A 72,089-nucleotide genomic window follows, 5' to 3' on the forward strand; every position below is an offset into this window, starting at 1 on the left:
GCTAAGGCAGAATACCATCAAATAGCCTGAGCCTGTAAAGTGTGGAAAGTTAAGGCTCACAATGAACAAATGTTTATGACAAAAGTAAAAAGTAATAAAAAGGCTTCTTCCGACATGTTAAAAACAAGAAAAAAAATCAAGGAGACAATTGGTCCATTGCAGGGAGAATGTGGCAAGAAGGTGACAAGCAACAGGGAGAAAGCAGAGGTACTTAACACGCTGTTTGCATCTGTCTTTACACAAAGGGAAAAATAGCCCAACCTAGCATCACAAAAAACATATTAGGAACACAAGTTAAAATAGGGAGGAAAATGGGAGGGGAACACCTGTCGACCCTACATGAATTCAAATCACCAGGACCAGCTGGATTACACCCCAAGGTTTTGAAGGAGCTGGCAAACATGCTCTCAGAACCACTGAACTATATCTTTCAAAGATCTTTTGACTGGAAAAGAGCTAATGTAGTTCTGATCTTCAAAAAAGATCCAGGAAACTACAAACCTATCAGCCTAACCTCAATACTAGGAAAGATTTTTAAAAAGATAATAAAGCAACAAGTCAATGAACACCTAGAAGCAAACAAAATAATAACCAAAAGCCAACATGAGTTTGTCAAAAACAAATCATGCTAGACTAATTTTATTGCATTCTTTGACAAAATGACAAAATTAGTGGACTAGACGCAGAGGTCCCCAACCTTTTTTGCACCAGGGACCGGCTTTAAGCTAGACCAGTTTTCCATGGCCCGGTAGGGGGGGGGGGAGCTAGCTGTCAGCGGCGCCGTAAAAGGGGCGATCAAGAGAGGAATGGGTGAATGAATGGACGGAGGGTGGGAAGGAAGGAAGGAAAGAGGGAAGGGACAGGAACAAAAGAAGGGTGCAAAGGAAGCAAGGAAAGGTGTGAAAGGGGAGAGTAAGAGAGGAAGAAGTGAAAGAAGGGAATGAGGGAGGAAAGAAGGGAGGAAGGAAAAGGAAAGCAAGAAATGGAGGGAGGAAAGGAAGGAAAGAAAGAAAGAAAGGGGGAAGGGACAGGAACAGAGGAAGGAAGCAAGGAAACTTATGAAAGGGGAGAGTAAGGGAAGAAGGTAGGAAGGAGAAAGAAAAGAAGAAATAGAGGAAGGGAAGGTAAAAGAGAGAAAGAAAAAGAGCAAGAAAGAAAGCAAGAAAGAGAAAGAAAGAAAGAAAGGCAACTTCAAAGAAAGGCTCACTGAGCATCTCTCACTCTCTCTCTTTCTATCCCTCTTTCTTTCTTTCTCTTCCTTTCTCTCTCTCCTCTTCCTTTATCTCCTCTCTCTCTCCCTCTCTCTTTCTCTCCCCCCTCTCTCCCCCTTTCCCTCTCTCCCTCTCTTGCTATCTCTCCCCCCTCTCCCTCTCTCTCTCTTTCTCCCTCTCCCTCTCTTTCTCTCTCTCCCCCCTCTTTCTCTCTCTTCTTCTCACTTTCTCTCTCTTGTTTTCTTTCTGTCTCTTTTGCTTTCTCTCTCTCTCACTCTTTCTTGTTTTCTTTCTCACGCTCTTTCTCTCTCTTGTTCTCTCTCTTGCTATCTCTTTCTCTCCCCCCCTTTCTCACTCTCTCTTTCTCACTTTCTCTCTATCTTGCTGTCTGTTGCTCTCACTCACTCTCGTTCTCTCTCCGTTCTTCTCAGCGATGACGCGCGCACGCCCTGCCCGCCTCACCTTTGCGAGAGCACTTTCGCCCCGGGCTCTCAGCAAGGGGGTTTGCAGGAGAGGCGGGGCCGGCGAAGGTGATATTGAATGTCGGGGGAGAACGGGCGGTTGCGCGCGCTCCCTATCCCCCTGCTAGCCCACTCGGAATATTCAAAATAAGAAAAGCCTTCGCCGGCAAAGGTTTTTCTTATTTTGAATATTCCGAGTGGGCTAGCAGGGAGATAGGGAGCGCGCGCAACCGCCCGTTCTCCCCCGACATTCAATATCACCTTCGCCGGCCTCCGCTGAGGAAAGCCTTTGCCGGCATTTCCTCTCGGCGTCAAGGAGGCGCAGCGGCGGGCGGAGAGAGGGAAGGGGGGGGCAGCGGCGTCCCTCCTGGCCTTGGCGGGCCGCCCAACCCTCCCCACCTCCTGCAAACGCGGTGGGTGGCGGGGGGAGAGCGAGGAGCCGGTTCCGGCGGGCGCGGGGCTTGGCTGGCTGGCGGGGGGAGCGCCGCTGGTGGTGCGGAAAGGCCGAGGGGGCCCTGGTGCCGCGGACCGGCTGAAAAGCCCCAACGGCCCGGTCCCGGTCCGCGGACCGGCGGTTGGGGACCTCTGGACTAGAGGAATGCTGTCGATGCGGTAACCATTTGACAAAGTAGACCATAATCTACTACTCGACTACTGTAGTGCTCTCTACATGGGGCTACCTTTGAAAAATGTTCGGAAACTCCAGATCGTGCAGAATGCAGCTGCGAGAGCAATCATGGGCTTCCCTAGGTATGCCCATGTTACACCAACACTCTGCAGTCTGCATTGGTTGCCATCAGTTTCCGGTCACAATTCAAAGTGTTGGTTATGACCTAGAAAGCCCTTCATGGCATTGGGCCAGAATAACTCCAGGACCGCCTTCTGCCGCACGAATCCCAGCAACCCGTTAGATCCCACAGAGTTGGCCTTCTCCAGGTCCCGTCAACTAAACAATGTCGGCTGGCGGGACCCAGGGGAAGAGCCTTCTCTGTGGCGGCCCCAACCCTCTGGAACCAGCCCCCACGGAGATTAGGACTGCCCCCACCTTCCTTGCCTTTCGTAAACTTCTTAAGACCCACCTCTGCCATCAGGCATGGGGGAATTGAGACATCTTCCCCAGGCCTATATAATTTGTGTATGGTATGTTTGTGTGTATGTTTTTTAATTATGGGTTTTTTAGTTTTTTAAATATTAGATTTGTATTTTACATTGTGTTTACTATTGCTGTGAGCCGCCCCGAGTCTACGGAGAGGGGCGGCATACAAATTTAATAGATAGATAGATGGATGGATGGATGGATGGATGGATGGATGGATGGATGGATGGATGGATAGATAGATAGATAGATAGATAGATAGATAGATAGATAGATAGATAAATACTTGATAAAGTAGCAAAATGTGGGATGGACAGCAACACCACTAGATGGATTCAAAACTGGCTAACCAACCGCACTCAACGTGTAGTGCACAATGGAACTGCATCTACATGGAGGGAAGTATGCAGTAGAGTACCCCAGGGCTCTTAGGTCCAGTACTCTTCAACATCTTCATCAATGACTTGGACGAGGGGATAGATGGGGAACTTACCAAATTTGCAGATGACATCAAATTGGGAGGAATAGCCAACACTCCAGAAGATGGGCACAAAGCACAGAAGGATCTTGACAGACTTGAACATTGGGCACTATCAAACAAAATGAAATTCAATGGTGAAAAAAAGTAAGGTTCTACATTTAGGCAAGAAAAACAAAATGCACAGGTGCAGTATATGTGGTACATTGCTCAACAGTAGTAACTGTGAGAGGGATCTTGGAGTCCTAGTAGACAACCATTTAAATATGAGCCAGCAGTGTGCAGCAGCTGCCAAAAAAGCCAATGCAGTTCTAGGATACATTAACAGAGGAATAGAATCAAAATCACATGATGTGTAAATACCACATTATTATTATTATTATTATTATTATTATTTATTAGATTTGTATGCTGCTCCTCTCAAAAGACTCGGGGTGACTCACAACAACAATAAGGACAATAAACAATGATACAAATTGTTGTGATTCCGTCTGAGGCCCCTCAGGGAACGGCTGATCCTCTGCCGGCTTCCTGCTCAGAGGGGGAGGATGAGGAACAGGAGGTTCAGGCAGACGGGGAGGAGGAATCTCAGGCTGAGGGAGAGGGAGGACAGCCAGAGTCCCCCTCGGGGGAGCTCTCCCCAGCAAGCAGCCTGGATTCCTTAGATGAAAATGCACAAGCAATCATAGATCTCCGGCAGAGAAGAGCAACACAACGAAGGGGACAATTAGCCAGGTACTTTCAGCACTAAAGAGGCAACAGCTGGGTTTGGGTGTGGTGCTCTCTGGAAAGGCTGAAAAGGCAGACCCACCCTTCCTGGCTTGTGGAGTATTATCTTTGGGAGTCCTGGGACCTGGCTGTGATCTTTGGCGTCTTGGAATTCTGGTTTGTGACTTTGAATACTGAAACCGTGGGGGGGAAAGGTGTGGGTCTTATTCTCTACAGTGGTGGGTGTGCCAGCAAGAAGTCTGCTGTATTGTCTGGCCATCAGGACTCTGCTGTGAAGTCTCATAGCCTGCCTGTTGGGAAGAACAGGTTTTTCTCTGTGTTTATTTTTCAAACTATAAAGTGCTTTTGCTTTTACCAGCGTGTCTGGCTGCTTTTTCCAGTTGGTGTTGAAGTCTGGGGGCACCCAGACAGAACACAAATCCAATTAATAAAAGTAGAATTAAACCCCCTTAATATTAAAAACAATCAATACTACACAGTCATACCATTCTCAAGTGCTATAGTCAGAAGAGGGGGTAATTAATCCCTCCATGCCTGGCGACACAGGTGAGTCTTTAACATCTTGAGGAAGACGGGGAGCGCGGGGGCAGTTCGAATCTCCTGGGGAGAGTTGATTCCAGAGGGCCGGGGCCGCCACAGAGAAGGCTCTTCTTCTAGGTCCCGCCAGATGACATTGTTTAGTTGACCGGACCCGGAGAAGGCCAACTCCGTGGGACCTAATCGGCCGCTGGGATAATGCCTTGGTAAAGCTACACTTGGAATACTGCATTCAGTTTTGGTCGCCATGATGCAAAAAGGAAGTTGGGATTCTAGAAAGAGTACAAAGAAGAGCAACCAAGATGATTAGGGGACTGGAGGCTAAAACAGATGAAGAACGGTTGCAGGAACTGCGTATGTCTAGTTTAATGAAAAGAAGGACCAGGGGATATGTGATAGCAGTCTTCCAATATCTCAGGGGCTGCCACAAAGAAGAAGGTGTCAACCTATTCTCCAAAGCACCTGAGGGTAGAACAAGAAGCAAAGGGTGGAAACTAAACAAGGAGAGAAGCAACTTAGAACTAAGGAGAAAATTCTTGACAGTTAAAACAATTAATCAGTGGAACAGCTTGCCTCCAGGAGTTGTAAATGCTCCTACACTGGAAGTTTTTCAGAAAATGTTGGACAACCATTTGTCTGAAGTAGTGTAGGGTCTCCTGCCTAAGCAAGGGATTGAACTAGAAGATCTCCAAGGTTCCTTCCTCCTCTGTTGTTGTTGTTATCTAGTACAGTGTTTTTCAACCAGTGTGCCGTGGCACACTAGTGTGCCGCGAGACATGGTCAAGTGTGCCGCGAAGCTCAGAAAGAAAGCAAGAGAGAGAGAAAGCAAGAGAGAGAGAAAGCAAGAGAGAAAGAAAGCAAGAGAGAGAGAGAGAGAAAGAAAGCTAAAAAAAAAGAGAGAGAAAGAGAACAAGAGAGAGAAAGAAAGCAAGAGAGAGAGAAAACAAAAGAAAGAGAGATAAAGAGATAGAGAGAAAGAGAGAGAAAGAAAGCAAGCAAGAGAGAGAGAGAAAGAGAGGAAGGGAGGGAAGGAGAGAGAGAGAAAGACATAGAGGGAGGGATGGAGAGAGAGAGAAAGAAAGAGGAAGGAAGGGAGAGAAAGAGGAAGGAAGGGAGAGAAAGAGGGAGGGAGAAAGAAATAGAGTGAAGGGGAGGAAGAGAGACAGAGATTTTTTTTGTCCCAACTTCCCCCCCCCCCCCCGGTTCAATGTGCCCCAGGGTTTCGTAAATGTAAAAATTGTGCCACGGCTCCAAAAAGGTTGAAAATCACTGATCTAGTAGTGCTGTAAGCAATCTCAAAGCAATGATCTTTCTAAAGTACTTACCAACAAGCATAGCAGTTTATAAAGAACTGGCAAACAAACAGTACTATAATGAAAAAGAAAAACCCAAGGCAACTAACAGTACTCCAGTCCTCAAGACAATAACAACAAAAGACCCACCTGTGTCGTCAGGCATGGGGGAACTGAGACATCTCCCCCGGGCATATACAATTTATGAATGGTATGTGTGTGTGTATGTGTGTTTAGAAAATGGGGTTTCTTTTAAATGTTTTTAGTTTTGTTGTAAACTGTTTTTTCACTTTGTTGTGAGCCGCCCCGAGTCTGCGGAGAGGGGCGGCATACAAATCTAAATAAATGAATGAATGAATGAATGAATGAATCCATAGGTAGCAATGAGAGATTCAGTCCACTAATACTCCACCTGGGAATAGTGAGGAGGGGGGAAAAGTGAGGCCTGTTGGAATTTAACTGTCATATGATGGGGGAAACATGCACCATATGGACCTTAGAAATTGCTTGTTGGAACTGTGGGCAACAAAGAACAGTCACGGGACAAAAATGGCTGTTGCTTCAAGATTCCATGATTCAGGGGCCTCTTATGATTGCAATTCTGAACCCTTGTCGTAAGTACACTTTTGGGGCACATTCATAACTTCAAACAGTTATTAAATAGCCATTGGATCTCAAGAATCCTTTGTAATAAATTTACTGTGCCTGAATATATCTAGTGTATTACATTGTAAATGCCTTGTCCTCCTGCTATATGATATTATCAAATAAAATGAATACTTTAATATGCTCTTACACCAACCTAAGATAGGTGGGATGCAGTCATTAAAAAGCATAAAAGATGCATCAAGGATAAAAACAAAAATCTAAAATATTATGGAAAACTAGATGCTGTAAAGAATACACAAATTAAAGATTAAAAAGTGAGTGTCTAAAAGAAGGGGTTGGGATTTAAGAGTATGGGAGCACAAATGGTTAATACAGTCTGTGGAAGACTATATCACGGTACAAAGCACTAAGGTGGTTAATTAATTGCTCATTAAATCTAATTTATAGCACAGGCCATCATCTGACATTTTGAGCAGTATCATGCTGAACCTGGCATCGTATGCTGTAGCAGGACTTGATAATTGAAAACAAAAGAGTGGGTCTAAAATTGTTCTGTATGCTTTCTTTCTTTCCTTCTTTCTTTCTTTCTTTCTTATTTATTTATTCATTCATTCATTCATTCATTCATTCATTCATTCATTCATTTATTTATTTATTTATTTATTTATTTATTTATTTATTTATGCTGCCCCTCTCCGTAGACTCGGGGCGGCTAACAACAATGATAAAAACAGCATGTAACAATCCAATCCAATACTAAAATAACTAAAAAACCCTTATTATAAAAACCAAACATACATACAGACATAACATGCGTAAATTATAAAGGCCTAGGGGGAAAGAATATCTCAGTTCTCCCATGCCTGACGGCAGAGGTGGGTTTTAAGAAGTTTACGAAAGGCGAGGAGGGTGGGGGCAATTCTAATCTCTGTGGGCAGTTGGTTCCAAAGGGCCGGGGCCGCCACAGAGAAGTCTCTTCCCCTGGGTCCTGCCAAACGACATTGTTTAGTTGACGGGACCCGGAGAAGGCCCACTCTGTGGGACCTAACTGGTCGCCGGGATTCGTGCAGCAGAAGGTGGTCCCTGAGATAATCTGGTCCGGTGCCATGAAGAGCTTTATAGGTGATAACCAACACTTTGTGCATCTATAACTTACCTGTGTATAGAATTTTTTTTAATATATAGGAATATCCAGCACAGTTGATGTTCATGAAGTTTTTTAAGATCAGAGTCATCAAAGACAAAGCTGATAAAAAATATAAAAAAGGGATAGCTGAGTAACAGATGCAACTGAAAAGTTGATGGTTCTATATCCAGTTAGTTGACATCTTGGCTGATTTTAAAAACCTAAGTCACATCTGATCTGGTTAGTATTGGGAGACTATTAGGAAATCTCAAGAGTTAGGAAGCTAAAGGGGGAAATCAAATATACTAGAAGAATGCAGTCACAAATTATTTCATTTACCGTATTTTTTTTTTGAGTATAAGACACACTTCCCTCCCCTCAAAAGAGGATTAAAATTTGGGTGCATCTTATATACCGAATGTATATTGTGACTTATTGTGAGTGTTTTATCAGTCTTATTTTCTTCTTTGTGTCCTTTTGTCGTAAAATTTCTGCCTAGTATCAATAATTAGCTGGAATTTAAAAAGCATTTCACTAACTTAATTAAAATTAAGATGTTACCTGAAGGAAAATAAAGAGGGGTAGGGTAAGATTGCATGCTGAATAATTTACTGATTCTGATACCAATTTAAGAAAAAATCTTAAAACAGTTCCAAACTAGTAAAATTTCATATTATTTCCTATATCTATGCACTAGCATATATTTTGATTTCCTACCCCCAGAAAGGTATGTGCGTCTTATGCTCCAAAAAATACAGTATTTGATTGATTTATATAGCTTTTATATATTTATAGCTGACATGTCCACCAGAAGCTTGATGGCAATTGAGATCCAGCCATTGTATGAAGCACAAGGCAGCTTTATTTTCCTCTACAATTATGCTAATCAGGAAGCACCCTCCCCATTGACAAGAACAGCTCAAGACTGTTGCAGTCCTAATAATTACTCTAAATTACAGGCGTCAAACTCAATCTTGTCACTGGTCAGATAGAAACATAGAAACATAGAAGTCTGACGGCAGAAAAAGACCTCCTGGTCCATCTAGTCTGCCATTATACTATTTTCTGTATTTTATCTTAGGATGGATATGTGTTTATCCCAGACATGTTTAAATTCAGTTACTGTGGATTTATCTACCACATCTGCTGGAAGTTTGTTCCAAGGATCTACTACTCTTTCAGTAAAATAATATTTTCTCATGTTGCTTTTGATCTTTCCCCCAACTAACTTCAGATTGTGTCCCCTTGTTCTTGTGTTCACTTTCCTATTAAAAACACTTCCCTCCTGGACCTTATTTAACCCTTTAATATATTTAAATGTTTCGATCATGTCCCCCCTTTTCCTTCTGTCCTCCAGACTATACAGATTGAGTTCATTGAGTCTTTCCTGATATGTTTTATGCTTAAGACCTTCCACCATTCTTGTAGCCCATCTTTGGACCCGTTCAATTTTGTCAATATCTTTTTGTAGGTGAGGTCTCCAGAACTGAACACAGTATATTCCAAATGTGGTCTCACCAGCATTCTATATAGCGGGATCATAATCTCCCTCTTCCTGCTTGTTATACCTCTAGCTATGCAGCCAAGCATCCCACTTGCTTTCCCTACCTTGCTTTCAATTTATGGTGACTTTTTTGCCTTTGTGGAGCCAGAGTAGCCATGGCCTATGCCTGACATATCCACCCCGCAGGCTCCTAGTTTGACAGGCCTTCTCTAAACCAGTGATTTTCAACCTTTTTTGAGCCGCGGCACACTTTTTACATTTACAAAATCCTGGGGCACACCACCAACCAAAATGACACAAAAAGACAGTAAATATTATTTATTTATTTATTTATTCAATTTTTATGCCCCCTTCTCCTTAGACTCAGGGCGGCTTACAACATGTTAGCAATAGCATTTTTTAACAGAGCCAGTATATTGCCCCCACAATCTGGGTCCTCAATTTACCCACCTCGGAAGGATGGAAGGCTGAGTCAACCTGGAGCTGGGGGATGAGATTTTAACTGCTGACCTTCAGATCTACAGTATTTCTACATGTATTTCTACATAGAACATACAATCCCATGTAACATCCCCTTATAAATACAGTCAATCATCAATCATCCCTCTGTCTCATTTCTGTCTCTCCCCCCCCCCCCCTTATATGTCTGTGTGTACTCAAACCATTTCCAAAACCAGGTGAGGGCTGGGGTTTTATTCTCTTTTATTCTTTTCAAAAACAGGTGAGGGCTGGGGTTTTTTTCTTATTATTTGGGTGCTTTTTACCATATACTTCAAGAATCACCTCTCTCTCTCTCTCTTGTTTCTCTCTCCTCTCATTCTCTGCCTCAATCATTTTCTCATTTCTCCTCCCCTTTTTGTTCTCATTTCTCTCTCTCTCCTTTCCTCTTCCTATCTGTCTCTCTTGCTTTCTTTTTTTTTTCTCTCTCTCTCTCTTGCTTTCTTTCAGTATCTCTTGCTATCTCTCTTTTTCTCTCTTGCTTTTCTTCTCTCGTGCTTTTTCTTGTTCTTTCTCTCTCTCTGTTGCTCTCTCTCATTCTCTTATTTTCTCTCTCTCTTTTCTTTCTCTCTTAGTCTCTCTCTTGTTATCTCTTATTTTCTTTCTCTCTGTTGTTCTTTCTCTCTCTCATGCTTTCTCTCTCTTGTTCTTTCTCACTCTCTCTCTCTGTTGCTCTCTCTCGTTCTCTCTCTTCCTTTCTTCTCTGTGGAGGCCAGCGAAGGTTTCCCTTAGTTTGAATGTTCCGAGCAAGCAGCCCCTTTACTGACAGCCCGGGACGGGACTGTGAGAGGGGTGGGCGTTCCCACAGCGCTTGGAGCGGCTAGCGGCCGGATCACCAGCGCCGCTGCAGCCACCGCTGTGGAAGAAGCCGCACCCCAAAAAAGCCGGAGAGAAGGAAGGATCGGGCGGGCGGGGACAGCCACAAGTGGAAGCCTCAGCCCTGGAGCCCCCTCGCGCCCATGGCTTCTCGTCGATGTCTCTGCCTGCCCGATCCGCGGGAGTGCTAATAGCGGCGGCGGGCAGGAGCCCCCACCCCGCTATTCCCGCCGCCGCCGCTATTAGCACTCCCGCGGATCGGGCAGGCAGAGACATCGACGAGAAGCCATGGGCGCGAGGGGGCTCCAGGGCTGAGGCTTCAACTTGCAGGAGCCCCCCCCCCCGCTATTCCCCGCCGCCGCTATTAGCACTCCCGCGGATCGGGCAGGCAGAGGCATCGACGAGAAGCCATGGGCGCGAGGGGGCTCCAAGGCTGAGGCTTCCACTTGCAGGAGCCCCCCCCCCCCCGCTATTCCCGCCGCCGCCGCTATTAGCACTCCCGATGCCACAAGTGAAAGCCTCAGCCGCTGCTATTGCCATCCCGCCGACTCCCAAGCTCACCTGCTGCAAAGAAGGAAGGCACGAAGAAGAAAGGCGCGAAAATGAAGGTGTGAAGAAGCAAGCTGGGACACTCAACTTCCGGTTTGGAAGCGGAACTTCACGGCACACCTGACCTTGTCTCGCGGCACACCAGTGTGCCGCGGCACAGCGGTTGGGAAACGCTGCTCTAAACCATACCAATCCTCCTCTGCTTTGTGTTTTCTTTTTTCCTTTCTTTAAAAAACTCTGACCAATTTTTTTTATTAATAAAATGTATCTGCACTGAGAAGCAGTTGAGACAGGAAAGAATGAAAATGGGATGAAATACTCTGTGATTCTTCCCCCACCCACACACAAATATGTATCAAGTGGGAGATGAAATTTCAGCTTTTTAAAGCCAATTTATCAACTGCCCTTTTTATAACGGTCTATAATACCAAAGTGTCATTATCTGCAGATAGGATCGGTAGTTGTGTGTGAATAACCAACTCTTATTTCTGAGAGCTGAGAAGTAGCTTCAACTGGATTTCAACACGAGTGCATTTTCAATAATAAAATAAAATACTGAACATAGTAAGTATGAACAGCACCTCAAAATAACACATTTTATACAATAGAACTGGTTGGTGTGATACAATTGACTGGTCGTCTTCAAGCGCTCCAAGAAATTACAATTGCCAAATTTCTATTGATTTATCTTGGCTGTGAATCCTGGGGACTCTCATTCCAGAGGTAATAGTTGTTTCTAGTATATTTCTAAAGAGAACTTGGGTGGCATAGAAAACCAAATATAGACGAAATATGCATTTATTTATCTGAATGAAACATTCACCAATGAAAAGCTATCTTAGGCTATTCAAAAGCTGGTTTAACCAGTTTCCTGCAATTCTTGAATTATCTAGAATTCGCACCATGGATATTGAAGGATGATGACATTAGAAGAGGTTCCAGGACTGGGGAGATATCCAATGAAGAAATGGCAAACAGCTAGAACTGGCAGCTGGATCCTGGATTTGGACCACCAAAATCTCTTAGAAGAAAGGAGAGATCTTGTGATCAGCCCTATGTATTAATTTTTATTTTCTTTTACAGTTGCTTACGAACAGTTGGGATTTGTGGAATTCCATGAAGCTCATAGCCATCAATGATTCCATGAAGTTCATAGTCATCAGACTCAAGTTTCAACCTCTTCTAAGATTTTATTTTTGTATTTAACTTTTTGTTCTGCTCCTTTTTAAAGACAGAGGACCTTCAAGCTTGATTATATTCAGTGTGAGTTTTCTCCAATCTTTTTTTGAAAGAGTTTTAATTACAAGTTAGAAAATATGTATATGTTTATGTATAGTATATGTGTATGCAAAACTTTACACTTCTAATTTAATTGTGTATGTATGATACATACAAAAGGATGTTTTGAGTGCTGATTTTAGAAAGTTTAAATATATTAGGGGTCAGATGGACTTGAATTAGAAGTATCCTCATGCGAAACCTGTTATGTTTACATATGGAACTGATAACTTTGAAACTAAAGGGTCACTAAAGGGTCCAGAAATAAATTACCAGTTGACCAGGGGTCTCAAACTCAATTTACCCAGGGGCCACTGGAGGTAGAGTCTGGGTGAGGCTGGGCCGCATCAGGTTTTCCACAAGAAAAGCTCTTACGAAAACATTCCAATGTTATCAAATGTCTTTGTTTTTTCATCTTATTTTGTGTTAAAAAATAATTCGTAAGAAAAGTTCATAAGGAAAAAAAATAAATCAGTAATAAATAAAACAAAAATGATAATAATAATAATACAGCAGATATAGAAGACTGAAGAAACCACATATAGTTGCTGACTAGAGAAATGTAATTATTATTATTCAGATTCTGTATGGGGTGGCGCAGCAGGTAGAGTGCTGTACTGCAGGCCACTGAAGCTGACTGCAGATCTGAAGGTCAGCGGTTCAAATCTCATCACCGGCTCAAGGTTGACTCAGCCTTCCATCCTTCCGAGGTGGGTAAAATGAGGACCCGGATTGTGGGGGCAATATGCTGGCTCTGTTAAAAAAGTGCTATTGCTAACATGTTGTAAGCCGCCCTGAGTCTAAGGAGAAGGGTGGCATAAAAATCGAATGAATTAATGAATGAAATGAATGAATGTCTGTATTAACAGTTCTTTAACATTTAACGGACATAGATTGCAAGCAGGGCAGTGTCGGTGATGTCTGTGGTCTCATCAAGAGCAACTGAGTATACACTGAAACATTTTGCTTTCTCATACAGTTGATCATAAATGTCACTTGACAGGTCAGAAATGCGCTCTGCTACGGTGTTGGCAGAAAGGCTGATGTTGCTAAACTGACCTTTCTTTTCTGGACAGACAATACTTGCAGCCTGTAATATGCACTTTTTTACAAATTCACCTTCTTTGAATGGCTTTCCTGCTTTAGCAATCATCTCACTAACCACGTAGCTAGCTTCGACTGCTGCATCATTCCCTTTGGTTGCTTAAAGAAATCTTGTTGCCTCAATAGATGTTTTAAGATTAGCACCCTGGTTTGCTCTCTCATCTCCCTGGTATTTTGCATACTCCTCAGCATGTCTAGTTGTGTAATGACATTTCAAATTGTATTCTTTGTGCACCGCAACTTTCTCTGTGCAAATAAGACACGTCGGGATGCCCCTGTGCTCAACAAAGAAATATTGCACTTCCCACTTTTCCTGAAATTGTCTGTGCTCATCACCAACCTTTCTCTTCACTGCAGGCTTTGAAAAAGACATGTTTGGGGCTGTGTAATATATAATTCCACTTGGTGTCACTGTTTCAGTGTTTAGCGGCTAAACTTTAGCAGATGTATCTTTTCCCCTTTTTTTCTGTCCTGCTGAGTAGCAATTTCCGCCTCCGCTCCTGAGCCCAGGGTAATGGCGCAAGTTTGCAATATGCCCGGCTGATGTCCCGCCTCCGAGAGCAATATATCCCACCATGATTGATAGGTTCATTCAGCTCTGCATATATAGAGGTGGGGGCCGCAAAGTATTGTCCCGAGGGCCACAGTTGGCCCGCGGGCCATGAGCTTGGGACCTCTGCAGTAGACCGCATAATTGAGGTTTGTGATTTAGGCTTGGAATTCTTTTAAAGTTACCAGCATCTGCTCTTACAGGAAAAAATAGATGATGTCATCCAAGAGGAATGCATTCCATTGAATAAAACTGAAACTGATTTCAATGTGGATTTTAAAATGACACCCTATAAGAAGGTGATGGGAGAAGATGAATTATTACATTTACAAATGAAACCAATTGATTTAACAACTGAAAATGATACATAAATACTAAACTCGAAGAATGGTATGGATAAAATCTTTGCACTGATTTACAAAAAGAACTTGAAGTTATCCTTGATTCCATCAGAAAAGACTGAGAATATGAACAATGGATGAGCTTTTTATACTGGAATTACAAAAAAGAGCTTATTAAAAATGCAAACAATTCTGGGAGAAGAGACAAACAGAGCATAAAAAGAAAGCAGATGTTAGGATGTTTTGAGGGAACCAAAAGATTGCTGGGTGAAAGAGAAAACAATATAAAATCCGTTTATTTGACTAAGACTAAAATAAACAGGTTGCTATTTTTGGTAATGTTTAATGAATTTTTATTGATCGGGAACAGATAATGTTTGAAAAGTTTTGTTTCTTTGAAGAAAGGAGAAGGGGCTGTTTCTTTAAATAGAGGAGGAAATATAAATGTAAAAGCAAGGATTCAAACTGCCCATATTAGACATTGTTTGTAACTTGTTATTTCAGATAACTATCAATGGGCATTTGCTCATTAAGAGGGAGGAGAGATTAAACTTTGAAAGTTGATATATAGAAAATTGAGATACAGGGATACCTCGTCTTACAAACACCTCGTCATAAAAACTTTTTGAGATACAAACCTGGGGTTTAAGATTTTTTTGCCTCTTCTTACAAACTATTTTCACCTTACAAACCCACCGCCACCGCTGGGATGTCCCGCCTCCGGACTTCCGTTGCCACCGAAGCACCCATTTTTGCGCTGCTGAGATTCCCCTGAGGCTCCCCTCCATGGGAAACCCCACCTCCGGACTTCTGTGTTTTTGTGATGCTGCAGGGGAATCCCAGCAGCGCAAAAATGGGCACTTTGCTGGCAACGGAAGTCCGGAGGTGGGGTCTCCCAGCGAGGGGAGCCTCAGTGAAATCGCAGCATCGCAAAAACACAGAAGTCCGGAGGTGGGATTTCCCATGGAGGGGAGCCTCAGGGAAATCCCAGCAGTGCAAAAACAGGCGCTTCGGCTGGCAAAAGGGGTGAATTTTGGCCTTGCCATTGATTCGTATGGGAAACATTGTTTCGTCTTACAAACTTTTCACCTTAAGAACCTCGTCCTGGAACCAATTAAGTTTGTAAGACAAGTATCACTGTAGTAATAAATTGTTATTTACATTGATGGGAAAGAAGGGGGATGTTTCTTTTTTGCACTTTTTCTACTTTTTTCCTAACATATTTATATGTAAAACATGTTGATTGTATTAGTTTTTATTTGTACAGTCTTTAATAAAAATTACTAGAAAGCAAACAAAAAGGTGCTAGGAGTGATACAAACAATATAATTATTTATATTGTCTCCAATAATTATTTGGGGCACCCAGGAGCCCTTCCTCAATGTGCTATGGTGGGCCCAAATGGTGAGGATGCTCTCCAGAATTTGACACATAAAAGGTTTTTGCTTTGATCAGGCAAGTTTTATAGCCCTGCAATCTGAAAATTCTCCTTCTCCCACCACCCAATTCCTCCCTTTGGGTATCAGAAAGGGAAGGTTAGATATTAATGAGGATTAAGTGCGTATCAGTCATTGAACACTTGTTATGATAAAAGAGGGAACCATTGAAGTGTTCGGAGACTCCAAATTGTCCAGAATGCAGCCGTGTGAACTGTCATGGGTATACCTCGGTACCTATAAAGCCCTACATGACTCAGGGCCAGACTATTTATGGGACCGTCTCTTGCCGCATACCTTCCAGAGACCAATAAGAGCACCCAGAGTTGGCCTCCTCTAGGTCCCGTTGACTAAGCAATGAAGGTTGGCGGGGCCGCAGAGGAGGGCCTTCTCTATTGCCATCATGGCTCTATGGAATCAACTCCCCCAAAAATCCATACTGCTCTCACCCTACTGGCCTTCCCTAAAGCCACAAAAACCTGGCTTTGCCGCAGGTCTAGGGGCCATGAATTAACGACTATCATGGCCAAATTAAATAAATGGTATGCATGCATGTTGAATAGTTTAACTATAGAAACATAGAAGACTGACGGCAGAAAAAGACCTCATGGTCCATCTAGTCTGCCCTTATACTATTTCCTGTATTTTATCTTACAATGGATATATGTTTATCCCAGGCATGTTTAAATTCAGTTACTGTGGATTTACCAACCACGTCTGCTGGAAGTTTGTTCCAAGGATCTACTACTCTTTCAGTGAAATAATATTTTCTCACGTTGCTTTTGATCTTTCTCCCCAACTAACTTCAGATTATGTCCCCTTATTCTTGTGTTTAAAACTATGGGTTTTAATTAAGGTTTTTATAGATTAGATTAGATTAGATTTATTGGATTTATATGCCGCCCTCTCCGCAAACTCGGAGCGGCTCACAACAATAACAAAAAACAGCACAGTACATAATACCAAATCCAATGCCCACCAATCTAATTACAATTTAAAACTAGTAATCTCATAAAAACGGTATATATAAAAAACAGGCACACAGTCAATCAATCAACAAAACAACATGGGCAAGGGGGAGGTGTTTTAGTTCCCCCATGCCTGACGGCAGAGGTGGGTCTTAAGGAGTTTACGAAAGGCAAGGAGGGTGGGGGCAATCCTAATCTCAGGGGGGAGCTGGTTCCAGAGGGTCGGGCCCCCCACAGAGAAGGCTCTTCCCCTGGGTCCCGCCAGACAGTTTTAGACTGTATTTTTTTACTTATTTTTATTGTTTTTGTATTTTATATTGTTGTAAGCATCATGCTTCTTTTTATACTATTCAACACTGGCACACCCAATTGTGACTGCACTAGACAGATCTTCTCAATGGAGAGACCTTTTGGAGGCCATGGCACAATGTAACAATTGTGAATTAGAGGACCAAAATGAGAAATGATTCCAGAAGCTGATAAAAGTGGTATACAAGTGAATGAGGGTAGAATTATGGGATTGTTTTTCTTTCTTAAGTTTAGAATAGAATAGAATAGAATAGAATAGAATAGAATTCTTTTTTGGCTAAGTGTGATTGAACACACAAGGAATTTGTGTTGGTGCACATGTTCTCAGTGTACATAAAAGAAAATATAGATTTGTCAAGAAACATGTGGTACAGCACTTAATGATTGTCATAGGGATCAAATAAGCTTTTAAGGAAGGGAAATTGATGCCAATTGTCTGTAGTTGAAGAAAGAGGGAGCTTTGAAGGCTACCAATTGTAACCAGAAGCTAAAAAACTAGGAGTGTAGTTGTATTCAATAGATGCAGATAGTGTTCAGTATGTCCATTCTGGAAATGCAGCCAAGTTTGTGGCACTCATTTTTGGCCAAAAGGTACTCAGTGGTGCAATGAAGTAAATTTAATAGTATTATGGCAGAAAGTGTTTTCTAGATCAGAACTGGTGAAGTTTACCATAATACCATGCTACCAGAGGCTGGATAACATCATTGAGGACCCCCTACCAAAACTTTATCCTTATATTATCTCTCCCTAACTCTGCAGGTAAAAAGAGGCCTCCTTTTGACCAGGGGTCATAGCCCAGAACCAGTCCCCAGACTTTGAACCTAAAGAAGCTGCCAGAATGAGCACCACACAAGTCACCAAACCAAGAATCACATAAACTGACCAAAAACAGATATACTTGTAGAACTGAAGCAGTCAGAAGTAGTTGAAGCGTACAAGCTCCCATACCCATTGAGTAGAGAGGAAAGCAGAGATATCCTATGAATTACATTCTGAATATTCTATGAAGATATTTTATGAACATTTGTTCCTTGTCAAACAAAGCAGTAAATTTTTGATTAGCAACAGCTGGTTGAAGTCTGATTTAAGAGGTAGCCCTGATCCACATTCCTTTGATGAAAACTATTGTTGGTCTTCAGTTCTTGCATATGTGTGTGGGTTCCACTTGTGAAATTCTGTTTGGAATGGCTGACAACCCTAACCTGGTCTTGGAACTTTGGACTGATTTGGAGCTATTCTCTGCAATTCATTTATTTATGCAAGTGTCTGTCAAGATACTGTCTATGTTTACACTCTGACCATTGTTATCTCTGTGACCTTGATTGGGCTGTAGTATTCTGGACTTTATATTAACTTTAAAAGTTGTGGTGGCACAGTGATTAGAATGCAGTACTACAGACTACTTCTGCTGACTGCCAGCAGTTTGACAACTCAATTCTGACCAGGCTCAAGGATGGCTCAGCCTTCCATCCTTCCAAGATTGGGTGAAATGAGGACCCAGGTGTGGTCAGGGTTGTTCCAAAGGTGCTTTTTCAAAAGGCAACTGGACTTTCTGGTTTTTCTTTGAAGAAGTTTCACTTCTCATCCAAGCAGCTTCTTCAGCTCTTGATAAAGCACCCTTGGGACTACTATAGCAATTGTGTGTGAGTCAGTGTTTGGAAGAAGTAGGACACTAGGCTATAGGGAGTTGGATAGGAACGTAGGTTTAGAGTTTGTAATTACCCCACAGTTGCAACATTAGTTTGTCATCTTGTAGTAAACACCCCATGTTCTTTTTGATGAGGGGAAGCTCTTCCCAACCTTGTCCTGAAAACTAATGTATTGGCTAATGTATCTTCCAAGTTGATGGATGTGTATGCTCTTTATTTTCTTCCAACTACTGGAAAATTGACCTGGTGGGGAGCTGTGGTGCATGAAAGGTTCTTTCACATAGCATGCCTTTCCAACTGAGCCGTTGGGAGTCTAGCAGCACATGCTGAAGGTATTCAACATGGGATTTTCTTTGATAAGTACTGGGAAGAGTGAAAGGAATCTTCTCCTACAGCACCGCTAAGGGATGTTCCAGCTCTTCTCTTTGCAGGGGATTATGCTGTCCTGTTTCCTAGGATGGAGATGTAATTAAAATGTATATCTTGTTCATGTCCATTGTTAATTCCTTATTTATTGCATTTATTACTGAGATTTAAGAGAATTTTGCATGATGGTTTATGGTATAATAATGCCCAAATGTGCAAGATATTAATTCATCTAGCGGCAACTTGTAGTGGAATCTAAATTTGCAAGAATTCCAAAATGTAACATTTAAAGCAGGGTTTGCCAATATTGTTGCCAAGGGTCAATGGGATTATCCATTGTTCTTTTTATTATACTTTGTCCCATAGTAAGATGTTTAGGCTAGACTTTACATTCTTATTTATGCCTACATCTATGGAGCTCTTCCTGAGGAATTGGGATAGACAAGTACTATTGTTTAATAATATTGAAGATATTCCACAATGGAAAAATCTGCTAATTGCAATTGACTGGTGGTAATTTTGTCAGTCCTGATAGTGTTTAAGTAGTGCTTTAGTTTATTCTTATTAGTTAAACTGGTATTTAGAATGCAGTACTGCAGGCTACTTCTAGTGCTTGGCAACTCAGTCCTCATTGGCTCAAGGGTGACTCAGTCTCCCATCCTTCCGAGGTCAATAAAATGAGAACCTAAATGTTGTGGTTAGCTCTGGCCCAGCTCCTGCCCCAAGGACTGTGGATGTGGGGGAGACATCCACATGCTGCAGGCCTGTTTTGCCCCGGTGGAATCTGCTGATGAAGGCTCCTCTGACCAAGAAGACATGAGTGACAGGGAGGAGTGGGGCAGACAGCTCAGAAGGAGATCAATTATCTAGCTCCTCCTTGGATTCAGAACAAGAGTTAATGATACAGCCACGCATGCGGAGAGCGATGCATAGGCAACAACAATTGAGAGATTATTATCAAAGAAAATGAGGCCACCTGTGGTTGGGTGGAGCTGTGGTAATTAGTGAGGCTGCTATAAATAGCAGTCTGTGGGTTTGGACATTGTGGAGGATTATCTGATCGTTGTGTTTCGTGACTGCTTTACTGACTTTGACCTTTTGTGTGCTGATTTTCCCCCGCTTTGAAACTAAACTAGAGCAAAGTGTGTTTCACTTTGTGAAAGAAGAAGGACTGTGAATTGCCTCACAGCTGCAAGCTAAGTATCACAGAACTGATAAGGGACTTGTACCAATTACCAGTTTGTTTGGAGACGAGTGCTCTTCGCTATACCAAAAGAGGGCTTAGTTTAAGTGAATTTTCATTATAAAGAACATTGTTTTGAATTTTCAAATGTGTGTGTGTCTGACATTTGTACCTGTGAATTTTTGGGAGGACTCTACCAGAGAGCCCGACAGAACACTAAATTGGCGGCAATATGCAGATTCTGCTAACTGTTTAGAGAGCGCTGTAAAGCACTGTGAAGCGGAATATAGGTCTGAGTGCTATCACTATTTATAATGTCATATAAGAAATATTTGGGGAATCAATGAACAAACTGAAATTTCATTGCTAGGACAATGAGATGAAGCATTTGGGGATTCCTGATTAAAACAATTGTTACATTAAAAGCAAATGACCTATATTGACCACCCAAAACTCTCTGGAATAATACCTTTTTAAGTTTCTCCCAAATTAGAAAAGAGCTTGGAGACATTCGCTGCCTTAGATAAAGTATTCCATGAGTGGGAGACACCACCAAGGAGGAGTCCATCTGCTTTACATCCCATGTGCCTCCTGAGGAGGGACCCTGAACAAGACACTTTCTAGAGGATTATACAAGAAGAGCAGATTTGCTTTTGGCAATGCAATTCCTTGTATTTATAAAGAGGTCTGGACATATTGTGCCTGAACAGCTGCAGAAAAAATGATTATGTATTCCTGGCAAATACAGTACCTGGATACCAGATTTGAAAGACTTAACAAAATATGCCAACACTGCCTTTGAATTGGCTCTTGATCAATGCAAGGGAAAGGCCAGGCAGCATGATCCTGTGCAGTCAAGGTTCAGTTTATTGTTGAAAAATAGTTTTTTGTACAAAACAATTTTCTTGTTATCTCTTCCGGTTATGTTAGTTCTTGCCTAGGTGTCTGTGTTAATGTATTTAAATTGTATTCACAAGACTTTAAAAAAATCATCTACATTTCATTATTTTTCTTTAAACAACATTATTGTTGTTTCACTTGGTGGACTGTCTAATAAAAGCTCCTCTGCCCAGACCACTCAGTCATGAAGCCTGAAAAATTGCTATAGCACCAATTAAAAATGGTTGAAGCAGGAAGAGGAAATGATGATGACCATGTTGTTGGTGATGATTGCTAGGAGTTTTAGGCTGGTATTCTTCAGCCCTCATGATTGGGCTTTCTTAATCTTTTTTGTACCAACAGTTGAGAGAAGGCAAGCAACATGAAACAAATTGCAGGCTCTCTATGCCACAGTTGTCCAGCCTCAGAGACTTCTTGGCATGCTATGAACAATCCTGAATCCTCCAAGATAGGAAGGCCTTTGTCCAGCAGTAAGAGAACAGCTTGAGAGAAGCCTTCTTGCATACACTGGCCTGAACTGATTAAAGACACACAATTTGCTTCTTTGAGACAAAGCCAATCAGGCTAAAACCACTTATCACTTACTTCACCATGTGGAAAGCCAACCCTTCGTCATGGGATGACCTCTAAGAGTGTGCCTAATAGTTGTCTGATGGCTTTGCTGGAGCTGCTATAATTCTTCTGGCTATTCCAGAGCCAAGTAAAAGTAATGGAGAAAATTTGTAATAAACAACTTAACACAATGCTTAAAATTTGTGAATCCTTTTGAATTTTCAATGTTTCTGCAAAAATACGACATCAAAATGATATGATCTCCACACAAACTCTAAAACTAGATAAAGTGAATGTCATTAAGCAAGTGAATCAAAAACATATTTATTCATTTACTGAGGGGAGTGATCCAAAGCTACATATTTGTATGTGAGTCTTCAAAATCATTGTTATCAGTTTCTCACATAAACCTCTAGCTTCAGGTCTTTTTACACCATTTCTATATGATTAATACCAGGAATAAGACCATTTGCACGTTCCAAAATATTAACTTTCTTCTGCTATTATCATTCTTTCGTCATATGACTTGTCTGCTTTGGTGTTTTTGTTCCTAGAGTATTACATGCCTCACACTTGTGTGGCTTTGATTGGTCAACCACACCCTCAGGGAGGGTAATAGTAGGGTTGAGACTTTATTGATGAAATCCAAACTCTTTGGAAATAGGTTTGTAATCTTTTCAAACAGCTGGGTTTTTTAAGGGGGGGGGGGATTGGAGGTCCCTAGAAATCTGCTGTTTTTGAGTCATAATAACATACTTCCGCATACCTAAGGTATGAAGATCAGCCTTTGGTTGTGAATATCCCAAATTGTTTTTTTAAATAAAGCAGGACCTCTCATGCTCATACCTGATTGATTGATTGATTGATTGATTGATTGGAACCTCACTCTTAATTTTCCCTTAATCTTGAAGAGTTCGCTTACTTTTTTCAGTAAAAAAAATATGTAGTTTGGAATCATTTTCTCCAATAAATGAATACAAAGTTTTTTATTCATTTTTTAAAAAATTCTCTTTATCTAGTTTTAAGACTTGTGAAGAGAATAAACCACACTCTTGACTAGATTTATGCAGAAATATTGGACATTCAAAGGGATTCAGAAACATTTAAGCACCACCATGTATATTTTCCTTGGGTTTTTGCTATTACCCAAGTGCTTCAATAATACCTACATAAAATACCCAATCCTACTCTTTTGCATCCCTCTTCCCCTTCTTGGAAGCCAGTGAACATCCATCGCTGCTCTTATGGCTGAAATCAGAGATGAGAAATAATAATTAGATCAAATTTATCAGTAAGTTTTTATTTCTAATATTCTAAATTTAAAAAGGACACTTAGCACATTTATCACAAAACAACAATAGACAGATTTTTTAAAACCACTTCAGATAGACAATTTTGAATTAAAATGTAAATATGTTTTTTTTGCAGGTATCCCCACTATAATGTAGCCTTGCTAAGAAAAGGAAGACATTTTTTGCATTGACACACTGAACCACAAGGTAGCCACCTGCATTTTAGTCCAACATGTCATACAAAATCAGACAGTGTCACTGAAACATAGTTCAGTATGCAGTAAAAAACCAGCAACAGGTACAACCATATAGTCTAGCCTATAACAATGTTGTGCAATCAGCTAGTAGACTGGATTCAGCTCTTATTGTGAGGATCAGTGGTGTATGTTCCAACAAAAACGTGTGTTTTCCAACAAAAAAGTTTGGACAGCTGAAAATCAACACAACAAAGGAAACCAATCCCAATTAAGAAAAGTTTCAGAAAGCAACTACAAGGGAGCTTAAGGACAATAAATATATAGGATATACCAAAAGCCAGGCCCTGTAGACCAATTAAAGTTTTTTCAGATAGACCTTGACTTACAACCATTTGATTAGTGGCGGTTTAAATTCGCAATGGCACTAAAAAAAAGTGATTTACAACCAGTCCCCTGCATTTAATAACTGTTGCATCCCCAATTTGGGCACTGGGTAACTGGCACGTATTTACGACAGTTGCAGTGAAGCAGGGGTGGATTGCTTTCACCTTTTCTTACTGGTGCGATGTAATGTTTCACACGTGCACGCTTACGCTCAAATCTCCTTGTGCGATTTTAGTTCTGCGCATGCTCAGAGGATTACTGTGCATGCTCAGAGAGCTAAAAAAAACCACCAAAAAGTATATAAAAAATGCAACAGTGCGCACGGACTGGCAAAGACAACACTGGAGCTATCACGCCAAAATTGCATCATTGGGGGCCACTACCAGAGTGCCCGCACCGGACGGAACCCACCCCTACACTGAAGTGCCTGGAGTTATGCAAGCACCATCTGCATTTTTTAAAGTCAGTTTCCAACAAACGAAGTCAATGAGGAAACTGGATTTGCTTAACAACCACAAGATTCACTTATAACTGCAGCGATCTACTTAACCACCTTAGCAAAATTTTTAAAAGCTCATAAAATTAGGCATGACTACACCTAAGAATCACCTTCCTTAGTAACTGAAACTCTGGTCCCAATTGAGTTGAAAACTGCTTGTGTTAATTATTTTTCTAGAGAAAATGTCACCGGAATTAGGAATGTTCAAAGGTTGTGCGTCACATGAATATGAAAGGTGTTTAGAAGAAATAACCCATTCAAGCATTGAAGTTAATGTATGTAAGGCATTTTCTATATGGGGGCCTGACATTTGGTAGACCCTGCATTATTTATCTTTGCTTTCCTACAATTACAGATCCATATGTATTTGATTAATTGATAAATCAATTCATAAATATTCTTTTAGATGGCTTTGTTTTGCATGCAAATATTAAGTGGCTTTATAATGAGGACAGTCCAGCTGCATGCTCACTATCATCTAACCACTCAAGCTCTTCTCTGGTGGAGGAGATAGAGGTAATGCTCAATTTAAAACTGTTCATTTAGTGACCGGTTAAAGTTAGAACATCCCTGAAAAAGATGGCTTGTGATATTTACAAGTATCATACTTATGATCATTACATCATCCCCATGGTCCTGTGATCAAAAAGCCAGATGCTTGGCAACGGATTCATATTTATGACGATTTGCAGCATGTGATCACCTGTTGTGAATTTCTGACAAGCAAAGTCAATGGGGAAGCCAGATTCACTTAACAACCACATTGGTAACTGCAACTACAGCGATTCTCTTAACAACTGTTGCAAGAAAGGTCGTAAAATAGGGGCAAAGTTCAACCAATTAGTGTCTTAATTAGCAACTGAGGTTTTGGACTCCACTGCAGTGGTGGGTCGAGGACTACCTGTCGTTGCCTGCCCTCCTGTCAACTGAATCACCTTCACAGGATCGAACAGCAGGCTATATTATTGGATTTATTAGAAATTAAAAGCTCCCTGGCATGATTTCCCAACAGGTGCTTTTTATATCTTTGATCACTTCTGTTATGTGTATATGTGTTTGATCACTTCTGTTACAAAATTGTAAAAAGTAACATGAATAACAAATGTCTTTTGAATCCCAGAGTTATTGGAATCTGGTCAGCATACAAGATTTAAAAACAAAAACCCCACACAGCCTGGCATGACAAGAGCAATTTATCCCTCCCCACAGTTGTTTTTACAATTTTATACAAAAAGGAGGTTGCTTTTACATCCACTCCAAGGAAGCCATTGCTTGCAGAATTCACTAAAGAAATAAATTGCCTTTTCCCCTCTGGTTGACTTTTAGGAAAATAAGGAACAGGATTACAATAATGCCTCCCGGTCAAATGTTCCAATATTCCAAATGGTCTAATTTTGGGAAGGAGAGGGGGCAGACAACAAGCCTATCCAAAAAGATCAATGTAACCATCAGTTGAAGGCTGAAGAGAAATTGGAAAAGATGGGGACCAGAGAGGAAAGAGCACATTTGCCAGCACCACCAAGGAAAGGAGATCAAGGTCCCATCTGGAAGGGCGAGAGGCCAAAAGCACAGAGCAGATGGAGCCTGTTTCTGACAGCTGGTGGAGACGCGCTTTCATGTGTAAAGTTTGCTCCATGGAGACCTTAGTCTATGAGCTTCCAAGGCAGCCTTATGTTAACTGCCCGCCCTCTTCCTATGCAAAGAAACTCAAAGGAGTATGCCTGGCGCAGGTCTCGGGGGCTACTGCTTAATTAAAATAGGGGGCTTTTTAAACATTTTATAATGCAGGTCTTAGAAGTTCAGGGAAGCATCGCTGGGAAGGAAAAGAAATGAATTTCCTTAGCAATACAGTCCAACTGTTCCTCTAGTACCCTGATGGCGAACCTATAGTAAACATGCCACAGGTGGCACATGGAACCATACCGGAGAGCACGTGAGACATCGCTCATGCCCTCATCACCTCGAGGTTCGATTACTGCAATGCTCTCTACATGGGGCTACACTTGAAAAGTGTTCGGAAACTTCAAATCCTGCAGAACGCGGCTGCGAGAGCCATCGTGGGGCTCCCTAGATTTGCCCACGTTTCTGCAACACTCCGTGGCCTGCACTGGCTGCCGATCGGTTTCCAGTCACAATTCAAAGTGTTGGTAATGACCTTTAAAGCCCTACATGGCATCGGACCAGAATACCCCCGGAACCGCCTTCTACTGCACGAATCCCAGTGGCCGATAAGGTCCCACAGAGTTGGCCTTCTCCGGGTCCCGTCGACCAAACAATGTCATTTGGCGGGCCCCAGGGGAAGAGCCTTCTCTGTGGTGGTCCCGGCCCTCTGGAATCAACTCCCCCTGGAGATTAGAATGGCCCCCACCCTCGTTATCTTTCGCAAATTACTCAAGACCCACCTTTATCGCCAGGCATGGGGGAAACTGAGACATCCTCCCCCAGGCTTTTATATTTTATGTTTGGTATGTATGTGTTGTATGGTTTTAAATTGTTGGGGTTTTAGATATGTTTTATTTTTAATATTAGATTTGTCTCACTGTTATATTGTTTTTGTATTACTGTTGTGAGCCGCCCTGAGTCTTCGGAGATACAAATCTAATTAATAATAATAATAATTATTATTATTATTATTATTCAGCACCAGCGTGCCAGTTGATTTTCAGCCTTCTTTTCAACTGTTTTCACTCTCCCCAAGCTTCAGGAGTCCATTGGGAGACCTGTGCACATGCATGGGGGTAGCAGTGGGGAGTGTACATGCCTGGGGGGCAGTGCAGGGGTTGTGTGTATGGGCGGGGGGAGGGCATGCATGCACACACGAGTCAAAAAAGGTTCGCTATCACGGCTCTAGTACCTTCACTATTTAAAGGCAAGATGAAAATGGTGATGAAAAGCATCACCCAATATAGAATATCATTGATTTCAAGCAATCATCTTTAGATTTTTCCACATCAGTTTATACTGATGTTAGGCAAAATATCTTTTTGACTTTTGCCCTCCTTCAAGTACACTTTTTGTCACAAATAGTGCCTGCACTACCTCTTCATTGCTGCAGGTGGCAGCATACAGGCAGCCTTGACTGATCTAGAAAACTGACCTCACAAGCTAGGGCGTTACTGGGTAGGAGGTATTTATTATCCCTAGGATTGTTAATCAGATTGGGAAGAGGATTGGTTTGGTTTTAAATTAGAAAAATGGCAAAATATTTCAATAAAGCAATGAGGTTGTCTATGGGGTCATGAGGCACAAGCTCTACCGAAGGAAGATGTGACCTTTCTATGGTTCTGTTACTTGCCTTTCTTTCAGATTCAGAAAGAAAACTTTCATAGTTGCTATTTACCAATATTAGGAAAGCAAACGTTCCCTGTGGTTTCATGATTAATGACCTTTAGAAAATGTGTTTTTTTTATTATGAGCTTCATCAGCAAGTTCCAAATTCTCTTATCAACTCATCCTTTTAAAGGATAGGCCAATTACTACCTGTTTTTATGCCAAACAATCCAAGCACTAAATGAACATTTTTGGAACTAGCCGCTGCAATTCCTTCTTGTGCCCAGCCAATTCTGCATACGAGATCATAAGAATCAATATATGATTTAGTTAAAAAAAACAACAACCACCAACTATGACTCCTCTTCGTACTTTGTTCCAGTTCCCGAGTACAGAAACCAGAATCATGAGCAATCTGTGATCAGATGCAGAAAATCACAGCACCCAAAAGGGGCTGCTTATTTTTGTGTCGTGCCAGTTCAGTATTAAGCATTGAAAAATTATACATAATTATAATGATTTTTCCCTTCGTTTTAAAAAATATCAAATTGTTTTTATTTGCAACACAAATCTGGAAGCAAGTAAAGGGAGACGTGCAAGATGAAAATTGCTTGTGGCTCTTCAATTCTACCAAGTTCTTTTTGATTCTGGTTATATGCCCCCAGTCCTGTTATCAGGAACTTCCACTTTAACACCATACAGTGATACCTTGTCTTACAAACTTAATTGGTTCCAAGACGAGGTTCTTAAGGTGAAAAGTTTGTAAGACGAAACAATGTTTCCCATAGGAATCAATGGAAAAGCGATTAATGCGTGCAAGCCCAAAATTCACCCCTTTTGCCAGCCGACGCACCCGTTTTTGCACTGCTGGGATTCCCCTGAGGCTCCCCTCCATAGGAAACCCCACCTCCGGACCTCTGTGTTTTTGCAATGCTGCGATTTCACTGAGGCTCCCCTCACTGGGAAACCCCACCTCTGGACTTCCGTTGCCAGTGAAGTGCCCGTTTTTGCGCTGCTGGGATTCCCCTGCTGGGATTCCCTTGCAGCATCACAAAAACACGGAAGTCCGGAGGAGGGGTTTCCCATGGAGGGGAGCCTCAGGGGAATCCCAGCAGCGCAAAAATGGGTGCTTCGCTGGCAACAGAAGTTCGGAAGTGGGGCATCCCAGCGGCGGCGGTGGGTTTGTAAGGTGAAAATAGTTTGTAAGAAGAGGCAAAAAAATCTTAAACCCCGGGTTTGTATCTCGAAAAGTTTGTATGACGAGGCGTTTGTAAGATGAGGTATCACTGTAGTATCCTCTCATAGAATATGAAATTGACATCCCCTGACTAGACGTACTCTGCCAGCCTGCCCCTCACAATTTCCCCACGACTACTCTTTCCACACTCTTCTGGTTCTTGAACGTTTCCTGTTTTCCAGCGATCTGAATCAAATGATTTCAATAAGTTCCTAATATGCTAAAATGATATCAACTTTAATTATGTTAAAAATAGCCAAATTTTAAATGTTTTGAGATCTCACCCATTTTTAAAACTGTATTTTGTTAAAAAAAATGTGGATGTTAATCATATGGGCAAAATATTTATTTATTATTTTTTATTTTATTAATTGGGTTTTTATGCCACCCCTCTCCGAGGCGGCATATAAATCCAATTAGTAAAATAATTTTCAGCACTTTCTGAAAAGTTTGTTGATATCTGATTGTTTGAGTATAGACTGGGAAGTACCTACTATTCCTAAGTAGGTGGGGAACATGAAAGGGGAGGGCCACAAGGCCGCTGAACTTCCGGGTATCTATCCCCTTCAGATTTAAGTGAGCCAGGGTGAAGCTGAGCATGTCCATCTAAGAAGAAAAGTCCACCAAACCTACACAAATGAATGCAAAGGTGTCCAACTCAAAGTCTGTGTGCCAGATCTAGCCTGTGATGTGGTCAAACTGCCCTGGTCTACCCAGTGCAAAAAGGAAAGATCAGGGCAGCCTAGCTTTGGACCAGTCTACCCAATGTGAAGAAGAAAGATCAGTCCAGAGTAGCTTCGGCCGGTCCACCCGATGTGAAAAGGGAACATGCCAGCAGTTTGAGGAGTGGTGTCAACCTGACTACGGCCACCCAGTCTCCTGAGGTCAACCGCACCCGTTTGACGCCCCTGTACTAAAGCGTAACATTATTTGTTTGCTTTTTGATTAGTGTGATAACAGGAATTAATCTATTCAGATTTACAAAGCCATGATGGATTGATTGTTCTATTAACCAGTTTTTAAATTATCAAGGTAGCATTGTGTGAGAATGTAATAATGGATAGCTACCTCTACAGTCTTCTGGAGGGACAGGGCTTCTTCAGTGCCCTATCCTAAGCTATGCTACCAAACCTATGTAGAACACCACAGTGCTTAATTTTAAATTATCTGATTAGGTTTTGCTTTATAGTATGTATGTAGGGTTTTCATTGGTTTGTTCGGACCAATATGCTCAAGTGGACGCTCTTAGTGGATAACAACATGCTATGGATAACAACATGCTGGGTAGATGGAGAGACAAAGAACCCAGCCCATCCGCTGGTATGTCAACTACTACCAGAAATAGGTACTGATAATAGCAATAGAGACTTATGTACGCTTCACAGTGCTTTGCAGCCCTCTGTAAGCAGTTTGCAGAGTGAGCATATTACCCCCCAACAATCTGGTTCCCCATTTTATCAACTTCAGAGGGATGGAAGGCTGAGTGAGCCGGTGAGACTCGAACCCACCAAATTGCTGGCAGTCATAAAACAATGACTTATTTTTGGCCAATGACAAAGCCAAGATGGTGGTCATTCTGGCGGTCAAAAGTATTATCTAAACACAGAAAAAGAAGGTTGATTGGTCTGTGAGGTTTTATCCTATGGTGGATATTTATGGTTACTGTACTGTTAAACTGCTCTGAGTCTCTAGGATAGGCAGCATACAATATACAAATAAATAAAAAAAACCTAAATACTGTAATATTTCCCCTTCCACCCTGCCGGGGCACAAGAGATAGAAAGTAAATTTTAAAACATAAACATATAATTTTTTCTCTTGTCCCTCCTTTTATTTCACATTAAGCATTTGTCCTATTTCATCAAGAATTTCCTTTCGCCATCCATTAACTACAGTTTTGATTCCTCAGTAGAAATGGAAAAGCTATTTCTTTGATTTTTAGTAAAATAAAGCTACCATTAAAAAAATTACAGACATTTTGAATAAAAACAACCCCATTCCTATGCTGTCCCCTTTCCCCAAGCATTCATCCTGAGCCAAATTCCCAGTAGTGGGAAATGAAACAATAAGTTAATAGTTCCTTATGCTTAAAGGTTTTCAAGAGAAACACAAAAATCTTCTTAGTGTGAAGTTTTCTTCGATGTTTTCCCAAATTTGGCATCTAGGCCAAGTCCTGCAGAAAAACAAATAGGAACATTAACTGTGGTTGGAAATGATGCTACAGGGCAAAATGTTGGTTTGGGGACGACTTTGAGGCTCGACTACTGTAACGCTCTCTACCTTTGAAAACTGTTCGGAAACTTCAGATCGTGCAGCTGCGAGAGCTATCATGGGCTTCCCTAAATACACCCATGTCACACCAACATTCCGCAGTCTGCATTGGTTGCCGATCAGTTTCCAGTCACAATTCAAAGTGTTGGTTATGACCTATAAAGCCCTTCATGGCACCGGACCAGAATATCTCCGGGACCGCCTTCTGCCGCACGAATCCCAGCGACCAGTTAGGTCCCACAGAGTTGGCCTTCTCCGGGTCCCGTCAACTAAACAATGTCGTTTGGCGGGACCCAGGGGAAGAGCCTTCTCTGTGGTGGCCCCGACCCTTTGGAACCAACTCCCCCCAGATATCAGAGTTGCCCCCACCATCCTAGCCTTTCGCAAGCTCCTTAAAACCCACCTCTGTCGTCAGGCATGGGGGAATTGACACTTTCTTTCCCCCTAGGCTCATAAAATTTATGCATGGTATGCTAGTATGTATGATTGGTTTTTAAATTGGGGTTTTAAATTAACTTAAATATTAGATTTGTTTACATTGTATTATTATTGCTGTGAGCCGTCCCGAGTCTGCGGAGAGGGGCGGCATACAAATCTGATTAATAAATAAATAAATAAATAAATAAATAAATAAATAAATAAATAAATAAATAAATATAAATAAATAAATAAAAAGAGGATGGGTGAACAAGGCTTCTAACTTTGGATAATTTTGGAACACACCAAGCTACCTTGGCAGCTTAGAAGCAGATTTTCAGTTTACAAGAATGTCCCAGAAATGATGATGTGGTTTTAAAAGCATCTCACTTAATAGTTCTCTGTACAAGTAATTATTATCTGTGGGAGTACAGTATGAAACAGATTTTAAATCTGCTGAGCTAAGACAGAATAATTGCTGAACCCTGGAACAACCACTAAAACTATTGTTACGGTGAAAAGGAGAAGATGTGATAACAAGCAAAACCCAACCACACTGTGTAACGTATCTTATAACAAATTGAAGGTGCAGAAGAAGCAAAACAGAATAGGTTAAAACCACTCGGGAAAACATGATTTCGTTTAAAATTGCAATCCTCTGACTATCAACAACTTTACCTGAAGTGTTGGTTCAGATTTTCCCAACCTAAGCACTCTCCAAATGTTTAGATTTTAATCCTCAGAATTCTTCAATCAAAATAATCAGGCCGCTCTGTTTAGAGTGACCCGCTCCCTCCAGGGGGGAGTTGGGGAGCCCTTGCAGAGCAGTGCCAAGGATTTTACCACATTTTTCACTGATAGTTGCTTGGATCCGGGTGGACCTTGACTACGATTGGCAAACAGGGTTGACTGACAATGAGTCAGTCGAGGTGACTGGGACCTGTCCTTGTCCATCTGTCTGGGAAGAGTTTGATCTGATGACACTTGATGAAGTGGACAAGGCCATTGGAGCTGTGAGTTCTGCCACCTGTTTACTGGTTTCGGCCAGCAGGGAGGTGACACAGAGCTGGGTCCAGGAGATTGTCAACGCTTCTTTGGGGAGGGGGTCCTTTCCGGCTCCTTACAAGGAGGTACTTGTGCGCCCCCTCTTCAAGAAGCCTTCCCTGGATCCAGCCATTCTCAACAACTATTGTCCAGTCTCCAACCTTCCCTTTATGGGGAAGGTTGTTGAGAAGGTGGTGGCGCTCCAGCTCCAGCGGTCCTTGGAAGAAGCCGATTATCTAGGCCCTCAGCAGTCGGGTTTCAGGCCTGGCTACAGCACGAAAACTGCTTTGGTCGTGTTGATGAACGATCTCTGGCGGGCCCGGGACAGGGGTTTATCCTCTGTCCTGGTGCTTCTTGACCTCTCAGTGGCTTTCAATACCATCGACCATGGTATCCTTCTGCACCGGCTGGAGGGGTTGGGAGTGGGAGGCACTGTTCTTCAGTGGTTCTCCTCCTACCTCTCCGGTCGGTCGCAGTCGGTGTTAGTGGGGGGGTCAGAGGTCGACCTCTAGGTTTCTCCCTTGTGGGGTGCCTCAGGGATTGGTCGTCTCCACCCTGCTATTTAATATCTACATGAAACCGCTGGGCGAGATCATCCAGGGGCATGGGGTGAGATATCATTAATATGCTGATGATACCCAGCTGTACATCTCCACCCCATGTCCAGTCAACGAAGCAGTGGAAGTGATGTGCCGGTACCTGGAGGCAACTTGGGCATCCTCCTCGATCCACAGCTAACATTACAGAACCATCTTTCAGCTGTGGTGAGGGGAGCGTTTGCCCAAGTTCGTCTGGTGCACCAGTTGCAGCCCTACCTGGACCGGGAGTCACTACCCACAGTCACTATTTATTTATTTATTTGTTTGTTTGTTTGTTTGTTTATATTTATTCATTCATTCATTCATTCATTCATTCATTCATTCAATTCATTCGATTTTTATGCCGCTCTCCTCCTTAGACTCAGGGCGGCTTACAACATGTTAGCAATAGCACTTTTTAACAGAGCTAGGCTATTGCCCCCACAATCCGGGTCCTCATTTTACCCACCTCGGAAGGATGGAAGGCTGAGTCAACCTTGAGCCGGTGATGAGATTTGAAACGCTGACCTTCAGATCTACAGTCAGCTTCAGTGGCCTGCAGTACAGCACTCTACCTGCTGCGCCAACCTGGCTCTCATGCCCTCATCACCTCGAGGTTCGATTACTGTAATGGTCTCTACATGGGGCTACCTTTGAAGAGCGTTCGGAAACTTCAGATCGTGCAGAATGCAGCTGCGAGAGCAATCATGGGCTTCCCCAGGTATGCCCATGTCACTCCAACACTCCACAGTTTGCATTGGCTGCCGATCAATTTCCAATCACAATTCAAAGTGTTCGTTATGACCTATAAAGCCGCACGAATCCCAGCAACCGATTAGGTCCCACAGAGTTGGCCTTCTCCAGGTCCCGTCGACGAAACAATGTCGTCTGGCGGGACCCAGGGGAAGAGCCTTCCCTGTGCTGGCCCCAACCCTCTGGAATCAACTCCCCCCAGAGATTAGGATTGCCCCCACCCTTCTTGCCTTTCACAAACTCCTTAAAATCCACCTCTGCCATCAAGCATGGGTAAGTTGATTCCCCTGGGCCGTTTCCATTTTATGTATGGTTTGTCTGAGATGTATGATTGTTTTTTATATTAAAGTTTTTTAATTGTTTTTAACTATTGGATTTGTACTGTTTTGCTGTTGTGAGCCGCCCTGAGTCTTCGGAGAGGGGCGGCATACAAATATAATAATAATAATAATTATTATTATTATTTAAAATTCTGGGAACTGAAATCCACAATTGCAGAGTATCTAATTGCATCAGTTCATTCTCAGGTACTTCTAACACCCACAATTAAGCAAGAAAAAGTCTTCTCTTTGGTCATGGTGTCTTACATAGAAATATTTTCAACTCTTCAGATATTTGAGCATCAGCAAATTCCAAACTTTTCCAGCATATTAAATGGGTTTTGCCTAATCTTCGCTATAGTTGAACCAGACTAGATTTGGTGAAGTACAGTTTGAGGGGAAAATGGCGTATAGGGAAAAGTGTACATCATTGTAAGTTGCTCAGTACCCTTTAAATGGATTTAAGTTAAGTAAAACTAATAAACCCCCTAAATTTAGAACAACAAGAAGCCCTGTGAAATAACTAACCTTCTAGTCTGCAGCAAATGATACACTGGAACTAAGATTGACATTTCACAAATAATAAAGACAAAAGAAGCTGGACTCTTACCAAGAAATACCAGAATGGTGCCCGTCCACTGTAAGTTACTGATAGGATTGGCAAATAAAATGACTGAAGCCAAAATGGTGAAGAACTTGCGAGTTGTGGTGACAATAGAGCAGGTCAGAGGCCCAAAATAGACCACAGTCATGAAAATGAAAGTCTGCAATAAAAAAAAAGGCGGGGGAGGAGGAGAAACATGCAGGCCTGTTCAGAAGTATGTCTTCCATCACTTTGATCTTGTAGCCTCTCTGTAGAGACATCTTACCTCCAACTGTTTACAGGACATCTTTTTTTTTTTTTTGTTATTGAGCTTGCACAAGACCACTTATAATTATGGGATGCTTGAAAGAGAAATTGCAGACAATCTTGGAATATAAAGTAATTCCCCCTTTGTCCCTTAAATCACAGCAATGAGGCAGAAGGTCTAATAATCATTTTCAAAAGCAATGTCCTTTGTATTATCCTGAACAAATATAAAGGAAAACAAAAGCAGAGCCACTTCCCATTTTAGCATTAAAGGCGAAAGACAGAAGGAAAGCAGTACTTAAATCTTCTGAACTGGTAATGCAACAAAAACCTGCAACCTTGGAAACAGCATAGAAGATAAAAAAACAAAGAAAATCCATTTCAAACAAAGAGACTGAGACGAAATTTATAATGGTAACAGCACCACAGTAGGAAATTATGTGATTGGAACTTTAAAAATGGTTTCAAATAATAAATAACCTCTAATATTTCGGGAAGGCTTGCTTTAATCATGTATTTATTTCATATATCATTTTAAATGATTCTGTGAATTAGAGTGCTTTTAATTTTGTGTAAAACAATTTAACCAAATATGAAAAGGAGACTTTGGGGACATAGCCAAAACAGTAATTAAAGTCATCCAAAGCCATCTAAAATTTGTGAGCCATTAATAAACCCAGGGTTAAAGCAGATGATTCTGGATTGTTTTAGCTTACATAATTATCCTGCATTCAGATAGAAAGCAAAAAAAAAAAAAATCCTCTTTATCCACTTTAAGGTTGGACAACTTGCACATGCACCATGCAATTTAGTTGCAGTGTTTTGTTAAACCAATATTCCTGATTTAATAAGACGAGTCTGAATACACCAAAATGTATTTCGCACAAGAAAATCCTATGAGGAGCACAGAGATACTTTCAGAAGGAATGAACGAAGTATTCTACCCTGATAGAATCTCCCAAAATAAGCCAGAGGGGGAGGGAACATCAAGATACAGGCAGTCCTCGGCTTACAACAATTTGTTTAGTGACTGTTCAACAGCGCTGAAAAAATTGATTTACGACTGATTTTTCACACTAACAACTGGTGCAGCATTTCCATGGACACATGAACAAAACTGAAATGGCTCACTGGCTCATATTCATGATGGTTTTCAGTGTCCCAGAGGTCATGTGATCACCTAATGGAGAAACCAGATTCACTGAACAACTACGGCAAGAGAGGTCGCAAAATGGGACAAAGTTAACAAGACATTTGGGTCATAATTGTGGTCATATGTTGAGGATTACCTGTACTTCAGAAATAACTGGTAACATCTTCCTTGTAACGTATCCTCCTTGTAACATTTTATTATATAGCACATACCACATTTACGCCCATGGTGCAGCATAATGTTGACAGTTAAAGCACCACACCGGCTTAACAGAAAAAAACTAGTTGCTTACCTGACCTAAAGCACTGGTTAGCCCAAAGAGAAGGATATTATAGATGATGGCAGGATAACGCTCAGTGAAACTCAAGAATTCCCAAAGCTCACCTGTAAATAAAATACCTAGGAAAAAAGAAAATATTATGGGACAATAGAACAGAATAATAAAACCTATCCCTGTGCATCTGGTGACCAGTCTATTTGGCTCCGAAATAATATTCTTTTTAACTGGACATGTTTACACAATTCGAGAAACTCAGGGTAATGAAACATTGCAAGGAACAGATTCACTAATACATGCTAGCATTCCCAAGATGGCTTCCTCTTGGGCTAGATAAGAAAGTCCACTCTTAACAGCTCTCCTGAAACCCAGGATGGAACTGGTCAACCTGAATTCCCTCAGGGAAAGTGATTTTAAAAGCCCCATTTCCTAGGTGCTGTCAAAAGCTATTCCCAAATAGATGGGACCTATTTGATCTGATTGGTTAGGCAGATCAGTATGAGATGTGAATGCATAGATGACCTTGCTGAAAACACAACAGGGCCTTAAATAATTATATTTATTGAATTTATATATTGCCGCCAATTTGCCCATGGCAACTCAAAGAAAGCTTACAGAATAAAAAGCCATATTCAAAACAATAAAAATTAACAACATCAAATAAATTAATATAATACAATGTAACAAAATCTTATAGAATCAATTAACTATTCCTAAAGATTAAGATCATTTTCTTATATTCTTGCCATCGCTTAGCATACTTCACTCCTCTTCTCCATTCAGATCATATATTTCCATATAAACATGTGTTTCTTTTATATCCTAAGTTCTAGATTTAAGTTTAAATTTTCCCAAATATTTAAAAAAAATTATGAAAAAGGTCTAATAAAAAAATTATAAAAAGAAAAAAAATACAAAGAGTCTGTTAAAGCCTTGACCAGTATCATATAAAACTTAAGAAGCTTAAGGATTAAGAAGATTCTGTTGGGTATGTTCTTTTTTATAAAGCAATTTTAAAACTTTGCAAATTTTGGAAAATGCTATAAGGAGATAGGTGGAGAATTCAATGAGAAGAAGAGGAAAGTTTGTGCTTTTCTTTTTCTTTTCTTTTTTCTAGCTTTCTTTTTTTATTCTCCTGCGTCTTTACACCTATAATTTATCTTATCTATTTGGTGTATTTTTCTATTCTCTGTCTTACGCTTTTTTTACTTCTTAATTTCTTTAGAGACTTAATTTCATTTTATTTTTTATATTTAATTTTATTTTGATTCTATCCTTTTCATTTTTAATTTTTTATATAAAGCAATTAGTAATTAGGTTAGTAATTGGATTAATTAGGCAATATTTGGTGATGTTATTTGGTTTATTTTTTCCCCTTTGACACTACTGTAAGAATTTTTCAAATGTCGTTTAAGGGTATTTTATTATTAGGCGTTAACTATTTGTAAAGGGTATTGATTATATATGAAAATTGATATGGAAGCGATTAGGAGAGATTTGAAACATTTCAGCCTATTCAATGTGAGATACTAGAATTCGGAACAGCTTAAATGGGGTCTTAGCTAATAGTATATTTTTATAGCATTAAAAAATTGGGCAGCTATTTTTATTCAGATGTCAAAAGTGAAGGTGGTAGCACTGTATTCTATAACTTCCTGAAATTGATTTATTGTAAAACAATTTGATGTTGTTGTTATAATTTTTATTGTACTGTGATTGGAGAAAAAAAAATTCTTTGCAAAAAATATATATAACAAAATCATTCCTCCCTTACCTCCCACCTCCGCCCGAGCGACAGCAGATCACGAGCCATTTAATGGGCTCCATCTCGCTCTGGGTTCCCCAGCCCACTGCCAGAACCAGGTTTTCAGCACCTTCCAGAAGAGTGTTAAAGTGGGCGCCATTCTAATCTCTGGGGGAATGATGTTCCAGAAAGAGGGAGCCACCACGGGGAGGGCCCTTCTTCTGGGTCCCACCAGGTGTATTTCCCTCAGAGATGGGACCTGAAATATTCCCTGCCTTCCCGCTCTGATGGGTTGGGTAGATGTGACTGTCTAGAGACAGCCCCTCAGATAATCTCAGATAACCATAAAGGGCTTTTAAGGTGACAACCAACACCTTGAATTGCACCTGGAATGCAGCTCCTGCAGGACTGATACATGTGCGCACCGAGGGCTGCACAAAACCATGCAGGCCGCTGCATTTTGCACCAACTGGAGCTTCCTGATGCTCTTCAAAGGCAGCCCTACATAGAGGGTGTTGCAATAGTCAAAACAGGGACTAGGACAATAGCGATTGTAAATAGAGATTGTTGGTCCAGGAAAAGGCATTACTGGTGCACAACCCACAACCACCACCTGTTCTTTGAGTAGGAGTCATGAGTCCAGGAATATGCCTAGATTACGCACAGGGTCTGATTGGGGTAATTCCACCCCAACCAAGACCAAAGGTGGTAGTTTTCCCTGAGCCAACGAACCCCAAATCCAGAGCCACTCGAGGCTCGACTACTGTAATGCTCTCTACATGGGGCTACCTTTGAAAAGTGTTCGGAAACTTCAGATCGTGCAGAATGCAGCTACGAGAGCAGTCATGGGCTTTCCCAAAAATGCCCATGTAACACCAACACTCCGCAGTCTGCATTGGTTGCCGATCAGTTTCTGGTCACAATTCAAAGTGTTGGTCATCACCTATAAAGCCCTTCATGGCACCGGACCAGGATATCTATGAGACCGCCTTCTGCAGCACGGATCCCAGCGACCGGTTAGGTCCCACAGAGTGGGCCTCCTCCGGGTCCCGTCAACAAAACAATGTCGTTTGGCGGGGCCCAGGGGAAAAGCCTTCTCTGTGGCGGCCCCAGCCCTCTGGAACCAACTCCCCCCGGAGATTAGAATTGCCCCCACCCTCCTTGCCTTTCGTAAGCTCCTTAAAACCCACCTCTGCCGTCAGGCATGGGGGAACTGAGATATTCTTTCCCCCTAGGCCTTTACAATTCATGTATGGTATGTTTGCATGTATGAATGTTTGGTTTTACAATAAGGGTTTTTAGTTGTTTTAGTATTGGATTTACATGCTGTTTTTTGTTACTGTTGTTAGCCGCCCCGAGTCTACGGAGAGGGGTGGCATACAAATCCAATAAATAAATAAATGAATAAATAAATAAATAAACAAATAAATAAATAAACAAACTCAATCTTGCAAGGGTTTAGTTTCGATCCATTGCTCCCCTCCAGCCCCAATAGCCTAGGCACTGCAAGAGGGAGGACACATCATCACTTAACTCACCCCAGGACGAGATATACAGCTGTGTATCATCAGCATATTGGTGATACCTCAGTCCATGGTGAAGGATGATCTTACCTAGTGGCTTCATATAAATGTTGAGCAGGAACGGAGAGTACCGAGCCCTGCGGAAGCCCGTAAAGCAGTGGATGAGGCATAGATTTCTCTCCCCCTATCAACACTGACTGAGAAATGAGCCAGGATAGCACAAGGCCTCCCACTCCCATCCCCCGAAGCTGCCCCAGGAGACTACCATGTTTGATGATACTGAAAGCCACTGAGAGGTCACGTAGAACAAGGATGGATGCACTACTCCCATCGGCATCAGCATCTTAGAAATCCATGGAAACTAACTGGTGACCAATATAGCCTGTGCAGTATAAGAAAAAGGGCCTTTTTTTTCTAAAATAGATTTCTTGGAGAAATCTGAAGGAATCTGTTTTAGAAACTTTAGGAATCTGAAGTCTTTTAGATGGGGGACCAGATGTTCCTAATCATTTATAACCAGCCAGTATGCCAAAGGCCAGGGGTGATGGAAACCACAGCTCAAAAATTTTGAAGGTACAGTGGTACGCCTACTTAATAACTTAATTCGTTCCGTGACCAGGTTCTTAAGTAGAAAAGTTTGTAAGTAGAGCAATTTTTCCCATAGGAATCAATGTAAAAGCAAATAATGCACGCAAACCCATTAGGAAAGAAATAAAAGCTCAGAATTTGGGTGGGAGGAGGAGGACAGTCGCTGCCCAGAGCGAAGGGAGCGTTTCTTTACTCTGGGCGCTGGCAGAGGTTTATTCCTTCTCCAAGCGCCCAGAGAAAAGAAAATGCTTCGTTTGCTCTGGACTGCCAAAGCCTCCTTAAGCACCTCCAAAAGGCTCCTCTGGCAGCCCGGAAAAGCCCGACATGGCCGGGATTAAAGGGGGAATGGCAGGAAACTGGCCAGGCTTTTGTGCCACTCTTAAATTTCCTGGGAAATTTTTCCGGGTTCGGGTTCTTAAGTAGAAAATGGTTCTTGAGAAGATGGAAAAAAGTCTTGAACACACAGTTCTTATCTAGAAAAGTTCTTAAGTAGAGGCATTCTTAAGTAGAGATACCCCTGTAGTAAGAGAGGGAGGCAAGGATGTTCTCAGAAAATGGAAGAGCTTGATAACCTGATGCTAGAAACAGTTTGCTAGATTGGAACTTACAGTCCAGCTGTGCACACTTCTTGCGGATCCCCACCCAGGTCAGAAGGCACTGGGGCATTACCTCTGTATCTTCTTTTAGTCCACTCAGAAGCTGACTGGTACCTTGCTTCCCAGACAATTTAACTTAAAGAGGACCAGCAGATCAGCAAACAAACCCCTTTTACAGCTTCTGCTGAATTGCACTCCACACTATTTCTGTAAATGCCAGTTGATTGAAAAGAGGGGAACAATTGCTCTCCAAATTACTTTGGCTGCAAGGGCTGCTCCTTTTCATTAATTATCCAATCTTTTCTCCTAAGGTAGTCTCTCTGGAGAGGATCTAACCATCACACACAAAAATAAAGGGTATGGCTTAACTCTTTGCGGTCAAAGGAAATCAGAACCATGACTATATTCCTGGAACAAGGGAGACACCAAATGGAAGAACAAAGTGTTACTGCCAACCTGCACTGGGATTCCCACATACCCCAAATTGGCTAGGAACAGCTTTTGGGAGGGAAGGGATTGCCGGGTGGCTGCTGCAGGAGCAACAAAGCACCACTGCTTGCCCTTCTGGAGAAGAGCTATCACATTTCTGAAACAAGATAAGATTGGGTGAGGTATGAATTGTGTCATTGAAGCAAAATAAGGGCACATACAAGTTCTACTAGGATAGCCATCACTATGCAGTTATTTTAAACAAGCTTCCTCAATAATTGAGTATTATACGAGACAATATTTAGCCTAATCCAATTAATAGCAATCTATGTGTAGAAACAACTTTAATATATATATAAATATAAAGTACCATAAAACATTATATATGAAGATGGAAGGAGATACTGTCTACCAATTAGGTAACTGATGCTCCAAGCTTTACAATACAAGGATTCTCACAAGTCTCTAAAGTAGTTTACTTGATTTGATTCCTTATGCTTGCACACGTGTGTGCGCGCGTACACACACACACACACACACACACACACACACACACACAGACAGAATAACATATACATAGCTTCCCATTTTTCCTTTGCAGAATTACTGAATTCAAATCAGCGATATGTTTGTTCTGTTGAATCAAAATAATATTCTTACCAGCACCCAGGACCAAAGTGGACCATAGATTAACATTTAACATCATATGATTGGAACCAGTCTGGTAGTAAGCTCTCATATGATCTTGAGACACCCCAGTTAAACCATCCAGAGTCAAAGACAGCAACTAAAATGATGAAGGGAAGAGAATCACAGTCTAATATGGATGAAGAAAAATACTACTGTTTTGAACAATATACACCTCGCAGGAATGTGAAAATAATTTTCTTTGGGTTCAGATATTAATAGCATTTGCAAATTCTATTAACTGAATTATGCTCAGTTTAGTTTTGTCCCTTAACTGAGGATGGAATGTTGTCATTCTTAAAATTTCATTTTGTTGGAAAACTTCCAGAATAATTTTGATGGCAAACTTACATTTGTTTCAGTAGGAATTGCTTTTAGGAAAATAAATAATTTTATTGGTGGCCTTTTTCTGACCTTTGGAAGTACTAACTTGGACTTCTTACTAACTTGTTTGCAAATTTGCAAATGAACTGATCCCATCCTACTTGTGACATAATTTCAACTGTCATTCTTTTTCTTTTTCTCCCTTTCCTTTTTTTTGGGTTGAACTCATTGTGGAAGTCTTACCTTTAGAAGCAAACAAATTAATATTAGAAACAGAAAACTGATGGCAGAAAGACCTAGTGGTCCATCAGATCTGTTCCCCAGTTTTTTTGTTATCTTTTTATTATTGTTATTTATTTTTAAATTTTGTCAGACGATAGACATCTGTTTATCCCAAGCATCTTTAAACTCAGTTACTGATGTTTGAACCACTATCTCTGCTGGAAGAAGGTTCTATATTTCCACTACTCTTTCTGTGCAGTAATACTTTCTAATATTACCTCTGAAATTCCCACCTGTCAGTGTGAGGTTATGTTCCCCAGTTTTTGATTTGTGCTTAATATTGAAAACAGTATCCTGTAGAACCTTATTCACACCCTAAATATATTTAAAGGTTTAATCATATCACCCACTTTCCCTTCTGTCCTCCATACTATACATATTCAATTCCTCCACTCTGTCTTGTTATGTTTAATCCTCAGACCTTGTACCTTTTTTTGTTGTCCATCTCTGCACTTGCTCAATCTTATCAACATATTTTTTTAAAGTGAGATCTCCAGAACAGGACACATGACTTCATTTGAAAAACAAGGTCTGATAAAGCCCTATATTAGAACCTCCTTTTTCCTGCTGGCAGTCTGTCAAAGTGATGCATCCCAGAATTTTGTTTGCTTTCACAGCTGCTTGTTTACTCATTTTGCAGCCATTTGCACATTTTTCTTCTGTTGTTCTGTCTAACCCAGGGATAGGCAAAGTTGGCTCTTCTATGACATGTGGATTTCAACTCCCAGAATTCCTGAGCTAGCATGATTGGCTCAGGAATTCTGGGAGTTGAAGTCCACAAGTCATAGAAGAGCCAACTTTGCCTACCCCTGGTCTAACCAAATGCATTATCATACATTTAGAAACATTAAACTGCGTTCTCCATGTTTTTGATCTATTTTCTAACAATGCCAAATCGTTTTCCATGTTATAAATACCTTCTGAATGTCAACTCTATTACACACTTTTGCATCATTGGCAAATACAAGCCTTATTTATTATTATATCATCAGCACAGTGAACAAAACAGACCTATTGCTGAGCCTTATTGTACACTACCTGTGACTGGTCTGTGTTCAGATATTGCCCCATTATCAGTCAAACACTGGGATCTATTCCTCAGCCAACTTCCTGTTCACTGAACCACCCAATGGTAGAGCCCTTGTCCGAACAACTTTTTAATGTTCATTATATGGAATTGTATCAAATACTTAGCTAAAATTCAGATTGGCTACATCCACAGTACTTCTTTCAACCAAAACATTTGTGACATGGTTAAAAAGGTCAAATAGATTAGTTTGACATGACCTACAAACAGTAAAGCCATGTTGCTTTGGGTCTATTTAATGGTGTGCTTTAAAACATTCACAACTTGATGGAATATTGATATTGCTAGATTAAAAAAGTATATATTTTGCTTGGCTTCACCCACAGGAGCTTAACTTTACTAAGACTGCAATAACTGGATTTTTTCTTACTTGGGAAATGGCCAAAAGAATCACTATCCTATGTTTTTAGCCTCTCAGAGGACCAAAAATCTGCCTCCCCCACCAAACACTGAGGTAGGGTCCTGATTGAGCTGGGAGGCATTTGGGTCTAATGCCTGCAGGAGGAGGGTAATTCTGTTTTTATGAGCTGTTGTTAGCTGCCTAGAATCATTATATGAAATAGGCAGACATATAACTCCTGTAAATAACATAATTAAATAAATACATGCAATATTGAGAGGGCAAAAAAGGACCTGACTTATGGGTTGGGTGTGTGTGTGTTGCTATAGAACTTATTACCAGGCCCCTTTCTCCAGGCCCCTGCCCGCTTTTTTGGTAGAACTTAAATCATACATTACTTATTAACTGTTTATTTTTTTAGTAGGACAGAAGCTTGATTAATTGTTCCATGCAATAAAATATTTTAAAGAAATATTTATAGTGCAGTAAGTCACTGGCAGCTTAATGAAACATGGAAATAAAAATGTCAAGTGCCAAGGTAACTAAAGATTATGTCCTTGAGAGGCATCCCTCCCACTGGTCTACAAAATATAATTTAGCACCAGGGAATTTTTCTGATTGCTTTTGTTTTGTTTTGCTTCTTAAGAATTTAAAACTTACCAGCAGGAGTTCCCCATAACCGAAAATATGCTCATCCCCAACACTTCCTACATTTTTTGGCTTGTACATAAACAGGGCCACCCCTGTGACAATCAGTAAGACGCATAAATATTTGGCCAATGGATACTTCTTCTTCAGCAATGTCACCCCCAGGAGCATGACTAGAAAAGGAAAAGAAATGTTGGAAAAAGCATTCTCTCAATAGTCCTGAGTAGAAATTTAATTAATTAATGACCACTGCATATTGTCTTGCATATTGCAATCATGTGAATAATTTCCCATTGATCATTCTTAAAAATATTCTGGAGCCTTTAATCCTGAACCTAGAGCTGCTAAGCTATCTCACCTTACTCAGATAAACAATGGTACTTTCAGATCTGAATATGAAGTGATCCAACTCTACCAGCCACATCGTATCAACAGCCATTGCTTTCCTTTTTCCGGTTTTACCTACTCTTCCTCTTTCCCCAAATACCAGCTAGAACTATTATGGAACTCCAACTTTGGATGCCAATAAAGTAATCAGGTCCAAGTGATGTGGGTAATGTGTCTCAAAAGTTCCCTGGCACACATGGTTTTCAGCATAGGATCAAGGATTGCATACCTGGGATGGGTTTACAGGACTTTCCAAGGACCTATGAAAGTTAAAAAGGGAAAAAAAGAAAGAAAGAGATTCACTTGGCTATAATCTTCTACATCTCTGGCACTTGAAGAATGTGAAAAACTCAGAGGTGGGAAGAGATCTAGCTGCTTAAAGTAAAGATTATTCATGTGCTAAGTAGAAGCCACACGCCTTTATAAGCTGAATACTTCCTATTTTGTTTATAAAGTCATTACATTCTATGTTTATTTTAAAGCCGTAGTAGTTCTTTCTGGAGCTCTTCATTCCCACAGCTTTTTTTTTCTTTGCTACTCCTTTGCCTCCTATTTAGTCTTTCCTTTAAACTAGAGGTTTTCAAACTTGGCAACTTTAAATACTTGTGGACTTCAACTCACAGAATTGTGGGAGTTGAAGTGCACAAGTCTTAAAGTTGCCAAGGTTGGGGACCTCTGCTTTATACAAAGAATCACATTTGCCTACGCCCCCCCCAACCCCCCAACCCCAAAACTTCAGTTCCTCTACGCAGTGTGTTTTCTATTGGTCTTGGGGCCATAGTAAGTGAAAAACTTTATCACTATCTGGAACTGGTCCTTCTACATCTGACAGATATTTTTAAGGCAGACATTACAAAAAACATATAAATTATCTTCATCAACCACTGAGTGGAAGAGTTGAAAAACATGTTCATACATCAAATCAAAGTCTGGTTCCTTTAACAATATTCAAGATGTTATTTATTAGGGTTCAGCAAAGGAGCATAAATATTCTCTTCAACAAAGGAAATCATGCTGTAATTGAATGGAAGAAAGCTCCTTCATTTGTGCTATAATCTTCTGGCCTTGGAGATTCCCTCTAGATATGCCAAGGGAGCCTTCTAGCCCAGTAGATCATTGCACACTCTTAGAGGGTCCCACTGATAGTTTTTCATGAACAACCTGTAGTATATTCCACTGGCAACAGGATTGCTCGGCTTGGTGAGACCTTCAACCAGGACTGTAATAAATGGCTAACGGGAGCTCAAGAGCAAAGGAATACACACCTTTTTAATATTGTTAAAGAGTTTTATTTTTGGGCTATGGGGGTGATAGAGTGTAATAAACACATCACTGACAGAGCGGAGACAAGGACCATGGAAACACCAATGAACCAGCAAAATATAATAAAAAATAAATGGAAAAAAGGCAAGATTTTGATTTAAGAAGATTATAAATAAATTAAAAGTCCAGACAGCTTTGGGTCAGCTTTTATTATAAAATTTATTTATTTTATTCATTTATAAAATGTATTGGCTGTCCATCTTATGACAGAGCAACAGAGTAATATTTTGGAAGTAATCACATAATTTCTGAGAATTCAAATGTTTTTGTCTATCTTAAGTCAAAACAGAAACTTGAGACAGGAACTGAATACTAGAGGTAATTAAAAGATTCCATGCAAAAAACAAAAGTGTATGATTTTTTTTAAAAAAAATTGGTTAGTATGAGGATTCACAAAACTCTGTAAAATTAGAAATATTTCAAGTGGGGCCAAACAGTCGGTACAACATCAGAAAAACAATGATGTCTCATTTTATGGATAGACCATATTCAAAATAGATACTTGAAGTACTGCAAGTACTTAACCAGAATTGCTGGATTTTTTAAAAGTATGGTTTGTAAAATAGAGGAGACAGTTGAAGTAGAATTAAAAATGACAAGCCAAGAGAATGATCCTGATGAGGGCTTTTTATTGGATACACAAATGAAGCAGATTAAAGTTTTGAAAATCAAAGTGGAAATACAAAATAAAGTAGATTACATGAGAAGAGGCAATAAAAGTGAAATTACATCATAAGTCAAGAGAATCCCCCTATTAAGGTTTTTTTTAAAAAAAATTAAATATAGAAAAGAAGCTAGTTAAAACTTTGAAAATCAAAATAAAACTTTGAAAATCAAAATGAAAATGCAAACAGCAAACCAAGACAATGGCCTAGATAATGACTTTTTTTTACTGGATTTGAAAACAGATTTGCTAAAGCTAGAAATCTCTGCTATGGGGAAAAGAAAAATTACTGACATCTAGTTCTGACATTTGAATGAATTCAAAATCAAGATTGTTAGGTTAAAAAACACATTTTTATAGAATTGTGGTAATTCTTTATAGACTTTTTGCTGACACCAGGATTGAAAAGCTGATGATTTCAGGGTTGACGATTTATATTGATTAATGATGGGTTAAAGAAAGAAGAGGTAATTGTTTGTAAATCTATAGAAGGGGGTGGAGATTTGGTTTGAATGTAGCAAATAGATTGGGTGGCTATGTTTTAATGATTTGATTGGTTGGTGGAATCACATTTAGTTGAAGGATTGACATGGTAATGATTATGATATGAGGGGTTTTTTGTTTAAGGCTGGTTTCCAAATTTCTGGTAGGCGGGACGTGTCATCACGTTTATTCATACAGAGAGGGTGTTTTTCTATCTCTATGGCTTCCATGATTATTCTTTTATATACGTGTTCTGTTTTGGAAAGTAATTTAGTTTTTTCGAAGTCAATTTCATGTCCTGTTTTTTTAATGTGCTGGAAAAGGGAGGAAGTTTTTTCTTCTTTTTTGACTGCATTTTTATGTTCTGCAATGCGTGCGTTTATTCTTCGATTAGTTTGTCCAATGTATGTGGCTGCACATGTTTTGCATGGTATTTCATAAATATATAATATTATATGCTTTCTCTTTATTTTTCTTTCTTTGTGCTTTCTTTCTTTTCTTCCTTGGTGCTGTCATAAGCTAAGTTGTTTGAAGATATTTCATTGCCCAATTAGGTAACATCATCAATCCCTTGTGTGTACTTTTTATTCTATTTCTTCTGCTTTTCTGAGTTTAGTTTGTATTTGTTTTTACAACTGTAATTGAAATAACTTTTCTTGAAAAAAAAAGCTTTTATTCTTGATTTCTGGTTCTATAAGTCATACATCAAATTTGGTACTCAACACATTTTGACCTGAAAAGTTTGTCCTAGTACTCGATACACAAGTTGGAAGTTGTCGGTGTCATCTGCCCTGTGACTCACTACCCTTTGCAGCCAAAATAAAGGGTGATGTGTTAGTCAAATGGGTTTTTTGATATTTGTAGTTTAATACATTTTGGTTTGTTTGGTATGAATCATACCTCCAGAACCAATTAATGATGAGTACTGAGATATCACTGTATATATGATTTAAATTACAGTTATATATTAAGGAATTCAATACAACTCAAATTTGGGCAATTTGAGTAGCCTGTAGAATCTATAGCCATGTAAGTAAATCAAGCCTTTAGTTTTAAAAATGAGGAGATATTTTGCTTAGCAAAGCATTTTGAGGGAATGTAAAATTCTGTTGAAGGTTCTTTTTGAGCCTTGACAAAACTGTAATATGAAAATACTGAAATCAAGCCTAGAATTTCTTATTTCTCCTTCTAATAAAACAAATTCTGAATAAACATGGCAATATAATGCCATTTAATATAAGCAATATGGGAATTAGTTATCTGGTTCTCTTCTACACTATTATATGATTTTAATGCAAAAAGAAAGAGATATCCCATTTTCTATCTCATCTCCCACCAGCATTAAGCACCCACAGCTAACTCTCTGCTCTTTTATACTCTTTGTTCTTTTTCACCTGAGTTGGGTAGTTGACAAATTGAAGTGCTGAGTTGCTGGACACCATTGCACCTAGATATGAGAGAGAACAAGCTGCGTAGAGCCAATTCCGAGTCCGGTCCACCTTTACAGCATCAAAAAACTGGATCACTGGTAAGAAAAATTTACATTAATCACAAATATGTTTAATTTAGGGACAGCAAAAGGTAAAACAATTTTCTTCCTTCCAAGGAAGAATGTTTTCAACTCAACGCTGAGCTACAGAATTTTTGGTATTGCTTGCAGAAGTTTCATTAGCCAATGAAATGGATAAGATTATCTTTGGGTAACGAAACACCTGTAAGCAAACAATCAAGCTCAGAGAGCACTAAGAACTCCATAATTTTCTCTTTTCAAGACCTCCTCCCAAGAGTTAAGAAGATGATCTGACTATAAAGTACTTTTATGTTGTCTGCAGGTCGGCAACAAATACAAATGAAATAAAACTAAAATTAAATTTAAATCTTTGCCTGGCAAGAATTCTTCCAGCCAAAGAGAATACAGATAGTCCTCAATTTATGACCAGTCACTTAAGACCATTCAAAATTACAATAGACTCATCAAATGTTAAGACTGTTACGCTACAGAACCACCGCAGTCATTTGCCCTTATGTCTGGTTGCAGGGATTCTCCAGGATACCCAACCCTGCTTAGTCACCACCACCCCGTCCTGGCATATTGAGTCTCCAAAGGCACTAGGCCTGCCTTGCTATCCCATTAGATTCCACAAACTCCTCCCCACTTTGGTTACCAATCATTCAGTTATCTTTCAAAGATCTCTAATGCTGAGGTAGCCAAGGTAGGGAAGGAAGGCAAGCTGCTCTGCTGCTGGGCCACATACAGGAGTGAAATTCAAAAATTTTCCCTACCGGTTCTGTGGGCATGGCAGGGAAAGGATACTGCAGTGCACAACCCCCATTCCCTCCCGACTCCATGGGAAGGATACTGCAAAATCCCCATTCCCTCTCCACTCCTGGGGGAAGGATATTCCAAAATCTCCATCCCCACTCTAGGGCCAGCCAGAGGTGGTATTTACCAGTTCTCCGAACTATTCAAAATTTCTGCTACCAGTTCTCCAGAACCTGCTGAATTTCTCCCCTGGGTTGTCTTTTTCTATGTGTTTTCTATGTGCCTGTTTTGACCAGTAGCGGGGTGCGACTGGTACGGATAAGGACGGAGCAAATGTTGCGCTGCGTGCACAGTTTCACTTCTCCTGGGTGCACATGCATACATCCTAGTGTCTTTGCTTCTGTGTATGCGTAGGAAGCAAAATCTTGCAAGGGGACATGCCCGCCTATGAGATTTGGGCGTGCGCGGAAGCAAAATAATTGTCAAAATCTGGCACACGTGCATGTTCCCTCGTAAGGTTTTGAGCAGAAGCAAAAACAGCTGGGAAGCATGCTCCCAACCGCAGAAGTGAAGCTGCAAGCGCAATTCACCGGTAGCGGCGGGAATGGGAATCTGCTCCAGGTTTGACCCTGAAATCCGTGAAAGTGCACAGTGTGATTGTGGAACCACTGGCTTGGAAAATGATAGTCACTTTTGGGATCCAAGCAACAGAGATTTTTGCTTTCCAAAGAAAAACTAAGCTCCCTGGCTTGCATACAAGAGGGCCCATTTTGCTCCAATGGCATTATTGAATTGTTTGGGAGCTAAGTCTTCATTCATTAGCAAAGAAAGCTGCTTCCCCTCCCCATTATGCACTATTTAACATAGTGCTGGCCAGAAAGGGAAGCCAGTTGTCTTTACTGGTGAATTAAGGTTTGGATCCCCACGACCTCACTAATGGAGGCAGAGCAGAAAGAGACCTTTCTATTAAAGGGAACTTTTCTTTGCAAAGCAAAGATCCTTATTGCTTGGATCCTGTCATTTTCCAAGCTAGCCCTTCTATGATGAGGTTGTGCAGCCATAAACTGCTTCATTGCCAGGCTGCATGGGTTGCTGGTTCTAAGCAGTTTATGGCTGCACTCAGAAAAAGATTGCCATTTATTGATTGTGCCATGAGGCCCAGCAACAGAGTGGCCTTTCTCCCTTCTCTACCCCAATCTCTTGAACTTTGGAGATCTGCAAAAGGTAAGTGTGTGATTCTAACAGGGGAAGGGAGAATAAGATGGCCAAAAAGCTGTGAAAACTCCCAGAAATGGGAAGTGGGGCGTCTGATATCTTGGGGTGTGGGAGAAGCCTTGGGAGTCCTGAGGCTCTTTGGATTGTTCCTGAAGTAGGCATCACAGGATCTCAAGTACTCACCCAAGAATCCCATGTTGCACATAACAAACTGCATTTCATTTAACAATTATATCAGGGAAAGCAGGAATGGTGGTTTATTAAGTGAAGTGGTTTATTTAAAGACTCACAACTTCCAGCTATAATGGGCAGACTCCATTATGGTTGTAACTCGAGGACTACTTGTATCATGTGTGGGTTTTTTTCCTCCCCTAGTATTCTTTAATGCTTTCTTTCAAGAAGATGTAAATAAATTTTATGTTAGGAACAGTCAATAAAAAATGAAAGAAAACATGAATGCTCTTCAAATTTGCAGACATTCCTCATCTTATGAGCAGAATTTAGATTGGAGCTTATGTTGCTAAGTAGTGCAACTCATTCAAGGACTTATATCCAATTTTGTAACTATTTTTACATGGCTTTTAAGCAAATCACTGACTCTTAAGCAAATCCAATTTTGCCTATTGATTTTACATCTACGAGGCTGGTTGAGAAAATGATCATATGACAAGGAATGCTGCAGCTATTGTAAATAGATGTCAATTACCAAGGGCCCAAATTGACTGTTTGACATACAAAGATGCTGTGATGGTCGTAAATGCAAGCATATTAATACAATTTTGGTAAGAAGTGTTGGGACATTCAAGAAAATGCCAAGAGGAAGGTATTAAAGATTTCTACACAACTTGGCTTTCTCTTTTCCAAGCATATACAATATGAACACATGTCTCTGCCAATTGTTTATTTTGCCTGCAGCAGTGTAAAGGAATTTACAAAAATATGTTTGAGGGTTTTCATTTTTTCCTCATGAAGAATGTAAAGGAAAGGGCAGTATGCTATAAATGAGGAGAAAACAACTGTTTTTCTCCTACCCAAATATAACATGCTGTTTCTATTGGAATGGGAAATATAGGAGACTTAGCACATGTAAATTATTTTCCATACATTTTAACAAAACATGGAAGAAAAAAATCTATAGCTTTCTTTTGTATAGCTTCTCTATAAAAACACATAAGCAATGGCATGTTTCTCTTTATGCTTACCCATCTATTATGCTAATCATCCATGGATTTCAATAGATATAGCTAAAGAACAGAGCCTTTTCTAAATGTGGAATGAAAAGGGAAATAAAGGAATTCCTTAGCATGGTGTCCCATTCATCTTTTTCTGAGAAGAACCACCAGAGAACAAGGACTACAATAAGCAGCATAAAAAGTTTATGTTTATGCATGGATTTGAAATAGCCAGGCAAAACAAATCACAGCCAGCAGTGTCCTCTTGTGGGGAGGAGAATGGTTTTCAAAAAAACAAAATAGTGGTATGATATACAGTGATACCTCATCTTACAAACGCCTCGTCATACAAACTTTTCGAGATACAAACCCGGGGTTTAAGATTTTTTTGCCTCTTCTTACAAACTATTTTCACCTTACAAACCCACCGCCGCCACTGGGATGCCCCGCCTCCGGACTTCTGTTGCCAGCGAAGCGCCCGTTTTTGTGCTGCTGGGATTCCCTTTAGGCTCCCCTCCATGGGAAACCCCACCTCCGGACTTCCGTTGCCAGCGAAGCGCTTGTTTTTGCGATGCTGGGATTCCCCTGCTGGGATTCCCCTGCAGCATTGCAAAAACACAGAAGTCCGGAGGTGGGGTTTCCCATGGAGGAGAACCTCAGAGAAATCCCAGCAGCGCAAAAATGGGCGCTTCGGCTGGCAAAAGGGGTGAATTTTGGGCTTGCGCGCATTAATTGCTTTTCCATTGATTCCTATGGGAAACATTGTTTCATCTTACAAACTTTTCACCTTAAGAACCTCGTCCCCGAACCAATTAAGTTTGTAAGACAAGGTATCACTGTAATTGTGCCTACCATCTTGTTTTTCCCACCCTACCTATAGATTTCACTAGTTATAGTACATTCTTTCCACACACAAAAAGGAAAAAAAAAGGTGTTTGGGTTTGGAGTCTTATAACATTCCAGAATCAAGAGAATGTAAAACAGATCATTTGCTGATTTATTTTTTTAAAGTACTCACGCAGCTTAGCGAAAATGGCATTCATCACACACTGAATAAAGACTAAAGACAGAGCATATCTGAATTTCTCCTGCTTTGCTCCTTCCCCATATTTGCCTCTTGTTCTGTAGGGAAGAAAACACATAGGAGAAAGAATCAGTTGCCAAAGATGCCATACATATCAAAGCATCCACACTGCTTTCGTGCATGGATTCAAAATTTGTGACACTCAAGAACATTTATCTATTTACTTCCATTCCGGGTTCCACCAATGAGTCAAAGATATTTACAATATTTTCTCTGGCAGTTACATTCAATAAAATGAAACTCAGCACTAAGCAAATGCTCTTGTTGGACAACCTTTGTTCTTTTACCGTATAAGAATATGCAAATTATTGCTTTTATTATATTGATAGTCTCTTCCCAGCAGGATCACTATATAGTGATATATAGCAGCTTTAGATTTAGATTTAGATTTATTGTATTTATATGCCGCCCCTCTCCGCAGACTCGCTAACAAAATGTACAGCTGGAGATGTACCCAGCTGTACATCTCCACCCCATGTCCAGTCAAAGCAGTGGAAGTGATGTGCTGGTGCCTGGAGGCTGTTGGGATCTGGATGGGTGTCAACAGACTCAAACTCAACCCGGATAAGACGGAGTGGCTGTGGGTTCTGCCTCCCAAGGACAATTCCATCTGTCCGTCCATAACTCTGGGAGAGGGGGAATTATTGACCCCCCTCAGAGAGGGTCCGGAACTTGGGCGTCCTCCTCGATCCACAACTCACATTAGAGAAACATCTTTCAGCTGTGGCAAGGGGGACGTTTGTCCAGGTTCGCCTGGTGCACCAGTTGCGGCCCTATCTGGACCGGGACTCACTGCTCAGTCACTCATGTCCTCATCACCTCGAGATTCGACTACTGTAATGCTCTCTACATGGGGCTACCTTTGAAAAGTGTTCGGAAACCTCAGATCGTACAGAATGCAGCTGCGAGAGCAATCATGGGCTTCCCTAAATACGCCTGTGTTACATCAACACTCCGCAGTCTGCATTGGTTGCCGATCAATTTCTGGTCACAATTCAAAATGTTGGTTATGACCTATAAAGCCCTTCATGGCATCGGACCAGAATATCTCTGGGACCGCCTTCTGCCGCACGAATCCCAGCAACTGATTAGGTCCCACAGAGTTGGCCTTCTCCGGGTCCCATCGACTAAACAATGTCATCTGGCGGGTCCCAGGGGAAGAGCCTTCTCTGTGGCGGCCCCAATTCTCTGGAACCAGCTCCCCCCAGAGATTAGAACTGCCCCCACCCTCCTTTCCTTCCATAAACTCCTTAAAACCGACCTTTGCCGCCAGGCATGGGGGAATTGAGATATCTCCCCCGGGCCTATACAATTTATATATGGTATGTTTGTATGTATGTCTGCTTAATAATGGGGTTTTAAAATGTTTTTAAATTATTAGATTTGTTATGAATTGTTCTATTGCTGTTGTGAGCCGCCCCGAGTCTAAATAAATAAAAGAAATATACTGACAGATATAAGAAAGATCATATATCATCTGTTTAAGGTGTAGGAGAAAATAAAAATGAAAAGAATTAAGATCAGAGAGAGAATCGTATACTGGAAGAGTCAATATAAATCTCAAACCTCTTACAAATTAACTAGAAAAATCAAAGTATAACTCACATTTTTCAGAGGAACTTGAAACTGTATTTATTTTTATACCATGAAATTGTAATTTACTCTTTATATTTTTAAGTAAACAATTTTTAAGTAATCAATTCTAATAAAAATAATGACCTGAGGTAAACCCAAGATTAAAAAAATGGAATTAAGTTCACTGAACACAAACATACTTAGAATTACTTTTTCTTTTATTAGGTCAGTGAAATTCTATGGAGTATGACCAGCTGTATACAATTGTTATTCCTAAATAAGTACAGAAAGAACTACAGCTTAAGGCTATATTACAGATTATGTATCATTCTGTATTTATTTTAAACCATTAACCTTAATCATTTTGCTGCTCAATTAAATCTCTGCATATATTTATATACATAAATAATAAATGAATGTACAAAATTAGGGGTCTGTTTTTAAAGAAACAACTGACTGGAACGTGCTTATCTATAAAATACTGCACTAATCTCAGAAAGATGTGTAACCAAGCCAAAACTCTTTCCTTTGAATTGCCCATCTGTAAACTCTAATAGTTTAAAATCTCAGTGAGGCATTAATACACATATCTTGCCAAATTCCAGTTTGTAGGAAAATTTCTATGCTTTTAATAACCATGAAACTGACACAGTCTGTATAATTATTTGTTCGTTCACTATCCATCTATAAGCAATAGTAATGCATACTCATCCATGGGATCTCTACTTGCTGCAAAACAGTTTAACTTGTACTATAGCCTAGTTTCACTGAATCTATGGACTTATATTTGGACAGATATATATGGATTAACATAAATTCTGTGGGTTTCTGGACAATCTAATCCCCCCCCCCCAATCAAGATATAGCACATTTAACAATATTATGACCTGGCTTTGCTGGTGGGCCTGAGTCCATGAATGAGGAAGAATATATATGGCCTTTTAGGTTACAATGTATTTCATACTGTTTTGTTTGTTTTATAACTGTTGGCTTTAATTCTCATGCCTGTAAGTCGCACCCAGAGTCCTATTGGAGTCTGGCGACAGATAGATAAATAGATTAGATAAGATAGTTAGGCAGATAGGTAGATTAATAGATTAGATAAAATAGATAGATTAGATAGATTAGATATAGATAGATAAGATAAGATAAGATAAGATAGATAGATAGATAGATAGATAGATAGATAGATAGATAGATAGATAGATAGATAGATAGATAGATTAGATTAGATTAGATTAGATTAGATTAGATTAGATTAGATTTATTGGATTTATATGCCGCCCCTCTCCGAAAACTCGGGGCGGCTCACAACAATAATAAAAAACAGTACACAATAACAAATCCAATGCCCACCAATCTAATTACAATTTAAAATTAATAATTTCATAAAACAATCCCAATATATATAAAAAACAGGCACACAGTCAATCAATCAACAAAACAGCAGTGCAAAACAGATAGATAGATAGATAGATAGATAGATAGATAGATAGATAGATAGAGATACTGTAGATAGATAGATAGATAGATGATAGATAGATAGATAGATAGATAGATAGATAGATAGATAGATAATCTTGCTAAATTTAAACCCCGAAGATGGACACCCCTTTAAATGTATGTAAATTAGAAACCGAGACTGTCAGAAAGAACGACAGCAGATTTCGAAAGAAGAATGGGGAGGTTGTTATCTGGGTCACAATAACCGCGATAAGCAGATAAAGAGCTTAGACGGAGTGATCAAAGGGACGACATCTATTACGAACGACAGCAATTGAGAGGAAGGAAGAGTTCCTCAGGAGAGTCTAGTGAAGTCTCCGCCTGCCAAAACCAAAAGCATCTCTGCCACGCATGCCAAGGAGAAAGCGTTCTCCTCAAGTGACTTACATTGTCTCTTGCAGGACGCCGTACCAGAAGTAACAGACGAAGACACCCAGGCAACAGAGAGGCAACCGAAGCCGCTCGGAGAAAAACCAAACCCCTCCGCCCCCTGACCCCCCAGTCGCCCCCATGGCCGAGAGTGCAGTGGTTTCGGGTCCAGATACTCTCAGTGAAGATAGCTCCACGCACTCATCCCGCACCGGCAACGACGGTGGCGGAAAAGAGGGCCTCATAGAGGCGGCTGCGCCGTAGACTGGAAAGGACCTTTCCAACACCACGAGGAGGTACCTAATAGGCTGCCTGACCAGCCTAACCCTGCTGAAGAGAAACTGCCGCACGAAAAAAGGATTTCGGCATCCTTTCCCCGCCCCCTCTTTTCCCTGTGCAGCGTTATCTGTCCATTTACTTTTCTGTGCTGGAAATGCGCCTTTATCACGCCTCGAAGTTATTATATATGGGCTTAGAATGAACAGAGCGACTGTTTTGGACGTCATCAAACGCGCCTGCCGGGATTACCCGGCCGAGTCGAACTTCGTGTCATGTTTTCATTGCTGGTGGGATGAGGGAATGACGTTCCCGAGAGCAACGGTTGTTAGAGGCAGGACCGTTAAAATAAAGATGGCAACGAAAGTGCCTGAAGGGCATTCGCTTTGTTGCTCCAGCAAACTGTTTCTTGTGTAACAGTGTTTATTTGCTTACAGATGATTTTTTTAAATTTTTATTTACTTACTGAACTGCCCATCTCCATCAAAGGGGAACTAGGTGATGCACAATAAAGTGTCAAAATATAATTTCAAAATTATTTTTTTAGGAGGGAGGCAAGAATAATTATGGCTGTTAAAAAATCACTTGAAAAAATGGAAAAGAGGGCTCTTGGGACACCAGCCAACCCCACCGCTGTGTGAACTTTTAGCCTGTGCCACATTCCCAGAGAGGAGATTGCACAAGGTGGGAGTTAATGACAGAGTTAAAAGAATTCTGACTGATGAGGTCTGGAACCTGACTGGTAATAGGACAAAAAACGGTTCTATTGGTACTCTGGCCCCATGCCATGTTCGCCTATATATTATCACAACCAATACCTTGAATTGGACCCTGAACCAAACTTCTACCAAATGCAAGTCCCGGGTTGGAGGTGTTATATATGCCCTCAACATTTAATGAAGCCCACATTCAGTACAAGCCAAAATGTTTGCATCAGTAGTGGGTTCTAAAACCCGCTCGTACGCAACACTTTTGCGCATGCACAGGAGCAATGATGGACTACCAACATTTTTACTACCACACTGTGGATGTGGCTTATGCATTTTGTTTCAGATAGGCAATATCCACGGCACCACCTTGATCCAACACCTTTGTGACATAGTCAAAGAAATCAATGAGATTAATCTGACATGATTTGCCTTCAGTAAAGCCATGCTGATTTGGGTCCAATAAGTTGTTTTTTAGGTACTGATTTATCCTCTTTTTGAGTAGAGTCTCCATCATTTTAACTATAACTGATGTCAAGCTAACTGGCCTGTAGTTACCAGCTTCTTCTCTACTGCCCTTCTTGTGGATAGGCACAACACTGGCCATTCTCCAATCGTCAGGAACATCTGTTAACAGGGATTGGTTAAACAAATCAGTCAGGGGGGGTAGCAATGACAGATCTGTTCCTTGAGCTATTTGTAAAAATAATAAAAGCAGGATTTAAAAATGTAATTTACATAAATAAATGGCCTATAAATTCCTACAATGGAATCTTTTATTTCTCACTCTTTTTAATTTTATCCAGATACTTTCAACAGGATATTGAAGGACTTTAATTTCTTCCCAGAAAATACGACTTTGAAAAACCCCTAAAAACCATTCCATCTTTTTATTCTACCTTTGTACAGATAATATATTATGAATATTGTGTTCCATTCATGGTGCTCATCCCATTATGTTTCTGTGAAACATAAGCCTTGTTGACTCAAAGTAAGTCTTTCTCCTGTTTATTATCTGTGCATTAGGGACCAGAATACCATTCTTATTTGCAAATTCTTTAGTGTTCTTAAAACAAAGTGATTGGAGGCTACCAAAGGTAGCCCAGGGTGAGGGTGGCGGAGTTAAGTTACAAGAATGGCATATTGCAGGGCTATACGGCTAGCAATAAAAACCATACCAATGTATCTTCTGGAAACTGGACATTTTATGACTGACCTGTTTATCATGGCAGCCAGTATTTACAGACATTTTCTGAGTGTAAACCACAAATATTCTCAAAAATTTAAATGTGACCAATGACTAAATAAAAAAAGTAATAGCTTAATGTAGTATCTGGGATATGGACAGATAATAAATCATCACTCAATCCATCAGTCAGTTTTCATTCAGTTTTGATAGTGCAATGTAAACTTGTAAGGCTATAAATAATACAACTGTAAATATGAAAATCAATCAAAGGGTTTTTAACATTGCCTTCTCCTTTTTTAACATAATGTAGTATAAACATAGTTGATACTCAAAATTTTTATTATTCTTTTAATTGGTTTAAACACCAAGAATCTGCAAAAACCTTTCAATTCAAGATGCAATGAACCTCTGAGGCTAAGATTGTTTCATTAAGCTTTTCATGGTGCATACAGTACATTAACATTTACAAAAACTTCAAAAGTAGCTGCAAAAATACTGTCTTCAAAAGAAAATATAGACTCTCTATTTCATAAAACCCTCCTAGTACAATCCATAAATTTAATAATAAAATATGACTTCCAAATACACCTTGCAATCAAGGCATCATCAAGTTTAAGGCCTTTCTACTGAAGGGTTTGCTAGAGCAGTGTTTTTCAACCAGTGTGCCGCGAGACATGGTCAGGTGTGCCGCGAAGAAAGAAGCTCAGGTTCCGGTCTTGTAACTTTTTGATGAGGGTGCGAAGAGCAAAAAGTTGCGAGACTGGAAGCTGAGCTTCCTTCTTCGCGCCTTCCACATTTTCTGGCAGCTGCAGCATCCCGCCTGGCTGGAGCTTCCCTGGCAGGTGAGCTTTGGGGCCCAGCGGGAGGGCACCAGCAGCGGGAGGATGCCGGCAGCAGCGTCACCAGGCAGTAGCTCTAGGGTAGAGGCATCGGCGGCGGCAGCTGGACATGTTGCTGGATGCCGCACATGCTGGCGCTGTGGAGCTGGAACTGGCCAACTGGCTGGGCCGGGCTGGAGGTGCCAGCCCCGCACCCATGCCCAGCGTAACGCCAGCATGTATGATGTCCAGCCACTACCATCAGTCCCTCTGCCCTGGAGCTCCCGCTCACAGCCAACCGCCTTGCCACCACCTCGCGGCTACTGCCCGATACCGCTGTTGCTGGCGTGGTGTACGAGAGAGAGAGAGAGAAAGAGAGAGACACACACACACAGACTCAGAGAGCAAGAGAGAGGGGGAGAGAGAAAGAGAAAGCAAGAGAGAAAGCAAGAGTGAGAGAGAAAGCAAGCAAGAGAGAAATAAAGCAAAAGAGAGAGAGAGGAGAGGAAGAGAGAGAAATGAGCAAAAAGGGGACAAAAAAAGAGAAATGAAAAAATGACTGACGCAGAGAATGAGAGGAAACAGAAAGAAACAAAAGAGAGAGTTAAGTGACTCTTTATTTAAAGCATATGATAAAAAGCACCCAAAGAATAAGGGGGGGGGGGGGGAGAAACCCAGCCGTCACTTGTTTTTGGGAAGAATTAGAAAAAAATCCCAGCCCTCACCTGGTTTTGGAAATGGTTCGAGTGTGTATACACACAAAAAAAAACCAAGGGAGGGGAGGAGACAGGGATAGAAAAAGATGGAAAAAGAGTGACATTTTGGTTGGTGGTGTGCCCCAGGATTTTGTAAATGTAAAAAATGGGCCGCGGCTCAAAAAAGGTTGAAAATCATTGTGCTAGAGTATAGGATGAAGATGTAGGTGAACACAGGATCTTTGGATTCTTTTTAAATGAATATAAAGCTGAGTGGATTTTCCAATCCATGAACTAAAATGGTTGTAGTGTCAAGATGCAACTGTTGAGTTCAATTAATTATAATAAAGGAAAATAGCAAATGTTAATTTCATTGGCAGCTGCATCCCTCAAGAGTGAGACTTGGCCTTCAATTGCATTCTACAAAGTTCTTTGGGAAAAAAATAATTTCAGGTGGTCCATTTGGAAAAACTGCAAATAGGACATTCCTCCTTTGCTGATCCTTCTTATGAAGGGACTCAAGATTTTTATATCTCTAAACACACATTGAATAACTTGCTTTTTCAATTATCCGGTGCGGCATAATCATTAGGAAAGAAAATACTTCAAAGCATTTAGCTTGTTATATTCCAGTGATGTGAGTGCCATATAGTGTAGAGCACAATATGAAAAGAATCTTAATAGGGTATTGCAGATTTGAGACCCCACGAAACAGTACTCTGCTAATTTTTTACCCAGCGACATCAACTTTTCAACCAGCATACACAGGTTGTGGCATCTTATATTCACTGTATACTCTATTCTGTAGAAACCTTGAGAAACATCTCTAGGAACATTTAAACACCATCAATGAGCTCCTGCCTCACACAGCAAGCAGAGAGAAAGACAATCCCTGTAATTAATTGTTTTACGTATTCCAAATGAGGAGATGCTATCTTTGCTCTTCGGATACCAGAGTAGCAGAAATACATTGACAGAGATGTTTAAGGAAAAGAAGTGCTCCTTGAAAGGAGTCCAATAGCAATCTTTACTTTAAGGCTGTTGCTGGGATCATTCAGTTTCCCAATATCAAGGCACTTTTTTCTACAGGCCTTGGAAGGACCATGAATTTATTTTGCCTCTACTCCACTCCCTGGCTCTTCAGACGGCTACAGAACTATGAAAGAGGGCAGTGTCTTCAGGCTGATGCCGTTTCCAGGACTCCAAATCTAATGAAGGAGATTTTGGATTTTCACTGAAGTCGTCTCCCCTCAAGTCTTTCTGTAAAGTGTGGATGGGGATGGCATTAGGGGGTTGGCAAGAAGAAAATGTGCCCGAGGACTTTGGGCTGGTAGAGGAAGAGAAGTCTCTGTTTGGAATATTTACTTTGGGAATAAGAGGTTTTAACAGACTAAACTGGCAGAAGGCAGAGCCTGTTGGTTTGAAGTAGACTTTGTTCTTATCAGGGCAAGAAGGCAGGACAAGCTGATTAGGCCTAAAAAGAAAAATCAGAATTAAAAAGATATGTTAGAATGAATGTTAACAAGTATTTTAGATTTTGATAGGTTATAGGAATGCAACAGAACAAATAAGACATTTTTTTAAAAAAATAGGCATGGACTGTTATGTCTTTCAGGATTTTGCACTTTACTGCAAAAATGGGGGAGATGCTCACCAAGAGCCTGGCACAACAGACATTACCGGATTAAGACATTTTCAATTTTCAATTCTTTATTGCATTGTCATAAACCCACTGATGTGCACAGCAGTCCATCCAAGAGATACTATGATTGCCAAGAAAGAAATACAATGCAAGTACAGAAGTATCAATTCTTTTTCATCCCTAAGTATTATCCACCCCAAATCAATTTTATATAAAGAATCATTGAACTGCTTTAGCAATGAAACAAAAATAGATGGATTGCATTCATATATTAAAACTCTCCTCTAACCTTGTCTCGGAATAAACTCAGTCCATACCACAAATGAGTTAGATTCTATTTTGTTGGTGAACTAGAAAAGAACAGATTTCTACATTATTTTTTTTTAAAAAAACAACTATATTAGAAGTCTGGTAACACTTACATATTGTCTTATTAATTTTTGCTTTGCACTTGAAATATGTAACAAAGCAATAAATATATTTAGGAAAATGGGTATCATCAGTTTCAGAGCAGGAGTGGACTAAACAAGACCACCTTGAATCAATCCTGATCTTAAGATCAGCTTGTGTCTCAAAATTACTATAAGAATAAGACGTGGGAAGACTGTAAGACAATCTCTTTCAAAGACATTTAGTATAAAGATTGCAAAATGCTTATCTGCTAATGTTTTGTGGAGTTGTCTGCATATAATCCGGATTAAAATTGGTTCTTACTTTTACCATAATTTTATCAGCATTATATGGAGGGACGTTCTGTACTTGAGCCTCAGTTTTTTGCTCTATCATCTGTAGTTGCAAACAGTAAAGGTGACCTCTTACTTACACTAGTTCCTCAGAAGTATGGATTTTTTCACAACCCTCTGGAGGCTCTCGCTTGAATACAAAGGTATGGTTGGGACGAGGAGACAGGGCAAAGGAAGGTACTGGAGAAAGGCTGCCATTTTCTGAAAGACGAAAATTAAGGAAGAGAACCGATTCAGCCAAATAAATGTAGAAGCAATGAAAGCTCAGTTAATATGATACCTTTACCATATACCAGCAGGATTTCTGTTCCTCAGATAAAATTACATACAAATAGTTATATTTAAAATTACATACGAATGGAGCCGGGGTGGCGCAGCAGGTAGAGTGCTGTACTGCAGGCCACTGAAGCTGACTGTAGATCTGAAGGTCAGCGGTTCAAATCTCATCACTGGCTCAAGGTTGACTCAGCCTTCCATCCTTCCGAGGTGGTTTTGTAAAATGAGGACCCGGACTGTGGGGGCAATATGCTGGCTCTGTTAAAAAGTGCTATTGCTAACATGTTGTAAGCCGCCCTGAGTCTAAGGAGAAGGGTGGCATAAAAATTGAATAAATAAAATAAATAAATATCTGATAGAACTGAACTACTGAATTGAAATCCTATTATGGATTTCATGGTACTTGTGACTACCCAAGCAATCTGTCTCTCTATCAGGTAGGTAGGCAGGTAGGTAGGTAGGTAGGTAGGTGATAGATAGATGGATAGATAGATGATAGATATCATTTATTTAAAACCTTTATAAAGCTGCCCATCTTCAATCAACTCTTGGCAGCTCCCAATTAGAAAACCTGGAATTTTTATCTTCTATATGTATATAAAAAATAGATGTGTGTGTGTGTGTGTATGAGTGTGTGTTCTAGCATAACTCTGGAACCCCTTGAGCAATTTCAACCAAACTTGGTAAACAGATGACGTATCCTCTGGAAACAAATACTGGGGAAGTAAGATATCCCTAGCACTCCTCAGGATGTGTATGTGTCTGCATGTGTGTGTGTGTGTGTGTGTGTGTGTGTTTGTTCCAGCATAATGCTCAAATTCCTGAGCCACTAAGGAGAGCGATTGTGGCATCTTAGGGCAGCAATTGTTTGTGATGTCACTTCCTTCACAGCTCCCTCTGGAAAGCCAGCCGTGATTTTTGCCCTCCAAGGGACCAATAGGGAGGCACCTGATGTTCCCTCTTCTTGGCAGAAGGCACCTACGGTGGATTTGGTGCCAGGATCATAGAAAGGGCAGGAAAGAGGAGCACATGGGAGGGGGAAGGGAGATGGCAAGAATGATGGGCATTGGAGTATGGGGAAGAAAGGTCCCTCTCAATGGCTCCCTGTCAGACAAAGGCTTCAATGTCTGTACTTCTTTTCCTCCAATACAGGATTGGGATAAATAAATACCCAGACAATGCCAGGTTATCAACTAGTATGTTATAAAATAAAAAACTTGATGGAAAAAACCCTACATTCTGAAAGAAAGAAACATTATCTCATCACATTTAATAAGTCTTTCATATCAAGGATGCCCATTAAATATGGTTAAAGAAAAAGTGGATAAAGTGACACAAAATGCACATTTTTAAAAAATAGGTGGCACTTTGCCCCGTAACTCTTTGCAGAACAACCTCTGCTCATAGTTGCCAAAATTGATAGCAGAACGTCTTGCTAATTGGAAGGAGAGGTGGGGGAAACATGATCTAAAATAGGCTTAACCATTTATAAAACTCAGAAGAAAAAAAATCACATTACTTCCAAAATTCCAAGGGAAGGGGATCACATTTTGTCTTCCAGTCCCTGTGCACCATTGTTTGGGTACTTTATGCACATCCAAAATGTTTAGTCCCCAGGTGTCAAAACATTGCCCATCCAACAGAAATAATTGGATCCAATTGTTTACAGCAGGGGTGTCACATTTGTGGCCCTCAAGCTGGATGTGTCACGTGCTGGCCATGCCCACGCTTCTTTAGTGGAGAAAAGTCACGATAGGTCATGTGACAATGTGATGACCCTTGTTTGATATCCCCGGTTTACAATAATGTAACCGTCATTTTATTTATATCTGTTTACATAAAAGAGGGAACTCTTTTTCATTCTTAATACTGCCAGAATACATCACTCAAATCAAGAGCCGGGGTGGCGCAGCAGGTAGAGTGCTGTACTGCAGGCCACTAAAGCTGACTGTAGATCTGTAGGTAGGTAGCGGTTCAAATCTCATCACCGGCTCAAGGTTGACTCAGCCTTCCATCCTTCCAAGGTGGTTTTGTAAATTGAGGACCCGGATTGTGGGGGCAATATGCTGGCTCTGTTAAAAAGTGCTATTGCTAACATGTTGTAAGCCACTCTGAGTCTAAGGAGAAGGGCGGCATAAAAATTGAATAAATAAATAAATTGCTAAATGTCAAACAACATTTAAAACAACAAGCCAACTCATCCAATTCTTGAAAGCTCTGTACAACAGCAGACTGCGGCTAACTTAACCAGACCTAACAAACTTACCTATACCTTTGTTCTCCAAATTTAGCTTGGCTAAAAAACCAGGCAAATCTTCATCAGTTATCATCTGGGTAGGAGAAGGTGAGGATTGTTGAAGAGCATCTGAAGGGGATGGGGAAAGAGAAAGGCTGCTGCAGGGGCTACTGTTGTTTTCTGGTCGGGGCAACAAGTAATCTTCTGTATTTCTTTGGAAAGGAATTGGAGCTCTGTGCCCATCTGGGACCTCCAAGACCTAAAAGAAAATATACCTTCTAAGCATAAAGAAGCAGGCTGGAGTGAGCAGAATCATGGGGAGACCCAGACAACATTTAAAAATATTTAAAGCACTTTATCCCGCTCCTTCCAAAAACATCCCTGTAGCAATTTATATAACACTAATATTGCTAAAGGTATAGTGTATAAGGAGGCTTATAGTTACTGATAAAAATTATTTTAGGGAGAAGAGAAACCAAATGAAGCTAACTCCTATTCCTTTATCATAACTTGGTGGAATATAGATGTGCTTCAGAAATAATGGTATGAAGGAAAGAGAGCTGAAAACCAAGGAGTAACAATAATTTTCCCCACATAAATCATATCCCAAAGATAGGACTATCCACAATTTACATTAGATAGTAATAATAGTTTTGGGTGCAAGGCAAAGAGTAAGGTGAAGTGATACCAAGATGAAATTTTGACTAAAATGTGATATGCATTTAGTCAAGGGAGCAATATCTAAAGCACTCTAATTTAACTTTGTGAAAAAGATAGCAGAAGGTTAAAGACCACATTTATCAATCCCCAGTGAGGGTGGCCTAGATCAATATTTGCTACCAGTACTGGATACAATATTTGAAGAGAGTCAATGATAAGGACAAAATGCCCTGCAGGTGTATGTGAAAAAACCTCTCCTGCTTTTTCTTCCCCCTCCCCTTTACTAAGAAATCATTGGAGAATTATTTTTGTCTCATAGGTACACTTGTACAATTCCGCTTGCAAAACCTCCTTGCTTTGGGAGGTATTTGTGTATAGCTTTGGAGCCCTTTTGTTTTGCTGTCATTAATAAAAGCCCTTGGAAAATTCAATTTTTTGAGAAAAATTCCATTCAACATTAGCAACTTTAAGATATGTGATTTTCAATCCTAAAATCTCCCCTACCCCGAGGATTGCCATTGTTAAGAAATTCAGGTGTTGCTGAAGTTAGCAAAGACTGCTGTAATACAATGTCTTTAATATCTACATGAAACCGCTGGGTGAGATCATCTGAGGGCACGGGGTGAGTTACCATGAGTATGCTGACGATACTGAGCTATACATTTCCGCCCAGTATCCACTCAGTGAAGCAGTGGGAGTAAGGTGGCGGTGTCCGGAGGCTGTTAGGGTTTGGATGGGTGTTAGGCTCAGACTCAACCCCAACAAGACAGAGTGGCTGTGAGTTTTATCTCCCAAGGACAACTCCATCTGTCTGTCCATCACTCGGGGGAGGGGAGCTTTTGACCCCTTCAGAGAGGGTCTGCAACTTGGGCATCCTCCTTGATCCACAGCTGACCTTAGAACACCATCTTTCAGCTGTGGTGAGGAGGGCATTCGCCCAGTTTCGCCTGGTGCGCAAGTTGGGGCCCTATCTGAATAGAGAGTCTCTACTCACATGCCCTTATCACTTTGAGGTTCGACTACTGCAATGCTCCCTACATGGAGCTACCTTTGAAGAGTGTTCAGAAATTGCAGATAGTACAAAATGCAGCCGCGAGAGCGATCATGGGCCTCCCAAGGTATGCCTATGTCTCTACAGCACTCCGTGAGCTGCACTGACTACCGATTAGTCTCCAAATAAAATTCAAAGTGTTGGTTATGACCTATAAAGCCCTACATGGCATGGGACCAGATTACTTACAGGACTGTCTTCTACCTCATACATCCCAGGAGCCAGTCAGGTCTCACAGAATTGGCCTTCTCCAGGTCCGGTCAGCCAGACAAGTTTGAAGAGCCTTCTCTGTGGTGGCCCCACCCGTATGGAATGAGCTCCCCTCAGAGATCTGTACTGCCTCTACTTTCCCTGCCTTCTGTAAACTTTTAAAGACCCACTTTTGCTGGCAGGCCTGGGGCCATTGAAATTTTAACACCTTTTCCCACCCAATGAACAAATGTGTGATGTACGATGTATGAATGTGTTGTTAACTCTTAATTATGGGGATTTAAATATGTGAGCCGCCCTGAGTCCTAGGAGAAGGGTAGCATAGAAATCAATCAATCAATCAATCAATCAATTAATAGATAAATAAATGTAACTGAATGGAATTCAGGGAACACATTGCTTGTTAACATAGGAACACAGTGACTTCTATTAAGAAACTAATAACAAGGTTTATAACAGATATATTGCATTTTTTGGACTATAAGATGCGCCGGCGTATAAGACGCACCAAGATTTCAAAGAGGTAAGTAAGGGGGGGAAAGTTTTTGCCATCCACCAGCCCCCAGGAGCACTCTGCAGACCCCCCAAACTTTCTGCACATCCCAATTTTGTGAAAAACGAGCCTTTTTTTTTTTTTTTTTTTTGCAAAATGGAGGTATTTTTGCCCACCCAGAGCTGTCAGGAGCACTACAGACTCCCAAACGTTCTGCATAACTGTTTTCATGCAGGGCAGGGCTTAGAGAGGTCAAAAAAGGGATGTATTCGGTATATAAGACACACCAACATTTCCACCCTCTTTTAGGGGTGGGGGTTAGTATTTATTTCTCTAATTGTTATACCTTGTAAATATCTAGAACCCTAAAATTATTTTTAACTTTGTTTCCCAAACAGGGGCAAGTATTCTCGGAGTGAGATTCAAGTTGGAGTCTCTGGGTTTCAATCCATTTCCACAAAATTACTTTCTCCCAGTTTTTTCTCCCTGTTGGGCTACACAGTGAGATGCCCACAGCTGCTATTTCCTAACCGGCAGTTCTATCCCAGAATCATCATAATCTCTTGCAAAGCAAAACAAAACATAGTTTGTCCTCAAAAGTGGACTTTATACATTTGCTCTGTCTGACAGTCTGCCCTGTGAAGAACAGTGCAGTGTATATCACTATGAAATATATATTTGTACTTCATAGCCAGAAGAAAACTTTGATGGCCAGAATCTCCTTTTCCTCGTTACACAAATTTGAAGGTACAGAATCCAAATCATGCATGGAAAAGCATGCCATTGTGTTTAGACAGGAGGAGCTTTGTTATTAAAACTGGCAGTGAAAACTGTGCAAACATCCAGCAAAAAATTGACATGTTCTGAGTTCCAGATAAGGTGACTCTCATATCTCACCCCACCAGCCATAACTCACTCTGAAGAGATCATCGTCTCCTTCCTCCTTTGCAAACAACTCTTCCAATTCCTGATCAGTACTGTCGAAACTGTTATTCAAAGAAGAGCTGCTCGATATAGATATCGGGGAACCCTACAAACAAGGACATGTAGTGTTGTATCAAGAAGTCATTAACATCTTGGTGCAAGCATAGCATATTCTCCAAGGTGGATAACTTTGTGGACCAACATCCTCCCACCTCCTATGAACATATTAAGTACTTTGAAATTTGGCAATTACTCTACTGATCCCCAATAGTCTGAAAGCTGCTCTTATATCATAATTTAATGGACTATTGCTTGCTAATGTTATTTCAATTTTTAATTTTTTTGCAACATGCTGGATTATAATATACCTGCAGGAATTATATGTAGCTAAGATAATATATGGCTGGCTTTGCGTGATGTTTTTTTGTTGTTGTTTCATGTAAATACAGTATAGCCAATGGTTCTTATGTATGTTGCTCCAGACACTGAGCTTAGGACCATCTGCATATCAATAAGATTCTTACACTGAGCAAGACATCTTTTTCCTCTAATTGTCAATGAAAATGGTAATTGGGAGACAACTGGGAAATAGACTAGTAAAGGTATGGCTAATATAATCTGATGTATCTAGTTTGGGTATCGGCAACCTGTGGCTCCAGGGCTGCATCCTTCTTTAATCCCGGTTCCCGGTTGCCCTGTCGTGGCAGAGGTATGAAACAGCTGATGCCCTGTCACAATGGTGGAGATGGCCGTAGCCTTAGTGTGGGAGCGAAGTGGCGCTGCACTTGCCTTCATCATGGTAAATTTGCTGTTGCTCCATCGCCTGCTTGCTGCTCTCGCAGCGCCTTGTGCAGTAGTGTGCCTCACAATGGGGGACACTGGCTCCCCTCCTCCCGGAGCCCGTTACGACATAGAGCCCCAATGCGACTCTGCATTGTCATCAGCTCACTCTTGTCTCCTGGATGTCAGTTGCTTTTCCTACAGAGATGCCCCACCTCCCCGCCGGCTAGCTGGTCTTTGGCTCTGCGCAGACCAGCTGATCATTGGAGTGCTTCTCCTCGGCTCATTGGCCTCTGGTGACGAATGAGCCCAGGAGTTCCCAGCACCAGTTGAAGAGTTCCTTTCTGCCCCCGGGGGGGAGAGAGGATGGAGGGAGAGAAGGAGAGAGGCAGGGAAAGAGAGAGAGGGAGGGAGAGAAGGGGGGGAGAGACAGTGAGAGGGAAAAAAGGGAGAAAAGATAGAAAGGGGGGGAGGGAGGAACGAATAACATTTTTACAGAACTATAAGTATGTTGAGGCCTTTGAGACAAGCAGCCGGGAGGCGAAGCCCAGTGTGACAAGAGGTGGCTGGGACAGGCGGGGTTAGGTGCAGCTGGGCATTGCAAATAATTTAAAAGCTGGTCCTCTGCCCAAATGACCGGCTGCAAAGATGTGGCTGGGATGGTGGTCATGTGGCTAGGTGAGAGTGAATAACGTCGGGTTAGCTACGCCCAACCAGGTTTTGTGGCTTTCAGTGTTTTCTTTCCGTGGGAAATGGATAAAAATGGTTCTTTTGAGTGTTTAACGTTGCAGACCCCTGGTCTAGTTCATCTGCATGTTAGCTATGGATTCTAGTGGAGCTTTAAAAAAGTCATACATAATTTCAATATACAAAGCCAATTCAGTAACAGGCGCACAAAAATATCCCTATTCCTTATATTATGCCTTACGTTGAAGGAAATTAATTGTTCCAGCGTCCCTATATAAGCCATTGATAATTGAATACTTCTTTAGAAAAAAAAAATCAATAAAACTTTCTTTCCTTCAGTCCAAGAGAGTTTCTATTTCCTGCCATTTTCTAATAGGAACATTAAAGAAATATACAAAAAAAAAAGAAGATACCTTGGTTGATGGGACCATGCTATGATTGCCTTGGTCTTTCCCTTTGCTATTCCAAACAGAAAGTTTTGTTCGCTGGAGCTGTTGCTTTAGCTTAGCAATCTAGAGAATGAAAAATTACTAATCTTAAATAGAGTAATGGATGAGGTTTGGTTTTTTTATTTTTTTTTCATCCCATCTTTATTATTTTTATAAACAATTCCAGGTTGCAGACATACCTAATGTCTAACCTCCTTCTTTATCCCATTTCCCCCTTAATAATAACCTTGTGAGTTGAATTGGGCTAAGACAAAGTAACTGCCCCAAAGACACCCAGCCGACTTTCATGCCTAGAGCAGGACTAGAACCCACAGCCTCTCAGTTTCTGGTTTGGTGTCTTAATCAATAGATCAAACCAACTAATAAACTGAGATGCAGTGCCCAAAAGATAGATGCATTGATGGTGGGCAATTCATCTGTTCATTTAAATAATGTCCAGGTAGTACTGGAGGATTGCACTCTCTTTGATCAATTGCATAGAGAATGGGTACAGGCATTTCAAGACTTGCTAGTTTTAGGGAGCTCCATCATTACTATCTCTTACTTCTTTGTGAAATGCTACTGATTTATGGTTTAAAGTATTTTTTTAAATTATGTATTTGGTTTTTGTAAAGCCTTGAAAACTATGGTAGAAAAAACCAAAGGTCCCAGTATTTGTGAGATAATAGACAAATAAACGAATAAATATACGCAAATAAGGTTATCAGAGCGTAGGAAATCTAATATTTTAATTTAAAAAAATCTCTCAAACAAATTCCATCTCTGAATCCTTGTTCCAAAGGGCCATCAATTCTGATTTGTTATATTCTCTTTTAAAGAGTGATCATAAAATACATTTCTACAATTAGCCTAACATTGAATGTGAATAGATGATTTTAAAAACGAAAAATGAAATAAAATAAACCTACTTGCACTAAACCTACCTGCAGAGTAACCATTCTTGTTTTCCAAAAAAGAACAGAAAATAATGCTGCTAAAACAAGAGGTACTCTGGCAATTTAATCCCTTTTGTACATAACATAGTGGTAAGATAAATGGCACTTGCCATACCAAGTGATCATCTTACCTCTCTACGATGATCCATACTATTCCATGAGGCAGATCGCTTATGATCTGCAACTTTTCTCAGCTCTGACTCATGCCAAGATACTGGAGTCTGCAAAGAGTGAGGAAGGCATGAGCTATCAATATCGGATCAACATTTGGAAGTTTAAAGATATTAGTTCCAATGTGGCAATCTTCTTCCTAAGAGCTATTCTGAAAGAATACTGATAATGAAATTATTCTAAAAGTACAAGAATCAAAAACATGAAACTTTTCCCTGTCCAGAAAAAAAAGCTCAAATTAACGATTTCATAACTTTTCCTTCATGAAAATAATCCTAGAACTGATTTTAGAGAGGATAATCCTGCACAATTAATTGAAGCACTGATATCCACAAAGAACTGGTTCCATCAGCACTTTACGCCTTGACTGTTTTAAAATTATATCTCATTGGGCAAAAAGGCTGGAAGTTTCATGCTCTCTCAAATGGGTGGATTTCAGCTCCTAGAATTTTCCAGCCAGCATGTTAGGATATTCTAATCACATTGGCTAGGAATGCTGGCAACTAGTCCTAGTATAGAGTACTAAGATTGAGAATAGTTACACTAAATATGCAACACTGCATGTATCATGAGCCCAAATATATTTCGCATCCCACACAATTTTTGAAGGTACATCAAATTTTCCATACTTTGTGATAGGCAGTCAGGCTTGGACCCAGAGAGGAGAGATTACATGGAGTAAGTGGCAGTCTCAATGTAAGGACAGCCTTCCTCTTTGGCATTTTGGTTGGGAAATCATTGAGTTGAACTCCAAAAGGCTTGGAGAGACTCAGACT

General features: G+C 40.7%; 2 protein-coding genes across 4 annotated transcripts in view; both read right to left on the reverse strand.

Moving 5' to 3' along the window:
- Positions 1-30,231: 30,231 nt before the first annotated feature.
- On the reverse strand, positions 30,232-56,846 carry SLC35B1 (solute carrier family 35 member B1). The gene is made up of 9 exons (XM_070729694.1): positions 56,390-56,846; positions 52,859-52,962; positions 48,585-48,715; positions 44,950-44,980; positions 44,346-44,506; positions 41,626-41,752; positions 36,101-36,207; positions 34,416-34,569; positions 30,232-30,595 (listed from the first exon to the last, which is right to left on the reverse strand). Exons 1-9 carry the CDS (start codon positions 56,614-56,616, stop codon positions 30,543-30,545), a joined length of 1,095 nt encoding a protein of 364 aa, XP_070585795.1. The 5' UTR covers positions 56,617-56,846; the 3' UTR covers positions 30,232-30,542.
- Positions 56,847-58,864: 2,018 nt separating this feature from the next.
- The window catches only part of FAM117A (family with sequence similarity 117 member A), a 47,896-nt gene continuing 34,671 nt past the window's right edge, over positions 58,865-72,089 (reverse strand). Inside the window, exons 3-8 of one of the 3 annotated variants that reach the window (XM_070726483.1) lie at positions 71,274-71,363; positions 70,172-70,270; positions 68,284-68,397; positions 64,984-65,212; positions 62,522-62,642; positions 58,865-61,530 (exon numbers count right to left, since the gene is read on the reverse strand). In XM_070726483.1, coding sequence (XP_070582584.1) covers positions 61,197-61,530; positions 62,522-62,642; positions 64,984-65,212; positions 68,284-68,397; positions 70,172-70,270; positions 71,274-71,363 — 987 coding nt within the window. In that variant the 3' untranslated portion in view covers positions 58,865-61,196. The remainder of the gene's footprint in view (positions 61,531-62,521; positions 62,643-64,983; positions 65,213-68,283; positions 68,398-70,171; positions 70,271-71,273; positions 71,364-72,089) is intronic. The other 2 variants (XM_070726485.1, XM_070726484.1) reach the window with 2 other exon arrangements.

This window comes from Erythrolamprus reginae, chromosome Z (assembly GCF_031021105.1).
Source record: "Erythrolamprus reginae isolate rEryReg1 chromosome Z, rEryReg1.hap1, whole genome shotgun sequence".
In the NCBI taxonomy this organism is placed as follows: domain Eukaryota; kingdom Metazoa; phylum Chordata; class Lepidosauria; order Squamata; family Dipsadidae; genus Erythrolamprus; species Erythrolamprus reginae.

What these genes read in the sequence shown, in the direction of transcription:
- SLC35B1 (XM_070729694.1), bottom strand. Translation starts at nt 56,616, where the DNA reads ATGAGGCCCTCTTTTCCGCCACCGTCGTTGCCGGTGCGGGATGAGTGC. An exon ending in GTCCTGTAAACCCATCCCAG is followed by an intron (nt 44,507 to 44,949) that starts GTATGCAATCCT and finishes TTCCTTTTCTAG; the next exon opens with TCATGCTCCTGGGGGTGACA. An exon ending in CACTTTGGTCCTGGGTGCTG is followed by an intron (nt 36,208 to 41,625) that starts GTAAGAATATTA and finishes CTTTTTTCCTAG; the next exon opens with GTATTTTATTTACAGGTGAG.